The 71609-nt window shown below is 37.5% G+C and overlaps 4 protein-coding genes across 9 annotated transcripts; 2 read left to right on the plus strand and 2 right to left on the minus strand.

Moving 5' to 3' along the window:
• The first annotated feature begins 3760 nt into the window (after positions 1-3760).
• On the plus strand, positions 3761-6776 carry LOC126692070 (growth-regulating factor 3). Of its 2 annotated transcripts, none has more exons than XM_050387489.1 (4): positions 3761-4552; positions 4788-4895; positions 5329-5656; positions 6199-6776. In XM_050387489.1, exons 1-4 carry the CDS (start codon positions 4315-4317, stop codon positions 6647-6649), a joined length of 1125 nt encoding a protein of 374 aa, XP_050243446.1. In that variant the 5' UTR covers positions 3761-4314; the 3' UTR covers positions 6650-6776. The 2 variants fall into 2 exon arrangements, with proteins under 2 accessions (XP_050243446.1, XP_050243445.1); XM_050387488.1 differs by having other exon boundaries at positions 3766-4552; positions 4710-4895.
• A 198-nt stretch (positions 6777-6974) lies between these two features.
• On the minus strand, positions 6975-33076 carry LOC126692068 (1,4-alpha-glucan-branching enzyme 1, chloroplastic/amyloplastic-like). 3 transcript variants are annotated; one of them, XM_050387486.1, is made up of 22 exons: positions 32776-33076; positions 31928-32085; positions 29725-30026; positions 27545-27643; positions 26373-26415; positions 21788-21847; positions 21065-21145; positions 19994-20110; positions 19257-19340; positions 18206-18327; positions 17891-18010; positions 16229-16358; positions 15992-16102; positions 15027-15155; positions 14008-14111; positions 11858-12002; positions 10468-10615; positions 10247-10347; positions 9943-10020; positions 8587-8742; positions 7567-7641; positions 6975-7463 (listed from the first exon to the last, which is right to left on the minus strand). In XM_050387486.1, the coding sequence occupies exons 1-22, from the start codon at positions 32900-32902 to the stop codon at positions 7356-7358; spliced, it is 2598 nt and encodes an 865-aa protein (XP_050243443.1). In that variant the 5' UTR covers positions 32903-33076; the 3' UTR covers positions 6975-7355. The 3 variants fall into 3 exon arrangements, with proteins under 3 accessions (XP_050243443.1, XP_050243442.1, XP_050243444.1); XM_050387485.1 differs by having other exon boundaries at positions 6975-7475; XM_050387487.1 differs by having other exon boundaries at positions 6975-7475; positions 31928-32080; positions 32776-33075.
• Positions 33077-53556: 20480 nt separating this feature from the next.
• Positions 53557-61692, plus strand: LOC126692071 (dnaJ protein ERDJ2A-like). Of its 2 annotated transcripts, none has more exons than XM_050387491.1 (11): positions 53557-53690; positions 56183-56415; positions 56517-56612; positions 56745-56865; positions 56976-57082; positions 57214-57431; positions 57924-58101; positions 58207-58326; positions 59106-59192; positions 59885-59995; positions 60590-61692. In XM_050387491.1, the coding sequence occupies exons 2-11, from the start codon at positions 56230-56232 to the stop codon at positions 61412-61414; spliced, it is 2049 nt and encodes a 682-aa protein (XP_050243448.1). In that variant the 5' UTR covers positions 53557-53690; positions 56183-56229; the 3' UTR covers positions 61415-61692. The 2 variants fall into 2 exon arrangements, with proteins under 2 accessions (XP_050243448.1, XP_050243447.1); XM_050387490.1 differs by lacking the exon at positions 53557-53690 and adding an exon at positions 53718-53794.
• A 3643-nt stretch (positions 61693-65335) lies between these two features.
• LOC126692072 (tyrosine-protein phosphatase RLPH2-like) lies at positions 65336-67798 on the minus strand. 2 transcript variants are annotated; one of them, XM_050387494.1, is made up of 4 exons: positions 67189-67798; positions 66398-66465; positions 66060-66239; positions 65336-65872 (listed from the first exon to the last, which is right to left on the minus strand). In XM_050387494.1, the coding sequence occupies exons 1-4, from the start codon at positions 67739-67741 to the stop codon at positions 65837-65839; spliced, it is 837 nt and encodes a 278-aa protein (XP_050243451.1). In that variant the 5' UTR covers positions 67742-67798; the 3' UTR covers positions 65336-65836. The 2 variants fall into 2 exon arrangements, with proteins under 2 accessions (XP_050243451.1, XP_050243450.1); XM_050387493.1 differs by having other exon boundaries at positions 65336-65858; positions 67189-67795.
• Positions 67799-71609: the final 3811 nt, after the last annotated feature.

A 71609-nucleotide genomic window follows, 5' to 3' on the forward strand; every position in this document is an offset into this window, starting at 1 on the left:
CAATGCACGGATGCACTGTTCACCATGGAAAAGTCAACATTTGCGGCTGAACAGTGAGGAACAGTAGCTGATCACTCCTGAAACGCGTGAAAACCAAAAAAAAAAAAAAAAAAGGGACGCATTTACTGTAGCATTGGTCCCATGCCCAAAACACAAGTGCTGAAACGCAGTAAAACGTCCAAACCAAACGCTCACAATATATTTACTCTCATTTACCACTATTGTAGAGATTTTTTTTTTTTTTCTCTGTTGAGAAATTACCTTTGTAGAGTACTGATAGAAGAATGAAGAACACTAGTGGATCCTCTAATTGTATGTAGGAAAGAATTTACAACATTCGTACATTTCAGTTTTATATAATCTTTTGCAATTGTTTTGTTTAGGGTAAGAAACACTAATGTCGTTCAATTTTGTAACGAAAATTATAATGTAGTTAAGGTTGTTGTTCCACTGAGAAAAGGAAAACAATAACACATCAAAAGCACCAATAATATGTAGAAAAAATATGATTGAAACTTAGGAAAAATAAAGTTTGGTAAATTCAATAATTAAAATCATTAGGGTATTAGGGTTTGTCCACTAATATTGTTAAGTATCCATTGCTAATCCAATTTAGTACACAATCGGGTAAGTAAACACACAAACTATCCGGTTGGAAGATTTAGAAATAAGTTTTTTATTAATAAAATTCTATTTGTTTGATTATTGTAAGGACCTGATTTGAATTCCTAACCCAAAAGGTATATGAACTTAGGCCCAAAAAGCCTAAAACAATAAATTTGTAGAGGGTGGGTTGGAAAAACTGGGCTTTAATAATTCAAACTAATACTAAGGTAGATTGAAATGACAAAAGAATGAAAATAGACGGGTTTATATTGAAGAAAAACGTCCTCGGCAATATCCGAGGAGCACAGCTCTTATATATTGCTCTTAGGTTTGATTACAAGATTGGTTCCTGATTGCTACAGTATTTTCCTTTTGATTTCTCGATCTCTTCCTTATGAAAGTTCTCTTACATTATATAGCTCCTTTTGGACCATCTTGACCCTACACTTGTTGATCATTTAAGACCTTACTTGAGTGCCTGTCCCATCAGACACACTCTTTGGTTTTCTGTGAGTTGTGATAACCAAGGCAGCACTGTTCAAAGGTCTTCTTTACATAAATGCGGCTAGAAAAGTAGCTGCAGTGCATTCAATGTGGCGGTAGCAGCTTTTTCTTAGATATTTCTGAGTTCCTATCATCCTTATACGTGTATGATGCACGTCCTTATCACTGGACCCTCCTGGAAGGTCACCTTGATTGTTGGAATACATATTTGAGCTGTATTATCATGTCTAAGGAGATATTTCTCCTTGGACCACCCTCCCATTCGTATTTTGCTGATTAAGTCTTGGGTCTGAACCATTCATTACCATTCGTTCGTCCTCGAACTGCTCATGCTCTCGGCCAAGGTCTAAGGCTCAATATATGATCAGGGCCCTTAACCCTACAATTATATTTATCAATTGTTCCAACAATTTAGTCTAGAAAATAATAACTTTGCTAGAAAAACTCAAGAACATCGCATACCTACCATGGCAAAAGTAATATCTAACAAGATTACTACATTTTACTAGAGAGATTATAAAACCCTATTCTAACAATAAGAAGATTCAAGAATAGATTTTTGAAAGATTTAGAAATCAAATATCAATATAATAAAACAATTATAAAAAGTGAACAATTGATTTCAATAATCAAAACATGAAAAACATGCTTGGATTGAATAGTGGACAGCTTACAACATTGGAGATTCACCCCTAATCCTAGCTTAGGTTTTTAAGCTTCCATAGAAAATAAAAAACTCTCAAAATTAATGAAACATAAGGTTTCCCAACAGCCAAAAAAAATGGCTGCTCTTGTATCACTTTAATATTTTAATATTTATAACATTCAAAATCCTAAAACACATGCTTCCCAAAAAGGAAAATATAAAATGTCATTCCTGTTTTTCAATAGTGGGTCAACTTCCAAGTCAGTTTTAGCCTTTAATACGGTAGATTATGAAGTTTTGGTAAACTACAAAGTTTTATATCTTTAAGTCCTCTTTCCGTGGCTGTAAGAATCAAGTCAATCTGATATCGGAGTGAAAAGATATGGCCAAAATACCAAAACTGGTCAGAATATTTCCATTCCAGAATTTTTCCATCTTTGGCTCAAATGAATTTCTCTCTCTCCTTTTATGTTTCCACACATCTTTGACTCACTAAATTCTTCAAAAGCCACTTCTCAATTGATTTTCACCCTTGCATCTCTTGGCTTCATGTCTGCATGCTTTGCTCATCAGTTTAAATCTCCTACAAGAGAAAAATACACATAATGAGTATATTTTAGAGAGAACTTGCAAACTCTTATATTTACATGTAAGTTTTGGAATAAACACGAAATAAATGTGATAATGCCTATTAAATCTAAGATAATATTGTATTTTTAAGCTATTATTAGACACCTATCATGTCCTTATTTTCATCTCTAATATAGGAGTACTAAAAGCAAGTCAAATTTTTTTTGTTTTGTTTTGTTTTTTTTTTTTTTTTTTTGAGATAGTTTCAACTTATGACGTCTGCTCTTGATAATAACTCTTTATAATCAAACTAAGATATCAATTAGTTTTTAGTGTAGACGAGGATTGAACTCTAGATTTCTTATTCAATCATTAAAGACTTTACCAATTAAGTTAACTGAAACTCACAAATTTTTTTTGTCTGATGAATCTTGTTAAGGAGTGTTCTATCTTAAAGATACAAATGATAGAATAATAAATATTTCAATTTATGAATTGTTAACTTACAAATTTATTTTTATAAAAAAAAAAACTCACAAATTTAATGGAATGCGTTTGTTAAGAGCACACACAAGTATGCTTCAAAAATATAAGTGCTTATGGCGTGGGAAGAGTAAGGGCTGATGTTCAAGTTTCTAGGAGAGGGCTTCACGCATACATATACACTTAAATTGAGTTAGAGTAGAATTTCTATATTGTATAAAAAAGAGAGCATTTGCATTCCTATATGTATAATAAAAAATGTACGAAGAGTAAGGACTGGAGTTCAAGTCTTTAGAAGAGAGTTTTACATACATATACACTTAGATTAAGTTAAAGAATATTTTCTATCTTGTATCAATAAATAAAAAAAAGCTTTAAATATACATATTTAAGACCCAAAATCATTCACATCAATCGAGCTTTAAATCCTTTACTAAGATGTATTTTTTACATAGTATGGTTATGGAAGTGATCATTTAGCCAATAATAATTTTAATACCACATAAAATATCACAATTTTTACATAATTATCTTACGTATTAAATTATGAAGGACGGCTTGTCACTTTCACATATAACTATTATTTTTTTCTTTATCACTCGGTCAATTATAACACAAATTTCCTTTTATATCTTCGTACGTTTTGTTTAGGAAAAGTTAAAAAAAAGACCGTATATAAATGCAAAGATGCTATTCCAATATTCATACACACGTCATTCTCCCCAAAAAAAAAAAAAAATTCATACACACGTAGAATACATACACATCTCGATAAGAGAGCCATAATTTTAGTTTCCCTAGAAACTGAAAAGACAATGATAAAGCCTGGGCTCGGCTGCAGTATGGAACTGCATTTTCGGCTCAGTTTCTCTCTCTCTCTCTCTCTCTCTCTCTCTCCATCTATATATGTGTATCATTCTCAAAACTGTTCCATGTCTCTGCCCCTGGTATGGTTAACATTCACATTACCTGTATAAACAGAAAAATGTAAGACAAATAAAAATAGTATTTAGGCTCTTTTCCTCTCATAACCCCAAGCTGCTGCTTTTCTTTTCTCTCTGGTCTAGTCCTATTTCCAAAGCAAAGCACAGGGACATAAAGACTGCAGCTTCTTTCTTTGCACTCTCTCTCTAGGCTATCTACTACTTGTTCCAGTTTTTTTTTTTTAAATTATTTTTTGTAGGTCTCTTTTTTCTCTCAACTGTCCTGTCTGACTGTCTTTTTCTCAAGTGCCCTAGGCTTCTCCACTGGTCTTAAACAAACTTTGCAGGCTTTACAAGCCTCACCACACATTATACACAATCGCTCTCTCTCTCTGAGGTATCTGCCAAAGATTATAAAAGAACCCACAGAAGTCACTGCAAAAGCTTTCACAAACTTTCTCTCTTAAGTCTTAACATACCCAACACACCAAACAAAGCTATTAAACCCAACCAACCATCCCAAAAGCAACCTAAACTAAACACCCCACTCTCTCTCTCTCTCTCTCTCTCTCTCTCTCTCTCATGGACTTCCATCTGAAGCAATGGAGAAACCATCAGCATGAGTCAGAACAACAACAACAACATTCCGTAAAGATACCAAAACTTCTCCTTGAGCCCCATCAACAACAACAACAACAACAGCAGCCACAAATACAAGCATCTGCCTCTGCTCTCCCTTTGTTTGTACCTGAACCCAACAGCAAAATCAGCTCTTTGTCAGCTTATCCTGATTCAACATTAGCTACTACCAGATTTCCCAGTAAGTTAGTCCTCTTTTCCTCTTTATTGTGTGATAGAAACAAACTCAGTAAGCTTAAGTTGTTGGAAGTGAAAGTCTTTAACAACCTTTCCTCTTTTAGTTTTGATGAGCTTTGATCCTTATCTTTTCTGTCTTTTTTATTTTTTGTGTCTGCTAGGAATGAGTAGCTATTTCAGTTTGGCCCAGTGGCAGGAGCTTGAACTACAGGCTTTGATATATAGGTACATGTTGGCAGGTACTGCTGTTCCTCCTGAGCTTCTTCAGCCCATCAAGAAAAGTCTTCATATTTCACCTTACTTCCTCCATCACCCTCTTCAACATTATCCACATTTTCAGCCTGCTTGTAAGTTCTCATTCCTCATAAAAAAAAAAGATTTACCTTTTAATTATCTGTAACTTTTTTTTTTTTTTTTGGGTAAATAAATTTGATCCCACTTGAGTGCATTTAAACTTAAATCTTTTTCTTGAGTACTAGATCTTGCTCATTTCATTCATTACATGTTTCAAACTTTTTTTAGAAGTTACATGTTTCAAACTTTTAATGTGACATAAAGTACTTTTTTAATCTCAAGTACTTTCTGATTTTGTTAAATCATTCTATTCTATGACTTACATATGTCTGATTTATTAATGAACTTTACACATGCCTAAGATTCTTTATAATTTGTTTTACTTGGTTAGTGTTCAAAGGCCATTGTTTTTTGCTATTGCATTAAAATACTTGAACTGAGCTGAGCCTGAGCTTGAACTAATTAATGAACATGTTGTTGTGTCAGTGTTTCAATCTGGGTATTGGGGAAGAGGTGCCATGGATCCAGAGCCAGGGCGTTGCCGGAGGACGGACGGAAAGAAATGGAGGTGCTCGAGGGACGTGGTGGCCGGCCAGAAGTACTGTGAGCGCCATGTGCACCGTGGACGAAACCGTTCAAGAAAGCCTGTGGAAATCCCCACACCCATGACCTCTGTTACTTCTTCTACTGCTACTACTACTACTATTGCTGGTTGTGGTGGGACTTTCAAAGCTACCACAACAGTGGCTAGTGGGACTCCTTTTCCTCTTTCAGGCCCATCTCCTTCCATTGATCTGCTTCACCTTAATCAAAGGTAATCCATCATCAAATCTTGTGTGTTTCAACTTTTGGATTTGATTAGTACTGTACACTGTTCCACTTAGTTTATGGATTGGATCATTATTGTTAAACGGAGAAATGAAATTGGTATTAAGCATGTGCCATATAATTAATGACTATTACAATTTTAAGTATATATAATATGCTTGCCCCTCCAAAAAAGAAGTGAAAAAAGAAACTAACAGCATCAAATCAAAATAGTTCGATTTTGTTGGGACTTTTTTCTTTTTAAGATTTTCTTTCGATGTTATTGAAAGAAATGCGACCTTGGATTTGGTCGGATCTAAATGGAATATGTGTAGGCATGTGACACCTCCTCGGGAGGGACCCCCTCAATGAAGGCCTGGCTGATGTGTTTCAGATGTGGGAAAGGACTAGATTCCGTGCAAACCAACCCCAACCTTTGCTTTTGAACCCGAATACGTGGTGTTTCTGTTTATGCTGTTCAAAGCTTTTTCTTTATGTTGTTCTTTGCTTGATTTTTGTTGTTGTATCATGTTCTTTTGTCCCTTGTAGTTCCATAGGGTCCAAAACTGAGAACAAGAGTGGTCTCTTCGAATCCCAACATGAGGTATCCGCAGATGGTAAATCTGATGGCCATGTTCTGCGCCATTTTTTCGATGACTGGCCACGATCACTTCAAGAATCTGATAATGCCGGAAGCAATTCTAGCCCCATGAATTCTGCCACTTGCCTCTCAATTTCAATGCCTGGAAATTCATCGTCGGATGTGTCATTAAAATTGTCCACGGGCATCGGAGAAGAGCCTGGCTCCAGGGATAGCAATGCAGAGTCGGAGCAACTGCAATTGAATTGGGCTTCTGGGTGGGCAACAAATCATGTTTCTTCAATGGGGGGCCCGCTAGCGGAGGCATTGAGATCTTCAACCTCAAATTCATCACCAACGAGTGTTCTTCATCAGTTGCCCCGTGGTTCTGCATCTGAGACTAGCTTTGTCAGCACTTGAATTTTGCTGGGATTTTGAAAAATTAAATAATGTGGTTCTGTTTCCGCAATTTCATTTCCTTTCTCGTGGTTTTTTCTGGACAGTTTAACATCCTTCTCATAATCAACTCTAGTATAAATTGCATGGACTTTCTTGTTTGAATGTTTAAACCAGAACAAAAACGCTGAAGGCGTATCATCTCTACCATCAACGCCGAATTTTAAGAAATTGAATGAGTTGGATCATGAGCATGCAATTAATACTTTGGCGCACACTTCTAAGATTATAGTAACTGGCAGGCAATAAATACCCTAGCAGACTAGGACATTAAGCATGCAAGCACACCTGCATAACCCCATATCTTGATTTTTATTAGATGGATGCATTAGAGCATTACAATGCATTGCGTGCTATACATCAAAATTGTCTTTGCTGAAATCCACAGCGCTGAACATAGTTTAGCTTGCAAGTTACAACTGAAACATATACAGAATGCCACAGATCTACTCACAAAGGACTGGTCCTGTGCGCCGCATGGAAATGTTATTTTGTGCACATGTTCTGCCTTTACTTATGTACTTTTCTCCTCGATCATCCCATCTTGGGGTTGTTGGCAATGTAAAATTTACAAGGATGGAACTGCATATAGTGGCCATTTAATATTACCTCCAGGGGGGCAGCAAGACTAAATCATGGTCACATCAGGAGAACCATTATAAGCATTAGATCAGTGTTTAACAGGTTCCAGTTCATCCTCTACTAAAGCATAGACCACTGCTGTTCTACAAGGTGCATATACTAAGAAAGAACGAGGCCGCTTATCATACCATCCATCCTGCTCACGTGACTATAAAAGATTAAACCTTCTTTCAACACAGGGAGGAAAAAAAATAGAGGAAAACAGTAAAAAACTAAAGTTATCTTGAGAAAGTTCTTACAAAGCTGAAGTACTCAGCACTGTGATCAATCCTATTGAAGCCTCCAAATATCGCATCGTCTGAATCCAAAACAATCTGCGAGAAGGGGCAACGTTTTTTTTTTGTTGTTGAAAGAAATGAATGAAAGTAATCATACATAACTTGAAAAGGAAACAGCAAACTAGAATTGGTCTACAAAAAAAAAAAAAAAAAGCCAGGATCAACACAGGTATTGGACAAAAACGAGATCTGTTTCTACACGCGTGTGATTTTACAAAGTTAAATTGTCCACCAAAAATGGTTCACAATATTTCCAATCATGCACAAACCAGCACATCAAAAGGCTATACATCCTTTAGATTAGCAAAACTCTAGCCAAATTGAACAAACCGATTCATCTCTTAAATTTATGTAAAAATACAGGTGAAAGCATTAGTTAGCAACAGCATCTAATATGATCAAAAGCCATGCATTGCACTTTATGCGCATGATCCTTTTCTTGAAGTATTTGCACAGTATTTCATAATTTAGAACGTAACCAAGATCTTTTGCCGAAAAATGCAGCTTCCAAAAAAAAATCAAAGCTGGTGACCACAGGAAAGGTATCTGGTTCCTTAAATCTGGCAGATATTACCTAAAATTACCCTTCATATGGAAGCCAAAAGTTTGTACACAGAATTGACAAGATTTAAACTCCAGATGCAGCTCAAAAATAGTCAGTGACCACTGGACAGGGTATATAATTGATGAAAATCTTGAACAGATCACAGCTTGGTACCCTTCTTGCTTTTATGCTATTAGGTTATAGGGCAGTCAATCTCTCACTCAAACGTTTTGATATTACTTTTTAAATCAAATTTTGTGCCTGAGAAAGAATTACCAGTGACTAAATGCAATATAGATGATAATTAAAAGGTCAATCCTAGAAAAGTACATATGAAAAGGCAGAATGACCAAAGTATATTTAGCGACCCAGTCTGCTATGTTACCAACCAAAAAAGAGGAAGTCTCTTCACTTGCAAAAAAATACAGTCTCTGTACCTTATATTTTCCTGGCTTGAAGCAGCCCACTCGGTAGTCTGAGTAGCTGTTGGTCCAATGAAAATTAAAGACAAAGACAAGGTTCCCCCTTTCAAAGACAATAACCTTGTCCCCTTCATCCTTGCGCGATACATATTGGTGCTCAGAAGTCATGAACTGTGTCAACATTTAAAACCACCGAATCATTTTCCATTCTAAAAGTAGCATAGGTCTGCAGTTACATCAATTTCAAATAATGATGAAATTTAATTCAAAACCAAGCATCCACAAATAGCCAATTACTTAGCAAAATCAACTGTCATCAAAATCTATGTATCAAGGATGATAAAATGAAGCTATTACTAATATCTCCTAGGAAGAACTTTTGCCCCAGTAGAAGTCTTTAATCGCCAGATTTGGGTGAAAGATAACTCCTTTAGATATGTAAAATGTGATTTGCAGAGGGCAAAGCAAAAATATAGATTTATGAATAAATCACCTTGATGAAGATTTAAGAGGGGATGGAATTAATACTAAAAGCCTTAAACTATTTACTGTATCACAAATTTCAGGAACCAAAAGGATCTATACACCCTCTTTCTCTCCTTTGGTCCTGTCCTCTCTGTTTTCATCATTCAGTGGACCATGCGAAATCTTAAAGCCCATCTGAACAGAGAATCAACAAAGACCATAGCTTTTTAGTATGGATCTTGAATCCACGGCCTTACCTTCAATCCTGTTCTTGCAGGGATGAGTAAAGTTCAATTGGCCTTTGTTTTGGTATTTGTTAGAGTTTGAGACTTTTTTTTTTTTTTTTCAAACCAAGATTTAAAACAGAATATAGAGGAACTGTAAAGTATGAAATAATTCAATAAAAAAGAAATTTCTATTCTCTCTCTGCCCTCCCTTCCCCCTCTTTTGGTTGAAACAATCAATAAAAAAGGTTTTTTGTTTTTTTGGAACCTGATTAGATTTAATTGAATCCAAAATTACTAGAATAAGAATGAAAGAACTATTTCGATTCCAAGTGATATCCTTCCAAATGGGATTAGAACACTTTTATTATTTGATTGTATATTTTTCTCTTCGTCTTCTTATCCTTCTTCTTTTCCTGTAAGCCCTGTCTTGTCTTCTCTTAGTTGAAGAAATATTTGGAAAATAAAAGAGCAAGTACAAACATTAGTAACAACCCCCTATAGAGATCTGTATGAGACATCATCTTGGGCTTTGAATTTCTCACAAAATATTTGTAGTGTTACACAAGCTTACCTAAAGTAGAAATCAACACAGGCAAAATACCTAGACTCAAATAGACAATCAGGGCCTTGGCAACTGAAACAAAACAGATCTTTATATTTCAGCAAAGAAAAAACTTACACCATAAGTTTCTTCTATATGCTGCATTGCCCGGTCAAATTCTTGCATTCCATGATATCTTAGATATTTTGCGTCTCCCTGGGCGTATATAAATAATGAGCATAATAGATTTCAGATTATAAAATGTCCATAGAACAAATAATCTCAGAAATTTAAAAAAGGATGTACATTTTTTGTAATGAACACATGCAATTAGTTTGCAGTGGAATGTTAGTGTGACCTGGATCCATTGCAATTAACCTAAAAATTGGTGCTTAGCGGATAACGAAAACCAGTGATAACTACACTTTAGAAAGAAACTTACAAGATCAAATCTACGCCTGCATTTATCATAACTGTTATTGTTCCCAGGAATTATTCTGCCATCAGGAAGATTTCGATCACCCCTTGGAAAATCAATCCACTCTTGACACCAAAAAAAAAAAAAAAACCATCAGATCTACATGTTTTGAGAACCATGAAATCAAACAATCTCAATTAAAATAATAAACTGAGGAAAATACAAACAAATTGACCTATACTCACCAGGATGTCCAAATTCATTTCCCATGAAATTCAAATAACCCTCTCCACCCAATCCCATAGTAATTAGCCTAATCATTTTGTGTAATGCTATTCCACGATCAACAAGGGGAGTTGATGGTCTGTCTAAAGCCATGAAGTCATACATATCCTGAAAGAGGGATCAGAATATAAGATGAAAAACTCTGACAATACAGATCTCACGAGTCTAATCTCATAAACTTGTGTTTGTGACACAAACTTCTTCAAAAATGCTGTAAAACAGAATTGCATTATATATATGGAGCTCTTTGATTGATCCAGGAGCTGGGTTTCACCGATTGTTCATCCTTTTTTGTTTTCCTAGCTTCTCTTAGACTTTCTGTATGATTTCTTTGCATCTTATGTCCCGTGTTCATTATCATGTACTTTTTGTCTAATAAAATTGCTTCATTACTTATTAGAAAAGATAAATATGGAGCCTGTTATTCAGAGAAGCGAGCAAGAGAGAGTGGTGGTGTGGCAATTGTAGAGGAAGAAAAAAACTTCTCTTTGTTAATTTTGTATTTCTGAGAGAGAGTAGCCTTGGGTGTATTGGGGTTTGGGTGTAGTGAAAGTTCCATTACACCATTTGTATTCTCCACATTTGCTAGTAAAATTTCTCTTGGTTCCCGCCCGTGGACGCACACTAAAAGCCAAACCACTTAAAATTTTGATGTTCTCTCTTGTGAGTGTTTGTGTATATTTTCTTTCCATTTTATCTTTGTTCCTATTATTATTTTTTGAGATCTTTCTAAAGCTCATAATATTTTCACAATCAATCTTGTGTGGGAGTGCTATCTGAAGGCATTTTCCTACAACAATTTGGTAATAGAGCTTCCACTATTACAACATAAGTTTGGGTCATGAGATCACAAATCATTAACATTTGCATTCATAGTAGGTTCCACTACAGATGTTCTATTAAGTTTCTAACCTCTCCCTTCCCTTTTCCAATTTTCTCTTCTCCTAGTTAGTGATTAGATTTGTAACGATCCAGATCTCAACATGTTACTAAAATTAAAATGTACCATGACAGAATCTTTGACCACGAATCCTCATCAAAACTTATTCCTCCTATCCCATCCTGTTCTCACTTTTAACGTCATTTTTTAAGTACTTACATAATTTGTGGTAGCATCCATGCCCACAATAGTGCAGTTTTTTTTTAATGAATAATAAAAAATCATGAAATTGTATCTTAGAAAAGTCATAATATTCTTGGATTACATAAGTGGTAGCAGGTCATGCTCTCATTTAGCAACAAGATACTGTCCAAACATGCCAAAAGCATAGAAAATATTTTTCTTTAAAATTATTGTACCAAATCACCAGTACATTTTTAGATTTATTTACAATATAAGTAATAACTAACCTTGTCCATCAACCAGAATGCAATTGTCTTGTCACCAACAAGAGCTTGGTCATGACTTTCAGCATAAGAAATGCACTTCTCTAACCACCTTCTGTTGGTGAGAGTGTGAATAATATCACCCATTCTCCAATCCTCATCCTTCTTCCTACAAAATTACCAAGAATGGGGGAAAAAGTATTTTAAGTTAGATATGTAACAGTTACACAATGGCCTTAGGCCTTTCCTCGGGTGGTAAAAGACGGGTAGGCTTGGGTATCTCTAGGGATTGCATTGCACGCTACTCTTGGAGTTGAGCAATTATTGTTATAAAAAGGCCGTTGTAGTGCACAAGGCTCCTACTTCCATAAGGCCTGAGATAATTGTTAATAAACCTGACCACCAATTTTTGAGAGTAAAAATAACTTAATAATTGATAAAGGAAATGAATGACAAAGCTATAATTAGTGTGAGAACAAGTGTAAGTATCACAACTGAGTTTTCTATTACTATAGATTTGTATCAAGGATCAACATTAAGTTCCTTAGCATATGCCTTTTGAAGATGATATAATTTTTAGCGGATGAAACTAGAGGTGGAGTTAATGCCAAGTTTGAAATTTGGTGAACTAAAGGCTTTCGATTAAGTAGGACTAAAACAGAAGACCTGAACTGTAAGTTTAGTAAAAGTAGAAATAAGGGTGAAGGGGTGTTAAGACTTGATGGCCAAGAGATAGCAACGAGAGAGAACTTTTGAAATCTTGAATCAATAATTCATAAAGATGGAGAGAATAAAGAGGATGTGAATCATAAGATAAGAGCATGATGGATGAAGTAGAGAAATGCGTCAAGATTTTTTTTGTGACTATAGAATACCAATCAAGTTAAAGGGAAATTATAAAAGACTGCTATAAGACTTGCTATACTTTATTGTAGTGAATGTTGGTTTGTTAAGAAGCAACATATCATAAATTGAGTGTAGCTAAAATGAGAATGTTAAGATCAATAAGCGGAAATACACAAAAAGATGGCATTTCAAAATGAGGAAATTCATTTAAAGATAGGGGTGATCACTATTGAAGAAAATAAGATGGAGTCACTTGAGATGGTTTGGTCTCGTTCGGATGAGAGTGATTAATGCACCAGTGAGAGAGTGAGTTACTTCAAGTTGAGGGAACAAAAAAGGTAGAGGAAAACCAAAAATAACATTTGTAGAGATAGTAAAAAAGAACATATTAATTAAGGAAGTAGTAAAGAGTATGACTTGGATAGAATAGAATGCGGAAAAGAATACATATAGCCAACCTTGACTAATCTATCTTGACTCCAAAAAATTGGGAATAAGGCTAATTGTTTATCAAGAGGAAACTAGCAACATGGATAAGGAAAACCTACAGCAGAATTACATGATCGTGAACACAAAATTGCTTCAACATGGTCACAATACTGGCACAACATTGATTAGGTTACAAGCTAACTTGACCCTTATTTTAATGTACTATCCTAGATTTTACAGTCACTTAGCTTTCTTTCCTTTTACCATCTAAGTATAGCATTCTTTAGATGTAGCAGGGACGCTCTTATGCGCATTTCTATTTATGAAGAACACTCACCCATCCATCCACACTCATAAAACCCACATCGCATTCATATTGCTTCTACAAGCTTCCATTAATAAATTACACTCACTCCTATGCTGATGTGTTTGTCAAGAGGTGTGCGATTAAATCTAAAGTCACAATTACATAGAAGTGAGTTTTTCAAACCATCAATATTGTAATGAGATTTGGTAAGTGCATCTCACTTGATAACATTATAAACTACTGCATTCTCCGAATCTCCAACACTAAGAAACTTTTTCTTCTGATAATTGTCACCTTTGGCTGACACTATATTAGGTGTCTTATGTATAAATAAACAATGGTGTGTATTTTCCATGTGCCTCTATTTCTTACCTTTTTTTTCAATTTCTTTTGGCATGATTTGTTATCTACATATAAATAATTACTTTCATGCCAATTGCAATCTTCAAAAATTAATTTGCAAAAAAATTCTTGTGTCAAGGTAGTCAAATGGTATCATCTTAGCTTGAATATGAAGAATGGGTTTTTTAATTTGTTAAAAGAATTTCATAGGAAGATAACATGTGTTTTAGGAGTTATTATGGACACTTACTTGAGAAGCTCTATCCATTTATCAGCAATAGCCATGTGAAGGCGGTATTCAAAGCCAATACCACCATCTTGAACAGGAATGCAGAATGCTGGCATTCCACTGACCTGTAATGAACAAAATTTTTCAGTGCATGCAGAACAAAATGATTATCAAGAGACTTCAGGGTTATAGCTTCTGTTTATGTCCTTCCTTTGTTTTCAGATCTCTCCCCCACCCCCCCCCCCCCCCCCCCCTTCCCCTTTTTTTGCAGCATTCAGTTTGTTTAATCATCATCACAATCCAAATAGTTTAGTCTACTAAAGTTGTCCTAAAAGATCTCTACAATCACCCAAGTATTGTAGCATTCACAATTCATACTACAGTGTGCGCTGCTAAGGGAACTTAATTGATATCCCACATTTTACAATATTAATTTGGCGAGATTTCCTTCTTAAAAGAGAACGAAGTTTAATTTAATTAAAATAAGAAAGAGAAATGGCTTTATTTGAATGTCAATTTTCCGTCCACCCTTAATATTTGGGCTAAGGTGCAATTGGTCATCAATCACTGATATAAAATGTACTCCTGTTCCCATTTTTGCAAGAGTTGAAATGATGGGGCTTTTTTACATAAGTAAAGGTGAGTTCTCCTCGGTTTCTACTATGAGTGCCTCTGAGGGCACCCTGAACCTCTACCCTTTGGGCTCCTATTGCAAGCAATAAAATGTCAGAGGGTCACACAATCCAAATAGTGGTGAAATTAACATTCAAAGCAATCAATTATATCTAGAAAAGAGAGAAAAAAAATAAGCATTCCAAGGTCAACACTAAGATGACTAGATGAGTATTCACAGTTAACTGTTGTAAAGAACTTTCAGCTAAATCAAAATGAAGGCTAAAGAAGTGAAAGATAGCTCGCAGTAACTTAACCCTGTAGGAGATGGTTTTAGTCAGATATAAACTACTAGATTTGCTTTAAACATTCTGCATTAAGAGAAAATGACTTGGAAGATATAGAGGGTGCTTAGCATGATGACATACATCTTCACCAATACTAACAGCCTCAGGGAAAAGTCCATGAATGACATCATTGACCAGCATCAGGTAAACCACAGCATCTACATCAGTTGCCAATCCAAAGTACTCAGTATAATTTCCAGTAAATGCTACCTACATAGAGAACAGGAACATAAGGTATTGTCACAGCCAATACAATAGTAGAACATCAAGTGAAGTAGAGACAAAATGTAAACAAATTTTAGAATCTATATTATATGATAGCAGACCATGCAACATGATGTAGGACAGAATATGGGAGATTATTTTTATCATCTGTTTATTTTTTTGAATTTTAATGAATTTTTTTTTATTTTAGTTATAGGGTTATTATTTCCATGTGTTTTTAAGGCTTTCCTAGTCAAATTAGAGTCCTATTATGGCTGGGAATCAATTAGGATCAATTTAGGAATATTTTGACTAGCAAAATATGTTTTATGGAGCCTTTAAAAAGGCTTACAAGATGCAAAACGAAATTAACCATTTACATTCAATAAATTGAGGTTTTTATTATTTCTGGTGGACTCCAGTGTTCTTCCTTGTGGATTCAAGGAGCCCCCTTATGGATTTAAGGGTTTCGTTAAGCTAGAACAAGATCTAACCCTTATTGCATTTCCGTTCTGCATCAATTAGTATCGGAGCTTCTTAGTATCCTGATATCTAGCCTACTTTGTTTTCTGTTCTGCCTCGCAACTAGTATTATAGAATTTATCAACACCTGAAAATATACCCAAATTTTAGGAGTGCCTGTAAGTAGGTCGTTTCACATTTTAAAATATACAAATAGCGCTACCATTACAAATTATTTTTATTCCCATATGTAGTATATTGCCCTTCTAGTAAGACACAATTTCCAAAACCTGATAATTATCCTTAAAGCATGTAACCAACTCATCATACCACATTGAAAAACAGAAAGTTTATGTTCCCAATTATAAATAATAAAATACCTGCAGTCCATGGTGAGTGTACATCATTGATGTCACACCATCAAATCTGAACCCATCAAATTTGTATTCTTCAAGCCACCATCTTGCATTTGAGAGAAGAAACCTTAGTACCTAATCAAAACAAATAAGAATTAATTCTTGTTAACAATTGGTTAAAAAAAAAAAAAAATAAAGACAAAATTCATCACCATATATATGCACACACTTTTTTTCTGAGTTAAAAAAAATAGCACATACTTCCCAGCTTCCATAATTGAAGAGGCGAGAATCCCACATCCAATGATATCCACGTGACCCAGAGTGGAAGTAATGACTATCAGTTCCATCAAACAAGTTCAGTCCATCTAACACATTATTTGATGCATGGCTGGATTTGTTAAATATACAGAGTCAGACATAGAAGACGAGTATAATCAAATGCACAAATTTAATACAAGTGGCAAAAATAATGTTGACTGTCATTAATAGCACAGAACAGTGCGAAACCTACACTATCAGAGTATGGTTGCACATCAAACTAACCAACTACTCCAAATGAAAAACACTAAACTGTGTACTTGAAAGCTATTTTCACTAAAGAGTAGTGATTGTTGCTCGCAGTGTGTACGTACACTGTGTGCAACAGGAATTGATGTTTGCTAATTCCCACTGCTTGCATCAACAGGGAGAAGGTGGGGAGGGAGAGCAAGAAAACATTTGTCAGTATCTATAAGACTACACACCTGTATATGACCTATTATGGAAGACATTCTGAGTATGAATTAGATGAACTCACATATGACCAAGACTAGCTCAGCCACCGGAAACTTGGCTGCCTTTCACAAATCGTTTGATATAGATCACTAAAAGTTACTTACTCTGTTGGTAATGAGTTTCTTGATTCCCTTTTTTCTTGTCTAATTATATATATCCACAATCTTCTTTTTTTTTTTTTTGGAAGGAGCATTTGTTATCTAACTTTCCCATACTACCCTTTCCTACACTTTTTTCTTCCCCTTAATAGATGTTTAAAATGATGAGCGCATAGACAAAAAGAAACTGAAGAGAACATTCTTAACACTGCATGCCATCAAGAACTAAGCATCTTTTAACAACTTAGAAGGAAAAGAAATAGAGTCCAACCCAGAATGAAAAGCATCCGAGAGGACAAATTGTATAAAATTGCCTGGTTTTGATGGCATTCAGCATCAATGTCTGTCAGGAATTGAATATGTACAAAATAGGGAAACTTGACGTCTGCATACTCTCAGTGATCAACAATAAAAATACTCTTATTAAAAATGGCTAAAACAATTTAAGATGATTGGAATTATTAAAACAATAACAAATGCATAAATGACACAGTAGCACCTAAGCAGTGTGTGTTTTCACCCTCAAATCATTCTTGACAGTTTCAAGTTCACTCAAAGAACTGAATTGACAACCCAACTCAACAAGATCTTCAATCCAAACTACCAGGGTTCAGCGAAACAAGTCCTCCAATCCCAACTTATGGTGGTCAAAATTATTCACCATTTGGCTCTATCTAAGAGAATATCCTCCGTTAAAAGACTTTAGTGACTAGTTCATCCCCCAAAAAGAAAAGGAAAAAACAAAAACAAAAGGAATTTCATTGTCTAGATGGTTGCAATTTGATAGTACTCTGAGGGAACTGCAAAATTATAATTAGTATTGATTAGCATCTAGAAGATTCAAGCTTTTTAGATAATAATTTGAGACTATTACACACACAGAAAGACATTAATATATATGGAAAAGCGCACATGTACAAATTCTTTTTCAAATTGGTCTACATGAAGCAATATGATTTTTCATCCACCATAAAAACACATAACTCATCAAAACACAATACCATAACAAGCTTCCTGAAAAAATTATATCCCATTAATCCAACATTACCTATGAACAATATCCATGAGAACAAGCAGACCTAGCTCATGGGCTTTATCTATCAGAGACTTAAGATCGTCTGGAGTTCCACAACGGCTGCTAGGTGCAAAAAAATTTGTGACGTGGTACCTGCAGCACATGAAAGAAAATTCAAGTATATCTATCAAAAATTTTTCCAGTAATTAAGAGCAATCAATTCACTAAAAACACCACATTCTAGATGAGTACTGCCTTGTCTACCCATCTGAAGTATTTTATTGAAAGTATAAGCCGTACAACAAACAAACAACAAACCGAGTACATGTGACACTTCAAAACTATTACCCAAAGCTAGCATAATATGAATGCTCTTGAATAGCCATGATCTGAACCGCATTATAACCAAGTTTTTTAATGCGCGGCAGCACATCGTCTCTGAAGTTGGCATATGTGTTGATTTTTGGCTCCTACATTTCACAGTTAATAACATTGTGAGGTTCAGTAAAAATAATTTTTATAAATAATAAAAAAACCTTTGAACTAAATGGAAGAAAGAGGAAGATGTGTGAGAGGGGTCATGTCACAATTTTCCTTAAAAGTGGTTCCTTGAACGTTACTATTTACAATAAATATGACTGCTTAACAAAAAGGATGCTAAACACGGTTAACATCATTATAGATCCCATATATTGGTTACATTCCAATGGAAGACTTACCAGAGAATATTTGAATTTTTCTTCTGATAATTTTGCTCATATGAAGAAAACTGAAAAGGTTGGTGCATTGATGTTAGCCTATCAATGCACATAACAATTAATGTTTCCGCTTTAGGAATGGTGCCTAATGCTAATATATTTGGCACATAATGTCTCGAATGAGGAGAAAAAAAAAGTATCACACAATTGCTTGGAGACCTGTTTAACATAAAGTAATAAGAGTATTTGTGGAAATAAAGCTCTAAACTTTCAAGACGCATAATACCCAGAAACATGGATGATAATTTTTTATGTAGCAAAAGTGCCATGGAGCAGCATTTATAGCTTTGATCATAGGTCCTAATTCGTTCGCTCTGTACATTGGACTAAGAACTTCCTTCAATGATCAAAATTAATAATTAACAGTAAACAAATTTTCCTCTAGAGGATAGGGAAGATTCATTATTAGTTATCAAAATGGTCAATCATGTAATTCAGGTCAGCTGCATATGAGCTTTGGACATAAGAGAAATAGATAGCTCTCAGATACTATGTTGTTAGCTTCTATTAATTCCTTTATATTTTTCCAAAATACTTTGGAATATATAAAGTTTAAATGCAAGAGCATCATAAAAAAGGTTGGCAGATTGAACTGTTAATAACAAGTTATTGCATTCAAGAGAGAAGGGAGAGATGCACACCGTACTACTCATTCCAACGTGCGCTTCATATATCCTAAGTGATTTAGGTCTTTTCGGCTGAGGATGTTTAAATACATACCTTTCCTGTAACAAGTGAACAAAGAGCATCATTAAAACAAAAAAAATGTCATAGAAATAGAAACATGATCAAGTCCGAAAAGCAAATCAACTAAGTATACCATATATAAATTTTGGTGATATTAATACAACCATTCATCCATGAACAATTATAGCACAGCATAAGAGGCAGGTAAGTTGATGTCAATGAACTCTAGATCAACTAGCACCTGCTCCCCTTATAAAGTTCTAGGTGGAGGCTGAGAACGTAGGTTCAAGACCCATTAGGTGCATGTGTAAATTACCAATCAAAAAATTAGTCAAGTATATTGATGAATTTTGAATTAGGCAAGTACTGAAAATCATATTGGATTTCAATTTTCTGATGGGACCTATTTTGTTTCAACATTCTGGAATCTTATTCAATAATTCCTAAATTATTGCAGACCATTTCAAATTCAGATGTTACTACTGTCTTTGTTCTACCTTGGATTCCTTGATATTGTCATTTTTGTTTCAAAGGTAAAATGTTTTATTCAATCAAGAGGCTGAAAATATGATGAGCACTTTGTAATTAGAAATTTTTTTTTTTTTTTTGATAAGTAAAGGATGTAATTAGAAATATTGAATTTTCATTATTACTCAAGCCAAAGAAGGACAAAAACAATGCAGAACCATACCTCTTCGGGCGGATCATAGTATATGCCATTATAAGGAATTTCAGCTGGAGCCTGTACAGAGAACTTGATCCAAGCAGGAATGGAGTCCTTAATGCCAGATGGAGTATCCATGTGGATCTACAGTTCATGATTGAGAGAGTTATTTGACAGCAGTTGCATATAAAAAGAAAATTATTCAGTCAATCCCTAACAAACCAACTATGTATCTCCTATTTTGCCTTCACCTTCTGAGGCATCTCCAATATGGTATTGTGTTACTAAGATGATTAGTATTTTCCAGCTAGGTTTTGTGAAAAGTTGGACACTGCCAAAAGATATGCTTATGTCATTTTGGAGTTGTAGTGAAAAGAATGGCAAGGCTATCTTAAAGGTGGTGGACCAGCAAAATGGGATGCCCAATAGTCATTTATCTTAGGAGTTAAAAAGTAATGAAGACGTATTAATGGAGGCTCTCAGTAAAGAATCAAGCTATTTCTTCTTCCCTGGTTCTGAAACTTCAAATTATTTCCATATGATTTGGAGCTTATCATCATGCATATCACAATTTATAAACTATTTACTATAAATATTAAAAAAAAAAAAAGCCAGTGCTCTACGTTTATTTTTGTGGAAATTTTAGATTCTATTTTCATCATAATTAATGCCATATAATAAAAAGGTAACATTTGCAAAATATGTTTTTTTAATAGGTGATAATATGGCAAGTTCACAGGCCATTGTAATGAAGAGTACCTTTAACAGACAGTAGCCTCATCTCATCCAGTAAAATTTTAAATAATAAACAAGTTAGTAGAACCTTGGAAACCTACTTGTATGCTAAGAAACTATCCTTATACATGGTTCATAACCAGTTTTGGTGAATGTTTATTCTCACTTTCAGAACCCACTTGTATGCTAAGAAACTATCCTTATACACGGTTCATAACCAGTTTTGGTGAATGTTTATTCTCACTTTCAGAAAACTGCAACTTTTTTATTCAATTGGGAAAGAGTTCAAGCAGCAATAAGTACAGAAACTAAAATCAAATCACCAAATTCCTTCAGAGAAGACTCATTAGGGGAGAATGTTACCTTCACTCGAGAACCATGTGGGATTGGCGGAGAACCGTCTGCATTGTTTGGCAAAAAGATCTCCCAGACACCAAACTCATTCTGTTTGCATACAATTAATGAATTTTTCTGACAACAAACAGGAACAGAAATCTATATACTACAAAACTGTAGGATAAGTAGACAGCCAGTCATACCCAGTAAACATTACAGTCAAATTGATTTTAAACATGGTTACTGGCCTTTTCTTCTATTCTAGAGCTTGCATGATAAGCTAATAGGGGATCCAATCTGCTAGACATGTATGTGATCAAAATGAAGGCGCGGTTTTCTCTTTTGGTAATACAGCATATACAATATAAATAATAGAAAGTGAGCTTTTTTTTTTTTTTCAATAAGTAATTGGGAGTCAGCTGTTTATGTTAATATATTAATTAATCTCCTTTCTTATCTTTTTTTTTTTTTTCCACATTACCCTAATTTACAAAAATGATACTGAATAAGTATGCAAATGATGTGTACTTGCTTGCGTATTCTTAATAAATTTATTTGTAATTTTATTATAAGACTAGAGTAAATTTAGTACCAAAAAAGTTGTGTATGCATTGAAGGGGAGGAGGGGGGGAGATGAGAGCTATAGATCCTTAATTAGCCAAAAACATGTTTGCCACAACTATTTAAAATTTCAAATTTGCTAAGATTTCATCCTTAGGAAAAAAAAAAAAAAAAAAAAAGGCAACATACCCGGGTCATAACATCAGCGTTAGGATTCCAGTTGTTAAAATCCCCAATCAAGGCTGCTGACTGCAAAAGGCATTTAATGGTCATGCTTTGTAAGTAAGAGGGAAAAACAATAAGCAAATACTTCAAATATGATGGTCAAGGACCACAACTTAAAGTCGAAACAATTTATGCTTCAAGCTGATTGTCATTATTATCAGAAATAAGTGACTCTCATTGAATCAGATCAGAGCTTCCAACCAATTGGGGAAAACAGAAATATTCCGGATTATCCAAATTATTTATGATCATCTCAACTCATAAAACCCTACACAAGCCTCACCAGATAATTGTGTTAACGGTGCTGAAAACCCATAACCTTATTGACTACTTTTAAGGTCCTCATCCCAATCACTAAAATAAATGCTCAAAATGGGAGAGATCAAAGTCTATTCCCATCCCCCAAGGCCTATTCCATTCGGTTTCCATTCATCTTTCATTTGCCTCTTTAGGTTCCCTCTTAGACTTCTCAATGCTTTTAATTTTACGACATAATTTCAATTTTTTTCCTTCTCGGGTGCCCTTTTCCGTAATCCCTACACACTAGGGTTGTGCCCTTCAATAAGCTTTTTTAGTTATCAAAATTAGATAAATGTTAGTTTAAGTGTTTAAAATAAATCATACTATGTTCTTGGAGCTTATATATTCCAACATACCTAGAAGGGCAGGGGATGAAAGGATGTTATGGAAATTGAAAGGTGGCAGTGTCTTTACTGTCGACTCTTATTACGAAGCTATCCAAGGTGCATCACCAAACTCTTTCCCTTGGAGGAGTATTTGGTGTACTAAGGCCCCTAAGAGGGTTTCCTTCTTTGACTGGACTGCTGTCAGAGGATCTTAGCTTGTGATAATCTTATCAAGCACGGATTTACCCTAGTTGGGTGGTGCTGTATGTGTCAACGTAGAGGGGAGACAGTAGACTATTTATTGATCCATCGTGATGTTGCTTATGATTCATGGAGCTTATCAGGGAGGTGGAATTTGTTTGGGAAGCACTCTTCAGAAATTTAGAATTTTGCTTCATTATATGTGTGATGTCTGTTGTGGAGGGAGAGGAATAATTGCACTTTTGAGGCTAGGGAAAGATCCAAAAATCAGCTAGAGGCTTTGCTAATGTGTACCTCGTTTGTAACAAATAGTAACATTCATAGACTTCATGGACTCATTTCATTTTTGTTTATAAGTTTTGTAATTCATTTAGGTTACAGAGTCCTCATCATCATGAGCTTGTGACCTTTTTCAATAACAAATTTGATTTCTTATAAAATTAAAAAAAAAAAAAAAAAAATCTCTGTAATAAAAGTTGGGTCTTACAAGCTTCGTTGCTTCGGTTCCACTAAATGGACACTTTCTCCTCTTTCTTTCTTTATGCCACATGGTGCATTATAAGACACTACAATTATTAACACGGTTTTCTCCAACTAAAACTCTATTTTCAAAATTTCTTAGAAATTCAAAAGAAAGTTCAATATACAATTTATATTGTATCAATAATCAACCATAATATTATATTTTAATAATTAAATTGGATCTTACACATTGTGCTTGTACTATGTTGTTCAATGTAAATATTACACATTGTCATGTAATACACTATTAAGTACAAAATTTTGCATAAAAATTGTTAACATAGTATTTTTTTTAAGAAATTAAAAATACCATTGTAATTAAAATTTAATTACCAAAAGTTTCAAAAAATTTAGAAGGATTTTCGATATTTATTTTTAAATTATTTTAATTATCAAAAAAATTTTGATTTTGATAAAAACTCAGTCTTATATTATGTGCTTTGGCACTAAGTTTAAGTTATTTTGTTCAATTTCAATGATATAATTGAAATATTTTCTTTAATTTATTCATAATTTTTTTATTAATTCGTGCATCGAACGAGCATAATACTTCTTGCTATAATAATTAAACCTTTAGCCTACACCAAGCTAAATCACAAATTTTGCATCCATGAATATTTTATAAGTTCATTCAATGAGCTCAATAATATATATATATATATATATATATGTGTGTGTACAAATAATGAGCTCAATACTATAGTTTTCTTTTTATTTTTCTAATAAAAGGATGGATACACTGCTCAGAATTATATTTGTTAACTCCAATCCATGAATGTATAAATTTACAGGTTTCCTTATTGGTTTTGGAGAGTAGTAATCTCCAAAGCCAATAATTCTTATGAAGAGTAGGGATCTCACATTGACAAGAAAATGAGTAAGTAGGTGCGATAACCCCTATAAATAGAGTGATGGCATAGCTGCTTTGTTATGGGTGTGTGTGAAAGTTAGTAGACAAGACTTTATCATGTGTCAGTTGTGTGTTTGTGTGAGAGCAGCTTTGAGGGTGTGAACTTTTTTTTTTTTTGATAAGTAATAAGGATTTATTGATAACGAAAAGAGAGAGACACCCAAGTACACAGGAAGTATACAAGGGTGTACATATCAAATATAGAAATTACATAAATCAAGAAAATCCAAAAAAGAAGAAAAATGATGGTGTCTCCACATTGAGAACCAGTCCATTAAGGTTTTGAAAAAAAAAAGCTTGAGATCAGGCATAGAATGCTCATTGTCTTCAAAACACCTACTATTTCTTTCCTTCCAAATACACCACATCAAACAACGAGGAACAACCATCCATATATCTCCATTGCGATGGCAACCAAATCGACCTTGTCAGCAAGCAAAAAGCTCAACATCAGACATTGGCATAACCCAACAAACTCCAAATAAACCAAAAACCATATCCCACAACTCCAGAGCAACTGGACAATGAAGGAATAGATGGTCAACAGATTCATTGCTACATTTGCACATATAACACCAATCCAAAATGCAAACCTTTCTTTTCCTTAAATTGTCAATTGTTAGACATTTCCCCAAGGCAACAGTCCAAACAAAGAAAGCCACTCTAGAGGGAATCTTTTGCTTCCAAATGCTTTTCCAAGGGAAAAACTAATCATTGTGGCCAACTAGAAGATGGTAGTATGCACTAACCGTAAACCCCTTACTCTTACAAGGAAACCAACATCTCTTGTCCTCCCCAGTCCCCCTTACAAGAGTGCTATAAATGGTACTACCGAAGCTCCAGAAGGCTTCCAATTCCCGATTATGAACATCCCTACAAAAATGCATCTCCCAATGAAGGACTCCATTGGAGCACCTCATTAGATCAGCCACACTCGTTTCTTCGTTTCGACAAATCCTATATAAATGAGGATAGCAGTCAACAAGAGGAGAAGATCCACACCATCTACCTAGCCAAAACCACACTTTTGATCCATCTCCAATTTCATACAGAAAAAACCGAAATAAAGGAGCCACCCCCTTCTAATATTTTTCCACAAACTAACTCCATGAGGGACCAAAGAAAGGGCTAGAACACCAACCACCCCAATCACAACCATACTTCGCCTCTATCACTTGATGCCAAAGAGCATCACTTTCTTGCCCAAATCTCCATAACCACTTCCCTAATAGAGCAACATTGAAGGTTCTCAGGTTCCTAATCCCCAAACCACCTGAGAAGAGTGGAGTACAAACCCTAGACCAATTAACGAGATGAAATTTGGGCTCATCTCCTAGGCCTCCCCATAGAAAGTCCCTTTGAAGTCTTGCAATTCGATTGGCCAATGAAGCAGGAATAGGGAATAAAGAAAGAAAAGGAGTAGTTGTAATCCTTATTGTTGATAGTGGATTCTTTTGTTGGCATTGCCTGCATATGTTAGAATTTGCTGCATATGATTCCAACTTAAGCCAGAACTAATACTACTAACTTTTTCTTGATAGGTAAGAAAAATTGAATTAAGAGAAGACTACTTCATTAGAAAAATAAAGTAGCCAAAAAAAATATGTACAAACAACAGAAAAAAAACCAAAAAAAAAATTATGTATAGGAAGAAAGGAAATCTAAGAACGACGGAATGGATTCCCTAGAAGTAAAACCCCATGCATGACACCAATCAAACAAGGTCCTACAAATAAAGCTAAGAGTTGATCCCCCAGTAAGCTCCATATCTTCAAAAATATGACTATTGCACTCCCTCCAAATAACCCACATCACACAATGTGGTACCAAATTCCAAATATTCGAAGAGTACTTTCCCAACCAATTTCTCCATCCTGCCAACAAATCAATAACCTTCTTGGGTAAAACCCAAGCAACACCAAACGAGCAAAACTCCATAACCAAGAAACTTCCTCACAATGCAACAGTAGGCAATCAACACTCTCCCCACTACATCAGCAAAGACAGCACCAATAACCTGTTAGAATCTTTCCCCATGCAGCTGTCCAAATGAAGAAAGACACTCGATGTGGGTCCTTCACACCCCAAATATTTTTCCATGGAAAAGTAGTAGAGCTAGATCCCCTCAAAGCACCATAAAAGGACTGTGTATCAAAATCCCCCTTCAACTTCAACCCCCAAAATGAATACTACTAACTAAAAATAAATAAAATGATAGTACAAATAATTGTATTAGTAATAGTAATAGTAAAGTGGATTTTCCACAAAATAGAAATGAGGTAAGACAAACCTTAGCTCCAGGTGCCCACTCTCGGTAAGTTATACCCGTGTCACTGTAAAACCAATCAAGATGATAATCAGCAACTTAAATAAACTTGATTCTAAAAGAAACTGTAGCAGGTTCTGACAAGGAGCACACAACAAATAATTTATCCAGAATGAAGATGTATGGAATTGGAGTACTTAGGAGCATATAAACTATATATCAACATACTACACCAGAATTGAATAAATGGGTATATTCTCTGGCAAAGGCCCACTTGCGTGCAGAATAAATCATTAACTTAACAATATTTTCTTGAAGGTAGACGATGAATGCTAATCTATCTAAACCGAAAGGGATTATGCATACTAATCTCTAAATTAACATGCTACACAAATCCTTTCAAAAAAAAAAATGCTCCACAATTAAGAGGAAAAGAAGGTATCAGTGGATGGGTATATTTCTGACAAAGGCCCACTTCTGTGCAGAAGAAATCATTAACTTAAACAATATCTTCTTGAACATAGAAGATGCACTCTAATCTATCTAAACCCAAAGGATTATGGCTTAGGATTATCACTTTCCATACACTTGGAACTAAATATTCCAATTGTCTTTTAAATCAAAGGAGCGGCAAGGAAAAGGAAGATGCATTTAAATAACTAACCATGCATGGGCATCAATTAGTTCATTTGGTAGAATTTCTTGTCATCAAATTCCACCTATGCTAAAGGGTGAGAGAGGTTTAAGGGGAAGGATAGGGCTACCCCCAGTTGTAACCACTGGGCCTCCATTGGAACCCCCAAAAAATAAAAAACAAAAAACAAATCATGCTTAAATGACTCCAAATTCCCAATGAAATTAGTATTCACACTCAACGAAAGAAATCTAATTCCTTAAAGAGATTTGTAAGACATATACTAAGCCAAATCATGTGATTTTCGTTTGTTCTTCTCTACCCCATTAATATAGTTGCTTCGTCTTCTAATTAATTGTAGATTTGGATCAAAAGAGTAATACTTTCTTCTTTTTTGATAAGTTAATATCTTCTTCTTTTATTTTCCCCCACATAGCTAAAAGCTATAAGATAATTAATAACATGTGCATTCAAATAATAATGTGCACAGTGCAGAAACTAACATTTTCAGACACAGAACATAGAAACAATCAACCTTTCAAAATGGGATATCTAGTAATACCTGCGGATGAAACCAAATTTTTCGTAACCACGAGAAAACACCTCCAAACCACCTTCATTCTTGTCAATTGCCTCACGCAATCTTTTGTACTGTCCATAACTGTAATTTACAATATACATAGGTTAAAGTTTTAGGGTTTTACACCTACTGCTTTGGACATAATCAATAATGTCAAGAATTTAAGGGAAAACAAAATAAATATAATCAAACAACTATAAGTCAACTAAAAACAATAAAAAGCAATTGGCAACAATAACCCTCTTGTATTGACATGAATAAACCCAAAACCTATCAATCACACTTTTAGGTCGGGGATTGATTTAAGGTGAAGTTTTGGCATGATCATAGGTGTGGGGAGAATTCTCTTGCAATATATTTTTTTTTTTTTTGATAAGAGAATTCTCTTGCAATATGTTTTCCCAAATTATTTATGATTAGCTGTGAGAAGGAGGCTGAGTGTAGCTGATTTTTTAAAGTTTACCAATGGAGTTCTCCTCTTGGATGTCAATTTTATAAGGGCTATGCAAGATTGGGAATTGGAGCCTTTGTCAAACTTCATGGATACTATTTATGTTGCCTCAGTGAGGGGGAGTGGGGACAATAAGATGCATTGGGAACCAGATAAGAGAAGGTTTTTAGGTTAGTGGTTTCTATCAGGCCCTGCTTCATACTAGTGTCCCGACGTTTCCTTGGAAAAGCATATGTAAATCAAAGATCCCTTCTATAGTTGCTTTCATTGTTTGGACTGCAGCCCTAGGAAAAATCTTGACTAGCAACAATTTAAGAAGACATGTGTGGACTATGGATTGGTATCATATGTGCAAATGTAACGGGGAATCTGTAGATCATCTATTACTTCATTGCCCTATTGCTTTAGAGTTATAGTCTATGGTATTAGAATTGTTTGAAGTTTGTGGTTGAGTTACTAGCTGGTTGGCAAGGTCGTTTCGAGCATCATAAGAATGGGTCTATATGGATGGCTACCCCCCATTGCTTGATGTGGTGTCTTTGGAGGGAGAGGAATAACAGGTGCTTTGAAGATACAGAGAGAACCATGTTTGAGCTAAAACTATTTTTCTTTAGAACTTTGTTGGATTGGATGTCTTTTTTACGTAGTCAATCTCTATTTTCAATTGTTGATTTGATAGACTTATGTAACTTGTGTGATTGATTGTATGGCCCCAGTCATATACTCTATGTATACTTGGGTGACTATTTTTTATATTAATAAAATTTTTATTACTCATCAAAAAAGTTAAAAACATAATCATCATTCACAGCTTTGATCATTTCTCAAGGAAAGTGCTTAGTAAATATAACAACGCTTTTTCTTAAGCTTCCGGCTGCAATTCAGATGGTCATTGGTTACAAATCTATATTTGGCCCTTCAAAAATTCTCCTAATACGGTTTAACCCACCTTACCAATTGAACTGTTTTAAGTTAGTACAAAAGAAACACCAACACCACATAACCTACATTCTCAATAAGTGATTTCATTGATAAAAGCACAAAGTCAAGATAATTCTCAAAGAAAACCTAAATAAAATCAGATTATCTGGTTAAGAACAATTTCTCTGGGTATTGCTTTACAGAATCACAGTTTCCATGGTTAATTTTAAATGAAACCAGAAATATAAAGACTGCACATAAACTTCGAGGACTAATTTATAATACAAGTACTATATATATTCCTATTTGGTTTTGTAACTTAAATCAGGTCTCTGTCAGAATTAGCTACTACTCAATGAGAATGAGACACTCTGGTAACTCCATCAGAAGAATAACACCTTTTAGATAACACATTAAGCGCCCATTTGGTAACATGTTCCCAAATAGCACTTTTTTAAAGTACATATTATTTGTCAACTTCACTTATTTTTAGGTACAACTTTTTCAAACAACCTCATTTACAAAAAGGTTAAAAATAAGCTGACCAAACGGACACTCAACACAACAGCAAGAATGCCCACTGAAATATTACAGGAAAAAACACACATAATCATCAACAAATATGATCATTGCAGCCCCAACATGCACAAACTGAAGCAACTAATTGTGCTCCCTCAATTTTTTTTTAAGTCCTTGGCCACTTAGTAGTTCACACATTCTGTTGTATTAGGAAAAGATAAAAATGTTCAGTCAAAAAAAAAAAAAGGAAAAGATAAAAAATGCATCTCACCGGTAGTCAAGATGTTCACGATGATTATTCAGAAGTGGATCTATTTCATATATTCCATGGCCAGGGCCAGGTGGGGGAATGATCCTTGGTCTAACTTCATCCTTTTCAATGGTTATTGTCTTGGCAATAGGAACAGATGCCTTTTTTCCCTGAGCTCTACTATCATCACCTACAAGTGATGAAGCGGCAGACTCTTGCTCATGCTGAACCTCATTGTAACCCCTGATTGATTCCACAAAGTTTTCTTCATCCTTGAGCTTCTTGTCATTTTCCATGGTTTGATTATCCACATCATGCAATCCCTAAAAACAATCATCAGGACACAAGAAGACAATTAACTCAAGTAGGCTGAGACATCAACAAACAAATTGACTTCATTATGAGCATTGAAAGTGTAGTAGGCATTTAGGAATATAATGACAATATATGGTATCAGACTAAAAGGTAAAATTTTAATTAATACAGAGCTGGAATAAATTGAATTAATCCAGGTAACTGAAAATATATTGTAAATATGTGCACATAGAAAACATATACCTATGTAATTACACCAAGACTGAATCCCCGAAAACATATGTACCAATCACACAGTCCAAATTAAAATAGGATTACTAGACCCCAATATCTTAAAATCCCAACCTTATCTTAGTTATCTTTCTCACTCTAATAACGTCATTTGTGCTGACTCAACCATGATGCATTCTGTTTGATAAGAGTGCATAAGTTTCACAACTCCAACAAGGGTAGAATAAAGGGGCTCTCTATCCTTCATACAATTGAAGGTGCTTAGCATCGAATTACTTCCAAGAGTCTAATGTACAGACCCTTGAACCTAGCATCTCTTTCTGTTTACTTCTTTCTTATAAGTAAGAATCTTTTCTTTTCTTTTTTTGATAAGTAACAAAACTTTTTAATGATCAAAAGTATCCCAAGTAAGTAAGAATCTTATTACATCCAATGCTAGATGGGTTTCACTTTTCTTTTCCTCTGATACTCAGTTGGCTATGGTTTTCAATGAGGGCATTCTTTCTCCAACCAGCTTAAAGATAACTGCTTCAACAGCAATATTAACATTGGGACATCATTGTTATGTGCTAAATATTGGGATTGAAATTATTTTCATCTTTTCTGTAATTAATTCTTCCTCTGTTTTTTTGGAGGGGGAGGGAGGCAGGAAATGGTATATGCATGGACCAATTTTCTGCAAAACTATCCTTCATTGTATTTTCCTGCACAAGCATAACAGATCATTACCATGTCCCTTGTCCTAACTGCCTTATTACTTTCATTCTCTACCGATGTAGCAATCATTTTCAAATTGAAAAAAAGATGACTCGTTTCCAAGAAGGATGGCTGTTCAGGAAGAAAATTTCCAAAGATGTTATTGTTCATCTAACTGGGCCAAAACCCTTGCTCAAGGGTTTTCTATATTTTTCATCTCAAAACTGTTATCAAACCCCTGGTTATAGAATCTGTCCCCGTCTCAAGAGTCTAACCCTGTTGATTCTTGTGATGGAGAGTTTGATCTTGGCTAAGGATGAGCTGGCAGCATGCTTTAACGCATGGGATCCTTGAGAAATCTCATTCAATGAGATCAGGAAAGTCTACCAGTCTTTTAGGATATCTCAGCTGCATACATCACTTGATTCACTACACTTCCACTTGACACCGAATGTTTTATATCCCTTTGGTGTCACTGAGATAAGAGATGTTATATCACGTTAAAGTACTTGAGAAGAAAAAATTGCAAAAGCCAATCCAATTTATCATAATTGATCAATTACCATGGTGGTTACCCATATTCTGAAACAAAGAAATAAATGAAAATCCCGAAATCCAAAACTGCCCATTATCCAATAAAGACCTAAATTTCTAAATAGCACAAACCAATCACTCAATTGTTGGAATTTAAACTAGAGAAGGTCATGACAAAACGAGCTGTTTATCAAAAGATAAGTGTCATTTCTGCAATGTCCTTCTCTGTTATAATCATCTAATAGTTCTGGATTTATTTGTATTGAAACCCAACATAGCATTGATTACTTTTCAACAAAACATCGGAAGCTAGTTAGTCGCTTACTTCTATTGTATGCATTAGACATTACAACCACAAGCAAATGAAACTGAGAAGTCTGCTAAAATAGAGGTAAACGAAAGTAAATTTACACGTTTACATGTACCGTCAGGCAGCACACACTCATACCTGGGGATCTTCCAAAACTGTTTCAGGATTGTCCAACTGATCTGTCAAGGATAAAGAGCCATCTCCCTGACTTCCAGGAACAAGGATTTTATTAGATGCAGCAACCGTTAAAGACGGGGAGTCAGAATCGGGAGAAGACTTTCCAGCAAAGATCTTCCCTATAAACAGTCATCAAATTAGCTTTACATATATGATAAAGGAAATGAACACAAATATAAACTACTGTTAAAAACAAAAGGAGCCATTCTAATCATATATGTGCATTCAGAATTTAAATTTATCAAAACCTATTAGTCACTAGTCAGTCGAAAAGGAAATACAAATGGAAACTTCACATGAAGAAGAAGCTCCATTTATAATCATATCCAGCCAAATTTTAGACCAAATGGAAATGCGACCCGTTGTACTGAATAGTTTTACCCCAATAATCCTGTAGATTCATCTCTGTTTTAGACAAATCAGAAATTCTCTCTCTCTTTTAAGAATCCAACTCCGCACAGGAAATTAAAACCACACCAGCACTGATTATTGCAACTGCGAGCCTAAAAGCCAAACATAGCCCTCATAGACCGTAAAATCCTCAATCTACACTGAACAATTTATCAAACTTGTATCACAAAATCCGATGCATGTATAGATATAATAGTAAGTCAAATTTAGTTATTACTATATGTATATCTATCAAATCAAATTTCAAATTAGTAAACAAAATAATGATCGCCATTTCTAACTAAAACAGTGCAAAACATTTCTTAGAGATAGCGGAAAAAAAAACAGAGGAACACAATCAAAGCCAGTGATGAAAAACAAAGAAAGATTGAAGAATAGAGAGAGTGAGAAAAATTTACGAGAAAACGAATCCTTGGTAGGCAAGAGAGAGATATTTGAATTGCGATTGCCAGTGAAGTTCGATCGCGAGCGGTTGCAGAGCGGTGAAACAGCAGGGAATCGTATCCCTGAGATGGTGTAGACCATTTCTGTAGGGTTTTCTGCTTTGGAAAGCGAGAGCTATAGATCTAGACTCAGCTGAGAGAGAGAGAGAGAGAGAGTGAGAGAGTGTGAGCTTTTGAGTTTAAGGCGCCGAGAGAAGCGTGAACACCGAAGAGCAAAATATCAGAGAAACAGAGAGAGTGTGAGTGGGCACATGAGGCCAAACAGAAGCGAGTGCTACGTGTACAGTGTGGTGATATGCATGGGGAGAAGGTGTGAGTGGGACCTACCTAGAAGGAAGGAATTTTGTGAATTCTCCACCGTCCATTTGTTTGGGTTTGTGGTGAGGGACGTAATCGTGGAGTGCCACGTGGGCAGTGACGTCGTTGAAAATCAGAAACGAAAGGCTGTGAACGTGCGGTCTGATTTTTTTTTGGTTTGTGTGTACTATCCTAAAAACTAAGGCTTAGGGTGTGTTTGGATTGAACTTATTGTTGCTGAAACTGAAAACTGAAAACTGAAAACACTGTAGCAAAATAATTTTTAAATGTATAAATAGTACCGTGGGACCCATTTTTAATATTTTTTAATGAATAAAGTGACTGTGGGTCCCATAAACAGTACTGCTACAGTACCGCTACAGTACCGCTACAGTACCACTACAGTGCCGTTTGTCCCCCGATTCTGCAAAACGCGTGAAATGTAAAAGAACAAAAAAAAAAAAAAAAAAAGGAATGAAACGCAGCAACAAAAACGCAGCAAAGAAAACGCCCTATCCAAACGAGCCCTAAGTATGATAGTAAAAATATATATTTTCAATTTTTAAATAATATTATATAAGTTTTTTTTTTTTTTTCACTGACATGTATTTTTTAAAAATACAAGTAATTACCAAACAGCTTTTAAGTTTTGCCAATTATAACTAAAACTCACCCATAAAATAAATAAATAAAAGTTGTAACTAAACTCTTATAAAGTTATAAACTCCCTTTGACCCCTTTTCCTTGTCTGCCCTTTTTTTTTATATCAGGTGATAGTTCAATTAAAAAGGTACTTTTGCCCGTAGATGCTGTATTAGGGTGAAAAGAAAAGCTTTTGGAAAAGCTTCCGGAATCTTATCAAAGATTAAACCTAGTATCACAATATTGTACATAATTTTTATCACAACTTACTATATAGTAAAAATATTGTGATACTAGCACAATATAAATTCATATCTCTACTACTTACAACTCGTTACGTGAAAAGTTATGACAAAAGTTACGAAAAATATTAGAGTACTAGCGTTTGTCTTGAAAAACCTTTTCACTGGTGAATTTAACCAACTTGGAGTTAGCTGTGCCACCGTGTCAGCATTAGTCCAAGTTAGATTTACCTTTCTTTCTTTTAGGGGAAAAAACTACACAAAATTCACATGATTTTCTTTCTTTCTATCTAAAAAGCATGTAAATCCCACTTGATTCTATTATAGTATTACTTTATGTGTAAATCATTACCCGTGTGTACATTTGTCTTTTACATGCTTATTGTATATACTCAATCAAATGTAAGTAATATGGTAAAAGAGTTTATAGCTTAATTGGTACTTTTTAATATTTTCAATTAAGACATTTATGATTCAAATTTTTATTTATTGTCAATTTTATCAATAAAACATGTTACTAATATAGTAGCTTATACAATCTCTACCTTTGATTGTTTTTTAGTATGGCTCCAAGAAGACACCAAAGGTGAAAGCAAACCCTTGAGACCTTGACTCGATACTGTCATGGTTAGGAAATTTTATAATACAGTGTGTGAATAGCTTGGCAAATTGATTGTGTTTTCTTTTTTCTCTAAAAAAAAAAAAAAAGGGGCGTTGTAATTGAACTGTGAGGGAAGGCTTAGGGCGAGTATGAGATAGAAGTTTTCTTCAAATTATTCTTGAGGTGGATTTCTAGCTTGTGGTTTTATATTTGCATACTAAAGACCCTTTCCCTTTGAATTTCTACCCGTACATATGATTGCAGGAACCTCTTGACTAGGGAATGACATGTTGAGATGCACCATTTATATTGGAAAACAATTAATTATGCGAATAAGAAGTATTGCGTTCACGATATTTTCACAATATTTTCATAACAAATTCTAGGTGGTAGGCTGTTATTGGTTCTAATTTGAAATCACCACTGAAATTAATTTTTTGCCTACCAATAACAACTTATTACTTAGAATTTGTTACGTAAGTATTGTGAAAATGTTGAGGACATAATATTTCTATTAAGGAAAGAGAAGTTTTGTGATATATTTTCCGATCCACACATCTTGTAGCCCAACACCTTTTGAATGCAACTCATTTGCTCTTTATGCTCACCTGGTTGAGGAACTTCAAAGCTTATTGCATTCTCTGGAAGCTCCCCAATTTAGTTTAGTTGCTTGTTTTGGTAATAGGGGTTGCCCAAAAGTTGACTTCTGCTAAGATTTTTTCCGAGTTTACAGAGGGGTTAGAGGATTTACCATTGCAGTTTTCTTCTATTTTGATTGACGATGCATTAACAATGATGTAATTCCTTCTCCCTTTAATGAAATTTCTAAGTTTTCCATCAACAAAAGAAAACACCTTTTCGTGGGATTATACATCAAGCTAACCTTATTTAATCTAAATTCTTTTTTCTTTTTTTTTTTTTCTTTTTTTGAGAAAGTAGTATAAATTCTTTTTGTAATACTAATATGTAAATGAAGAAAAAGGTACATTTTTTTTTTTTTTTTTGTAAAACAATGCTGAAAATATATTAGCTACAAATAAGTCTGTTACAATAATGCTCGATTTGTTAAAAGTCAGTAGATTCTCCACCATAGACAATGGGCTATCAAAATTAAAATAGTCAAAAGATTGGGTGGCTCCATGCTTGGCCAATGCATCAGCACACTAATTTACCTCTCTGAAGATGTATTGGATTGTTGATACGCGGAATTCCTTCAACAGGATGCAGCAGTCATTGAACAAAAGCTCTATCATAAGATTATTTATCAAATTATTGGTAAGCTCCACACATAAAGAGAAAATCCTAAGTTGTGTTGCTAGGATGAGCCCATCCTTTCATTGATCACTTGGAATTCAATTAGATGTAAGCTTTTCCTTTAGGTGACACCCCCTTATTTTGTTCAATTCCATACCTCCATATCCTGATCGACCTGGCAAGAGAAAATATCTGCATAATATATATATATATATATATATATGTGTATGTATGTATATCCTAGTGAGATAGACTCATTACCATCTCATCAAAAAAAGAAAAAAAAAAAGATAGACTCATTACCAGCATCCAATTGCTCAAACCACGCGCGCACGCATGAACGGTCGTGAACAACCATGACTAATTGGGGGAAAAAAGGATACCAAGTCATTACTAAATCAAAGCTTGCATTGTCTTATATTTTATGATATGAGTTATAAGACGAAAGCAAGTGGGAGGAAGTGACAGCAACGGTTCTCTTCTTCTTAAACAGCATATCATGAAGGAATATACTACTCATGTCCAAAGACTCAAAATCAAAGATGCATCTTAAATAATAGATTCGCGTCTAATCTAATAATTAAAGCAATCCGCGTTTTGTTTTGTCTTTATTTTCTTATTTGTTCTGTGGGTGTTTGGTGAATTATATCATTATTATTCTTCCTAGATTCTTATGAACTCCCTCTACCCACTTGCCCCAAGTTTGATTAATATTTGACTTATATATGATTTTAAGTATGATCTGATTATAATTAAACACAGGAAATGCACAAGTGTCTTTTATTAATTAATTTTTTAATACTTGATCCGGACGAGAAAACTAAAACTGTTTCGTTTGCCTCATAAGTCATAATCAGTGAAAAAAAAAAAAAAGGGAAGAAGAAGAAGAAGAAGAAGAAGACATACTCGGATCAATGAAAGAAACACTACAAACCCATTAGGCCCAACGGGCCGCTTCATGAACAGATGAAAATTTAATACCATTCGGGGTTTGCACTTTGCATGAATACTTGGTCAAAGAGACCAAAGATCCATGAGAGAATACCATGGTTTTAAAAACTGTGACAGTCAAAAAACCACAAATAGATCCCATTTTCAGTTTTGGATAGATTTTCCCTCGGTTTTGGAGGTTTTATCAGACCAAATTAGGGTCCAGTTTCGGTTGAATCTGACCGTGAGGTCTTTTTTAAAAACCATGGAGATAACCAGTATGTATGGTCAATAGTATAAATGATTTGGGAAAAATATAGTTAATAAAAACATGTATGTTTCATTCCACGCGTATAGTAAAATTACATCTTCTTTTATTATTCGCCAGAATTACGCTTCCCCACTCCTCCCCACCCCCACCCCCCCAAAAAATACATAGTCTTAAGAATTTTAAATTTCGAAAGAATATATGTACGTCAAGGCTTCTTTAAAGGGTTTTAACCTTAATGGTGGTTGATTGGGACTAAGTTTAGTATTATAGGAGTAATTAATTTAAGGATATTGACCTCCAAAGCTAAAAACATGTCACGATGGTTAGAAAATCTTCTAATTATTTTCACCAAAATAGTGTTATGAATGACTATATATTGGTCGATTGTTAGACATGCCGTGATGGTCAAGCGATTTGCCATAATTGGGTATTGAATAATGAGTAGTACCAAATAGCCTTAGTCATGTGCTGCTTTTATTATGCAATGTAAGTAAATTATGATTCATTGCCCTCATTGTCCAATGTAATGCTTGTGTGGAAGCATTGGTGAGAGTGAGACCTTACTAATATTTTAATAATCCCACTTAAAAAAAAGCATCTTTTTCCTCTGCCTTTTGTTTCTAGGTTTATATATATACTAGTTAAAGGCCCGTGCACGGTTTTATCATAAACTTATATAATATATATTTTATGTGATAAACAATAAACAAATAAGTAATTATTATGATAACAAACGGAATATCTGTTATCTAACCATGAAGGAGAAATTATGATACTCTTAGCAAGTATTTTGAAGAATTGATAATAGTAACGAAACAATCTCATCACACACGCAAAACGCGTGTGATGAGGCTAGTAGGTAAATAGTAGTATAGATAGTGTCCATGCTAGGTACATCCTCCTAACCAATAAAATGCTATCATTCATGCAAATGTGACATCACCTAATGATTTTTTTTAATAATGGTCTACATTATAATTCCAGTAAACCTAATAATTTATCATAGGCTATAGCTCCTTAAATTTTCAAAATTTCCACTGATTTTTTTTTAAAACAAAATATAAATTCAACTCTAGGTTAATTTAAGTGTATATATGTGTAAAACTCTCTTGTGGAGACTTGAACCTCGGCCTATGCCCCACACCTCACAAACACTTATACTTGGAGTGACCATTACACCAAGGGTGTGTAGTGTTTTTAGATTATCCTGAATAAAATTAACAAATGACTTTCTAATACTTGCATGAATAAGATTATCCTGAAAAAATGAGAATAAACTTATCAAGAAAATATAATTCAATTGTATTTGAAGAGCTAAAAGTAATTTTATTATCTTATTTCAAAACTTACCTTCTCATCAAGAAGCACCAAATCAACACTCATAAGTTCATTATTTGTTTTAATGTTAAGAACTTCCCACATTCTTGTGACTCTAACTCTAATATTCTTTTTCAGTGTCGATTTCATCCAAAAGATTATATCTTTGACTTTGTCTATCCATTCTGATTAAAAAAAAAATTATTAGCATTTATCTAAAAACAAATAGAGAAAAATGAAAAGTAAAATTTTTGAAAAATTAAAAATGTTTACACCTTCAACAATTACAAACATAATGACATATTAATAAGATGCACAACAATCGCAAAGAGTATAATATATTTTAAAAACAATATTTTTGCTGTGAAGCCTCATTGGTGTGTGCAAGTTATGGTTCTATGGAGGCACTAACCTGATTCAAGCCCTTTAGCGGCAATTAAAAATTAAAAACATATTATAATATATAATTAAAAAAACATAGTATAAACATTAATCATAGATTGACAGATCAATTTCTTATATAATTTCTTAACAATCAAACTAATATTATTAAAAAAAAAATCAATTGAAAATCCATAACAATTAAACTTAAGGAAATCAACTTAAACAAATACACAAAATATATTCAATTTGATGGGAAAAAAAAATATTCAATTTGATGAGAAAAAAAGTAGAGTAAACAAATACGTACTTGTAAAGTTGTAGGTAGAAGAAGAGAATAGTAGAGATTGTAGGTAGAAGAAAAGAATAATAATACAAAGGAACCGTATATATATATATACACAAACTCCACGTTGAAGAATTTTATATGAACAAAAAGTCTAAAGTTAATTAAACAACCATGTGATTCACCATATTATATCAACTGTAGTTTTTCTTTGCCGGTCAACTTCTTATCTTCAACAATAACGTTTTTTTTTTTTTTTTTTTGTGGGATATATACGGTTTTACAGTTGCAAATTGCCGGTCAACTTCTTATCTTCATTAATAACGTTGTTGTTGTTGTTGTTGTTTTTTTTTTTTTTTTGGCCTTAGCCACACATTGTAGGTCGGTCTGGCCCTTTTTTTTTTGGTTAAATCAGCCTTTTCTCTCGGGAAAGTGTTCTATCATCTCTACATATGTGTCTATCTAATGCGTAAATTGTGTCTATCTTATGCTATATCATCTTTACGTATGTGTCTATCTAATGCGTGAATTGTGTCTATCTTATGCTATATCATCTTTACGTATGTGTCTATCTAATGCGTGAATTGTGTCTATCTTATATATATTTTTTCTTAAAATCTAAAAATTTTAGAAAATTTCTAAAAATTTCTACAATTTGGTGAAGTCATTTGGCGCAACCACGGCGTCTAAACCCAACTTTTATTATATATATATATATATATATATATATATTATCTCAATTGAGTTAAAAAGAAAATAGATGCTACCGACATAAATTTCCTAGATATTCTGTAATAGTAACAGTTTAGAACTCTTTTACTTATTAAAAAAAAAAACAATTTAAAACAATTTTAATATGAAGTAACTCTTTAATTACGAAAGTTTTATCACCGTGTTTCGTTAGTGTGATGGCCATTCTCAAGTATAAGTGCTTATGAGGTGTGAGGGGAAGGGATAAAGAACAGGATTCAAGTCTCCGAGAGGGAAAGTTTCTCACACATATATACTTAGACTATTTTAAAGTAAAATTTTTATTTTATATATAGAAAAAATCATGAAAGTTTTTACCATAAGACTCTAGTGCTTTTGCCTTTTGATGTACTTTAAAGTTTTTCCACCTTTTTAAAACTGTCAATCTAATCAAATTATTGACTGAGAAGGTAGCTTGCTTAGATTGGCAAGCCCCTATTTTCTACTCGCTATCATCATTGTATTACATATAGAATTTAAGTTTATCTCACGTTATTCCCATTTAGTTGTGTCACGTCTAGATGCTACACCTTGATAAACATTGTCATTCGTTTTTTAAACACAGGAAATGCATAATTGTTCGTTTGTGAGCCTCATAAGTCATAACTAGTGAAAAGAAGAAAAAGACATAATTGGATCCATGAAAGAAGTACTACAAAGTACAAACCCATTAGGCCTAGCAGCGAGCCGCTTCACAAACAGAATAAAATTTCATACCATTCAAGGTTTGCACTTTGCACGGACACATGGTCAAAGACTCCAAAGATTTGCGAGAGATAACCATGGTTTTAAAAATCATAATGATTAAAGAGTTGGAAATAGGTCTGGTTCTCAGTTTTTGACAGGTTTTTCCTCGATTTCGGAGGTTTTTAACGGATTGGATTAGAGTCTAGTTCCTAGTTGAACCGGGCGATTTGATCTATTTTAAAACCATAGAGATAACCTATATATATGGTCAATGATATAAATGACTTGGAGTAAAAAAAATATATATATATTCCTTTGTAAAATGATTGTAAATTTATAATAGTTATTTTTTAATAGATGTAACTCCGTTTTAGATTTATATACTTAAAAAAAAAAAAAAACACCTTCCTTTTTACTCATCTTTTTCAAAATTTTCATAGGTAACAATTAATTTACAACCAAAACTAAGACTAGAAGTGCCCTTAGTTTTTTTTTTTCCCATTTATCATTGACGGAAAGATTTTCCTTTCACAAAGTTTTTTCTTTTCTTATCTTTTTCCTTTTTAGAATATTCTCTCTCGGAGATCTAGTAAAGTGAATCAAATTCTACACTAGTATATCTAGGATATGATATCCACCATGATGAGAATTGTTATTTCAATCGTTTTAATCTTATCATTTTATTTATACTCATGAAGGAATGATAAACATTAAAATATTTTAAAACGTGAATATTATCATAATAGTTACTGTGCGAGCCAAAGATGAGACTGATGGGCTGGGCCTCACTTGGGTTCACAATCTATTTGTGACATGGGCTTTGAATTTCCTAACTTGGGTAGTTCCCAACACAGAGACCCAACGTAGCAACTTCTCCTGAGGTATTCCCCTACCCCCACTGTTGTTATTCTCCTGTTGCTCCCTTGCTCCTATCCTCAATTTTCTCTCCAACCTTTCAACCACCCCCTCTTCTCCCTTATCTTCTCATATTTATAGCCCAATGCTTAGTGGGGAGTTATGATTACTCTTGTAGTTAGTGGTAGGGGAGGTCCAATGTCGTTATTGCTAAGTGGGTGTTTAGTTGGGAGTGGGGTGTGATGAGAGTGGCATTGGAACTAGCTCCCCACTTTAGAATGGATGTTCGGCAGATGTTTTTCCCAGGGCGATATCGGTGTAACCGAGGTATAGTGTCCCTGGTCAATCATGCTCCGGTCCGAGGTGTACATTGCTGGGTAGATCCTAGGTTATCGACTACAATGAACATTCATTGTAGTGGTTCGCTCAACAGGTTCTAAGTCAGGCGCAATGTCGTGAGGCCCGGGCCCATGGCCTTGGCAGGCCCAGGGTCTAGTTTTAGACAAGTGGGTTGGGCCCGTGGGCCATAATGTAAAGTTGGAGTTTAAGGCTCAATGCCCAAATGGGTCTGGGGGTCCCGTGCCGTACAGTTACCTATAATGGTCATACCCTAAAAAACATAGTAATATTACAAAATTTCCCTGAATGGTTTATTGGAACAATCTTATACCATACCCTAAAAAACATAGTAATATTACAAAATTTCCCTGAATGGTTTATTGGAACAATCTTATACCTCCATTCCCTTTCCAATAGATAAAATGTCATGCTAAGGTTATCCTATACAAAATTGATGACATCAGTGAGTAATATAGAAGACATATCATTTTTCATAATTGTTGACATAACCGTGATATATTGTGATTTACGCAATATCACATGCACATAAATTCATCATTTACACCATTTTTGTTATGCTCTAATTACATCATATTAATGGTTATGAAAAACTTGTAAAAAAAAATGTTGTTCTGTATTATTGTTAATCATATTTCACTAGTTCAAACGCTTACTAGAAACTAGATTTCACAATTTGATTGAATGTGATAAATATTATTATTAATGGAATCAAAAGTACAATTGAGCACTACAAAAATGGATTTCAATTATTATAAGGATAAGGTTTGGTAACAAACTTGGTTTTAGCCTTAAGACTACAACTCCACTTAATATATTTTTATTGGATCAGAATTTTGACAAATCGATCATTAAATTGCATTTTCTTCTTATACTTTTCATACTTATAAATTTTATAGAAAATAAAAAATGATGATGTGTGAAATTAGTAGGCTGAATGCTTCGGGTTTCAACGGCGGTTGGATAACCTAAAAAGAAGAAAGAGACTATCAAAAATGACTGGGGTGAACCAACCAAGGACCTTTCGACGATTAAGTCAAGATTTCTCTATAGGACTTAAGTATAGTGAGTAGATGAATAGTAAAAGTGTACCTTGGCTGGATGAGGCTTGGCCCTTTTATAGAGAGTTTTGGAGTGGGTCTACTTGTTAGGCTCTACTAACATCATGGGAGATGTGTGGACTTAGGAGCGAATTTCGGAGAATTCACCCCACGTCTCGAAATAGTGGATCGTGATTCGATTGTTTTGTGTCTATAGAAAATACTCTAAAATTCACTAAGTGTTAGTTGATCGTCTACACCTTCTTGTGGTGTGGACGATTAATATCTCTTTGGATGACCAAAACCTCCTTGGACAACCTCTTTTCATGTTTGTAGTACATCTTTTTATTATCTCCCTTCTGAAGATAGTCTTGGACGTTGTTGGGCTTTGCACGACCTGTATGGACAAATATGACTTGTTATAATTCACCATCAAAAGATAAATAACAATGTCATCAATCAAATGATTAAATTTCAAATTTTTATTGTTTAAAATTATGCATAAATTTTTTTTTTATAGATTGAATGATAAATAACATTTGTAGGGATAAAGGCCCAGAATGGCATGTTGGGCCTTGGGCCTTTGTCCGGGATAGCTGAATTGTCCGAGGAGAAGCAAGTAGTTATCAGGATTTCCCATTGAGAGACTTATAAATGAGGGATGAACGGAATGTGATCCGAGGAGAGGCTCTTCCTCAGATATGATAAAGACAGCTCAAGCACATATTCCAGCAACTTAGGTAACCCTCTAAGAAGCTTCAGCAATAGGAACGTGTCTCATGAACGTGCAAGAAGGAAGGAAACTAAAAAATATCTAAGGGAAAACTGCTACCACCACATTAAATGCACTACAGCTACTTTTCTAGCCACATTTATGTGGAGAAGACCTTTAAACAGTGCTACCTCGGCGAATGTAACTCATAGAAAGCTAAAGAGGGTGTCTGATGGGACAGGTACTCAAATAAGAACTTAGATGATCAACAAGTGTAGGATCAAGATGGTCCAAAGAGGGCTCTATAACGTGAAAGACCCTCCATGGGAGAGGGAGGAGAAAAACTGTAAACAAATCTGTAATAGAGCTTTAAACATAAAATATTTAAGAATCATCGTCGTCGGACCAATCTGAGAACATTATTCCTTAACAAACTTCTGTTATCTTTCTCTTTTTAGCATCAAAACCTGTTTTTCTGTTATCTGATTCATGCAATCCCAGTTTCCCAACCCATTCTCTACAAATTTATTGTTTCAGGCTGTTTTGGGCTTAAGTCCAGATATCCGTTGGGCTAGAAGTCTAAAGCTGGTCCTTACAACATTCAATTGGCTTAAAATTTGATATGTGTGTTAAGAACATAAAAAACATGCAATTCAAACGGTTAGATTTTCAAAATATGTAACAATACTAATTTTTTGAATACAAATCGTAACTGCTCCATTTGTAGTATTAGAAAAAAAGAGTAAAAAAAACTATCTTTGGTCACAAAAAAAGTATGGCTTAATTTTAGAGATTGTTTTCCACTAATTTTTTTTTTAAAAAAATAACTCTATCTCACGGCAAATTAACTCAAGGAAATTGGGAGATTTTTTTCAAAACTCATTTAAGGTTGTTACCAAATATAGAAAAATGAGATAGATTTATAAAAAAAAATTGTACGGCACTGAGATACCAAGACCCATATAGGCCCTTGGGCCCAGGCCCAACGGGAACAGCTCCAGTGCCCTAAGCCCTTCTTGGATTTGCCTTAGCGCAAAAACCAACTTTGGGCCTTGAATTCTGATGTGTGCTCGGCATATGCTTTCCCGAACAAGCGAATTAACCGTGTCCGGGCAAATCATGATATGCTCGGTAAACTGCATTACCGACCACTATCAACTAAGCTGGAACCAAGTTCCAAGGCCATAATTGTTGCACCCCACTCTCACCTAAAAATCCACTTAAATCAGATAATACTGGACCTTCAATAGCACTAACAGAGGCTGAAATCGTAATCTCACCACTAATCTTGGCTATAAATAGCAGAAGTTTGGAAGGAATAGGGGGTTCAGAAAAATAGAGAGAAAATAGTGAAGTAAGAAGGAGAGACTGAGTGTTGCTTTGAGTTTCTCTGCCGAGAACGACCCAAAGTAGGAAATCCTCAAGCCCACTACAAATAAATTGTGAGCCCAAGTGAGTGAAGGCCCAACAGCCTCATACCTGGTTCCCACAATTGGCGCCCACCGTGGGGCTCTCCTACGAAGCTGTGGTTCGACTGAGACTCAAACAAGGGAAATGTCTGAGGAGCGTTCTGGAGGGCGTGCGCCGAGTAGTTCCATAGGATCTTCTCGGGGATCCACGTGGAGGGAGAGAAGGCAAAAACGGCGGGAGGATAGGGAGCACCCGAGAGGAGAGGAAAGGTCCGGATTGGGAGAAGGGTCAGCCCAGACACACCGAACGGTTTCGAGCGTCTCGGCACATTAGCAGTATGACGACAGAGACCGAGAACTGGAGCGGTTGTGCAGATTGGTAATGGATTTGGAGCTAGAAGCAAGGGGTTGGCGCCAAGAAAGGAATTGCAACCCCCAGCAAAGGAGAAATCGAGGCGAGGAGGGTTCCAGCCGATCTGGCACGCAACAATTTCGATACCGATCACGCTCTCAAGAGTCACACCGGCACTCCTGGGAGACACGTCATCAGCGGGACCGTTCACGGTCGCATGAATACGGTGACAGAGGGTCAGAATCGCCGGAGGAACGGCAGCATAATAATGCTACCATGGACGCCATGAGCCGAGCCTTACGTATGGCTGCCCGGTCGCCGTTCTCCGATGAGATTGAACGGGCCCCAATGCCGAGCAGATTCACGCGACTGCCATTCAATTCCTACGAGGGGAAGACGAACCCCGTGGAGCAAGTCAGTCATTACATCCACATGATGTCTTTGCATGCACATAATGACGCATTGATGTGTAAAGTATTCCCCTCTAGTCTCGGCTCAACGGCACTAAGATGGTTCAATGGGTTACGGAAAGGCTCCATACGTAGCTTCGCCGAGCTGATTCAAGAGTTCGACAGTAGATTCGTGACATGCAGCCGAGTGCAACAACCGGTAGACGCGCTACTTTCCATGAAGATGAGGGTCGAAGAAACCCTTCGGAGTTATGCCAGCCGATACTGGGAACTCTATAACGAGATTGGTGGAGGGAATGAAAAAATTGCGGCAAGCACCTTCAGGATGAGGCTCCCCGAAGACTCTGAATTACGGGAATCGTTGACGAAAAGACCCCCTGAGGATATGAGGCAACTGATGAGACGCGTAGAGGAGTACAAACGTTTGGAGGACGACCGGCTGCAGAGCAGGGGGAAAGCTCCGCTAATTGGGAGATCTCGGCAAGGCGTTGTGCCGGCAAGACCCAAAAAAGACTTCAGAATGCAGGAACCAGAGGTGCAAATCGAAGGGGTTAATGTGGCGTTTAAAGAACCCGTGCACAAAATCTTGTAGCGGATCAAGAACGAGTCATTCTTCAGGTGGCCAAAAAAAATGGGGGGCGACCCATCTCGAAGGAACCAAAACCTATACTGCACCTATCACAGAGACAAAGGACACACCACCGAGTAGTGTCGGGTATTAAAAGATCATCTCGGGCAGCTAGTAAAGGCAGGGTACCTGAAAGAGTTTGTGGTAGACTCCACTGACCGAGAAGCCGGCCAGGGCGTCCAACAGAAAAGGAACCCCCTCCCGCCTCCACTGGGGGTAATCGAAGTCATCCATGCTGCACCAAGAGGAACAGCAGCAGCAAAAAGGGTATTGACAGTGGCTTGCACGGGAGGAGAATCAGCCGAGAAGAAGAAGAAAGTTGGACGGCAGACCATCTCGTTCGGAGAAGACGATTTGGAAGGAACGGTCCAACCTCACGACGATGCTTTGGTGGTGACGGCCCGGATAGGTGGGTTCCTGGTGAAGAGGGTAATGATTGATTAAGGGAGCGGGGTTGACGTCATGTACCTGGACCTCTTCGAAGGGCTTGGATTAAAGACCCAGGATTTGGCGAAGTATGACACGCCGTTGGTCTCATTTGACGGGAGAGTCGTAATTCCCGAGGGACAAATCTCTCTCCCGGTGGACATGGAAGGCAAGGGAGTTATAGTTACCTTCATAGTAGTCCGATCATTCTCATCGTACACCGCAATCCTGGGGAGGCCGTGGATTCACGCCATGAAGGCTGTTCCGTCCACCCTCCACGTGAAAGTAAAATTTCCCACTGAGTATGGAGTTGCCGAGGTGAGGGGGAACCAACAAGTGACGAGGCAGTGCCTTGTTGCCGCGGTCAGATGGAAAAATGAACAGCTCGGACAAGCTAAACAGGCTGAGAAAGAAATTTCATAGCAATTACAGAGACCCCAAGGGGAAACAGGGGCAGACGTGGCCGAGGAGGTATTGAAGGTTAGAATTCTTCCAGATACTGACAGGTATTTCCTAATAGGTACAAGCATGAATGACCGGGAAAGGGTAGAGATGTTGTTGTTCCTTTTGCAGAACGTGGATGTTTTCGTGTGGAACCCATATGAAGTGCCCGGCGTAGATCCCGAGTTCATTGTCCACAAACTCAACGTGGACCCATCATTTCCCCCGAAGAAGCAGAAACCAAGAAGAGCATCAAAAGAACACGTCGATGCAGTAAACCTGGAGGTCCAGCGGTTGAAGGAGGCCGGAGTCATAAAAGAAATATTCTTCCCGAGATGGCTAGCCAACACTGTCGTAGTGAAGAAGAAGAACGGCAAATGGAGAGTTTGTGTGGACTTCACAGACTTGAACAGGGCGTGTCCCAAGGACCCATTCCCAATGCCTAAGATTGATCAACTAGTAGACGCCATGTATGGGCACTCGAGGATGAGCTTCCTGGATGCCTTCCAAGGTTACCACCAGATTGCCCTGGCGCCCGAGGACCGAGAAAAGACAGCATTTATATCCCCGAATGCAAACTATCACTACGAGGTCATGCCGTTTGGATTGAAGAACGCCGGAGCTACATACCAGCAAATGATGACGAGAATATTCCGAGAAAAAATTGGATGCACGGTTGAAGTTTATATTGACGACATGGTGGTAAAAAGCAGAAAAGAGTCACAGCATACGGAAGACCTTCGGGGAGTATTCGAGATACTGCGGCGGCACAAATTGCGCCTGAATGCTGAGAAGTGCACTTTCGGAGTGGGGGTTGGCAAGTTCCTGGGTTATCTGATCTCTACTCAGGGAATAGAGGCTAACCTCGACCAAATAGAGGCCGTGAACCGCCTCAAACCACCAAGCAATCCTAAGGAGGTGCAAGTGCTCATTGGAATGTTAACCGCCCTGAACCGATTCATCTCCAAGTTTGCCGATCGCTGCCGGCCATTTTATCAACTTCTGAAGAAGTGGAAGGGCTTTCGTTGGGACGAGGGATGTGATGAGGCTTTTCGAGAGCTGAAGGAATACTTGGCAAAGGCGCCGAGGTTGACAGCCCCGGAGCCCGGGGAGGATTTGTTTATGTACCTCTCAGTCACCGAGCATGCCATAAGTGCTGTGTTGCTAAGGGACCAAGGAGTACAAATGCCAGTGTATTACGTAAGCAAAACCTTGGTAGATGCCGAGACAAGGTACCTGCCCCTGGAGAAGTTAGTTTTAGCCCTGGTGCACGCCACGAGGAAGTTGCCACATTACTTCCAGGCTCATACGGTATTCGTCCTCATCGAGTATCCATTACAGTCACTGTTAAAGAGATCAGACTTCACAGGCCGAATCGCCAAATAGGGGACTCGGTTGGGATCGTTTGACATAAGATACCGACCTAGAAGCTCGGTGAAGGGACAGGTTCTCGCAGATTTCATCGCAGAATTCACACCTAAGAACGACGGCAAGGTAATCTGTAGTGCAGAAATTCGCCCGTGGAGGGTATTTGTGGACGGCGCTTCAAATGCTATGGGGGCCGGGGCTGGTATTGTCATAATCACCCCTGAGGGCATACGATTGGAACACTCCTTCAAATTGGGATTCAAAGCCTCAAACAATGAAGCCGAGTATGAGACCCTACTGTCCGGTTTGAGGGCCATATTGCATCTGGGCGCAAAAGATGTAGAGATTTACTTGGACTCTCGGTTGGTTGTTTATCAGATCACAGGAGATTTCGAGGCTCGGGACTCTCGAACGAAAGCTTATCTGAGTGTGGCCAAGCAGATTATCGATCAATTCGGAATGGTAAAGGTGTCCTAGGTAGCTTGGTCACAAAACAAGCACGCCGACTCCCTTGCCACGTTAGCCTCATCGGCTATCGAGGACACGCCACGGCTAGTCACAGTAGAACTTATAAGGGAGCCAAGTATCAGTGTGAAGAATATTCCCGACCAAGCCAGAGTAGAGGTTGCGCAGGTAGCAGTGGCCAATCCGTGTTGGATGAACCCGATGATAGATTTCCTTGCCGAGGATAAAGTTCCGGAGGATGAAGACGAGGCCAACAAGATTCGTCGGGTGGCTCCTGGTACTGGCTGTCTTCGGACCGCAAATTGTACCGAAGGTCCTTCGTAGGCCCTTACCTTTTGTGCTTACATCCCGAGAAAGTCAGAGAGTTTCTGACCGAGCTACATGAGGGAGTGTGTGGCGGACATGTTGGGGGTCGGTCTTTAGCACACAGGGCGATGACCCAGGGGTTTTGGTGGCCACAGATGCAGAAGGATGCCGCTGAATATGTTCGGAGCTGCAAGCAATGTCAAAAGCATGCCCCTTTGATCCATCAGCCTGCAGGACGTCTAAATCCCGTCAGCAGCCCGTGGCCGTTCGCGCAATGGGGGTTTGACATACTCGGACCTTTCCCCCGAGCAACGGGGAACTGCCGTTTTGTATTGGTGGCTGTAGATTACTTCACAAAGTGGGTAGAAGCTGAGGCCTTGGCCAATATCCGGGATACTGACGTGAAAAAGTTTGTATGAAAAAACATAGTCACAAGGTTTGGGGTGCCAAATTCGCTAGTAACAGACAATGGGCTACAGTTCGACAGCAAAGCTTTTCGGACCTTCTGCAGCGAACTCGACATCAGGAACAAGTATTCAATCCCGGCTTACCCACAAAGCAACGGCCAAGCTGAAGCAGTGAATAAGACTATTTTGAACGGGCTCAAGAGGAGGTTGGACGGGGCAAAAGAAAGATGGGCAGAAGAGCTACCTAATGTATTATGGGCTTACCGTACGACCCCCAGAAGATCCACGGGTGAGACCCCGTTCTCTTTGACATACGGAGCGGAGGCAGTGATACCAACCGAGGTAAGCCTATGCAGTGCACGGGTCGCGGGTTTTGACCCTGTCCAGAACGCCGACCTGATGATAGAACATTTGGACTGGCTAGAAGAATGCAGGGAGGTCGCGACCATACGACTCGCCAAGTATCAGTAAAAACTAGCCCAAAGATACAACTGAAATGTAAAGGGGAAGGAATTCAGTGCCGGAGAACTGGTGCTAAGAAAAGTTGTGGGGAACATGCGAGACATAGCTGCAGGGAAGCTTGCTCAAACCTGGGAGGGACCGTACAGAGTTACAACCATCGCTGGTGCCGGGGCCTACTACTTGGAGGACCTTGACGAAAGGCCACTTCCCCGGCCGTGGAACGCAAACAACTTAAAGAAGTTCTACGCATGACCATCCATGTAAGCCAGAATTTGTATTTTGTTAAAATCAAGATTATGATGAAGTTATTTGTATATGCTGTTTTTGGTTCCGTAACTGCACACCAAGAGAATTGCAAATAATATCTCTAAGGACAGAAACCTGGTCCTCGGCTCGATCAAAATCGCCGATCAGGTGGAAACCTTATAACTAATATCTCTAAGGACAGAAACCTGGTCCTCGGCTCGATCAAAATCGCCGATCAGGTGGAAACCTTATAACTAATCTCTCTAAGGACAGAAACCTGGTCCTCGGCTTGATCAAAATCGCCGATCAGGTGGAAACCTTATAACTAAAATCTCTAAGGGGTTAATGTGGCGTTTAAAGAACCCGTTCACAAAATCTTGGAGCGGATCAAGAACGAGTTATTCTTCAGGTGGCCAAACAAAATGGGGGGCGACCCATCTCAAAGGAACCAAAACCTATACTGCACCTATCACAGAGACAAAGGACACACCACCGAGCAGTGTCGGGTATTAAAAGATCATCTCGGGCAGCTAGTAAAGGCAGGGTATTGAAGGCAGCGGCTTGCCGTCCAATAAAAACTTTGGCTTCCATGCTGGAGCCACTTGAGAGGAGGACGCAACCCCCGTGCCAGCTTGGGTTGGCGGCTCACGGATAACGATTCCCCCTGTTGGTTGGGGAGGAGTCTGGATGGCGGCATCCCCCAGGCCCGTGGAAGGTTGATCGGTTACCTTCTGTTTCTTACGGGCTCGACCAGCCTGAGAAGAGGGTGGAGGCTGAGGCCCCTGGTCCCGGCCCTGAGAAGGTGGGGGCTGGTTGGGTTGCCGTGCACCGGGCACAAAACGGTCAATGGTCATAACCTTCCTTGACACCATCCTTCCGCTGGGATGGGTAGCTTCAATCGACAGGGCAGCTGCTTCACCCACTGGTTGTTGAGTCTCGGCCGGGGGATTCTAGGGCTGCGGCTGCTCTTGAACAGGGCCCTCTTGTTGGACAGCTTCGTGGGCTAACTCCCTAAGGCGCCGAGACACCCGTTCCGCGGACTCGTCTCGCAATGGGGCTAGCTCGTCCGAGCAGGTGAAGCGCCGTCCAAAATCTCTTGCCTCCCCGGTTGTAAGCGTCGACGGCAGGAAATTCGCGTACCGGACGTCTATGTATGACAGCAGGGGATTGTCAACCAGAAGGGACTGCTTAAAATTTTGCCATGTGGAGTAAACTGGCTCTATCCCGAGGATCAAGTGCGAAACTCGGAGTTGTCCGTCCCAATGCACGTATATCTCGGAGCGAAGGATGAAGTTCAAATCCTTGGCGTGGACGGTTCTAATGTCCGAAACAAACACTTTGCCGTCTGCAAAAGAACAGGTGTCATATCAATATCTGATTATAAAGATTTATTCCATTAAAAGAAAAGGAAAAGCGGAGGAAAACAGTTAGATCAAGGGATTAGTACAAACCCACTTCACGCCGTGAAAGGGGGCAAGGGACGTCCCCGGCAAACCAATTGCCGCGCACCCGAACGAACTCCCCGGCGGAGTTCTTGTTCGAATCAGGCAGGCATGATATCAGCCGTACTCGATTATCTCTTGCCTTTAGGTAATAGTTGGTAGCTTTGTTCCCACAAAGTCTATACATATGGTTAATGTCATGGTAATTTAACTGTAAATTGAAGGTATGGTTCAACCTACTGACACAGCTAACTACCCGGTAAAAGTTGGGGGGTAGCTGGTAGGGACATAGCCCGTAATACCTAAGCGTATCGGTCAAAAGGGGATCCATGGGGAACCTAACCCCGCCTTCTAAGATTGCCATCAGAGGAAAAAAGGCTGTATCAAATCCTCGGTGGAGAGCAATATCACTCTCGTGGCAGTAAGCCACATCCACGTCATCGGGAATACTAAATGTGCTCCTAAAGGTGGCCAAGGCATCCGAGGACTTTAGAAGGTAAGAGTAACCCATCTATAACACCTAATGCTATGAAAGGGAACTTGAAGAAATAAGCTGAAGGAATAGAAAAAGGAAGAAAAACTTACTTTGGGTTTTAAGGAGGAAGAGAACACTGGGTAGGAGAGTAAGCACACAGAGAGTTGGTCGGCAGAGAGTAAGCGCGAAATATCAGAGGTGGAGGAAAAATGAGAGAATGTTCTATGGGGAACTATTTATATAGTCAGAAAGGGGGGGGGGGGAAAGAAGCGTTTAATCAAGCAGTAAATGGGTACAATTTACGAACGACCCTGCGGATGCCAAACGTAACCAATACGCATGCCGCTCTGGTTCACGAAGCGTCAGACAATAATGACAACTATACCTGGCGCCGCGAAACGGCGCGTCTTTTGAGATGAGCATTAATTAGGAACCATAACCATGATTCCCAGGCCATAAAGGTCTCCGAGGTCAAAAGGCTCGGCCAACTCCTTGATTCTTCCCGGCAACCGGATATGAATCAATGGGGGGGCTAATGTACGGCACCGAGATACCAAGACCCATATAAGCTCTTGGGCCCAGGCCCAACGGAAACAGCCCCAGTGCCCTAAGCCCTTTTTGGATCTGCCTTAGCGCAAAAACCAACTTTGGGCCTTGAATTCTGATATGTGCTCGGCATATGCTTTCCCGAACAAGCGAATTAACCGTGTCCGGGCAAATCATGATATGCTCGGTAAACTGCATTACCGAGCACTATCAACTAATCTGGAACCAAGTTCCAAGGCCATAATTGTTGCACCCCACTCTCACCTAAAAATCCACTTAAATCAGATAATACTGGACCTTCAATAGCACTAACAGAGGCTGAAATCGTAATCTCACCACTAACCTTGGCTATAAATAGCAGAAGTTTGGAAGGAAGAGGGGGTTCAGAAAAATAGAGAGAAAATAGTGAAGTGAGAAGGAGAGACTGAGTGTTGCTTTGAGTTTCTCTGCCGAGAACGACCCAGAGTAGGAAATCCTCAAGCCCACTACAAATAAATTGTGAGCCCAAGTGAGTGAAGGCCCAACAGCCTCATACCTATTACCTGGTTCCCACAAAAATAAATTTTGAAAAATCATTCATTTTTTAGAAAACAATATCTCCTAAGAAATCCGATAAAAAAAAATTACTCTAATTACGATAAAACCATAAACGTTATATATGAATCATTAAAATGACTTTTTTTTTTAATATATATATTTTTTGTTTTTAATGAGAATTAGAATGACTTAAACAAATCACATGGATCACGTGACTTTTTATTAATGCCGACTTGCCGAGGAACTTTTCAAAATTCTGTCCTTCAACGAGAACGAACGAACGCACGAACGAGAGGCGACGAGACGAAGAAGAAGATTTTTTCAAATTGTAAGATTTTTCTTTCGTTTATTTAATTTATTTATTTTTCTTTGCTTCGTTTTGTAATTCGCTCGTTCTCAAATTGGACTTTCACGCTTCTCTACAAGATTTAGGTAATCCTTTCGTTAAATACTTATTTGCAATCTCCACTGATTTATATAGATTCACTAACCGTTACATCCAACGTAAGATTACAAAACCGTTTCTAAATAAACATCGGTGCCTTTTACATGTCTGAGTAGAAAAAATTGTAGTATTGAGGTTTAGCAAATTATAAGACAGCTGAAATTTTGCATGATATAGGTTTTTGTTGTTGTTGTTGTCTTTGTGTGATTGTATCTGTGTTGTGACAACTTTTATAGTAAAGCTTTGGTGATTGTTTATTGGGAACTAGAATCTGTGACAGCTTCTAAGCAAGTTATGTGCTCAAAGATTTGACATGGGGGGGAGGTAGATAAAGTGATTTGAATAATTGGGTTTCCTTCTGATAGTTAAGGATTTCAAATGAAAACCTAATAAAAAGCTTTAGTGGGTGCCGTACCCATGTCGTACCTGTGTCGGTCCTATCTTCCGTATTATATTATAATTTTTTCAAAATTTGCTCATGTCACCATATCATACCTATATCTGTATCTGTTTCTGTGCATCCTAGTGTGCCCTTATGAATTTTGATTTCACCATGTCTGAGTAGAAAATAAAAATTATAGTATTGAGGTTTAGCAAATTAAAAGACAGCTGAATTTTGCATGATATAGGTTTTTTTTGTCTTTGTGTTATTGTATCAGTGTTATGTCAACTTTTATAGTAAAGCTTTGGTGATTGTTTATTGGGAACTAGAATCTGTGACACTGATTTCAAAAAAAAAAAGAATCTGTGACAGCTTCTAAACGAGTTATGTGCTTAAAGATTTGACAAGGGGGGGAGGTAGATAAAGTGATTTGGATAATTGGGTTTCCTTTTGATAGTTAAGGATTCCAAATGAAAAGCTAATACAAAGCTTTAGTGGGTGTCTTTCTTCTTGTGGTGTGTGGCCTAAGATACACAGACACTTCATTTTGGGTATTGTACCTGAGTTGTAACGGTGTCATATCTGCTATATCATGTTATAATTTTTCAAAAATTGCTCATGTCACCATATTGTACCCATATTTGTACTTGTGTTCATGTCTGTGTTTGTGCATCCTAGTGTGTATCATTAGGCCGGAGGAGGATTTGAATCCTGGTCATCTCCAACGGAAACATCAGAAAGTGCCAGTTGAACTGCAAGGCTCTTGGTGTTAGGAAAGACCTTGACTACAGAAATTTTTAGGAAAATGTGTATAATCATTATGGACTGGTGTTTTATGTGCATTAGACATGGCTGGATTGTGCCTCATATGCTTCTCTATCGTGTGGTGGCTCACAAATTGTGGTCCTGATCTTTTGCATGTTTTGGTATTATTTGGGTTATTGCTTATTTTGTGATGGAGCTTTTGGCTTGTTGGATGGGCCCTTTCGGCAAATGCATTAATGGGAGAATTTGCAAAACAGTTCCCTCACTCATAATGTGGTGTCATTGGAGGGAGAGAAATGCGCCCTTACTTTGAAGGATAAGAATAAGAATTGGTTAAGTTGAACTTCTTATTGCTGAAGACTTTATGAATGGACTTCGGCTTCCAGTAACTTCTCTAATGTGGATTGTTTCGGTATACATATCCTTTGTGCAAGTGTATTTTGGATATGCAAAGTTTGAGTTACTGCCACAACAGGAATTTGATATGTTTGCACCCCCATGGACTTGGTTCAAGCAATTAGTGTTTGGTTGATTCTTGTGTTATGTCATGTTCTCCAGTCCATATTGGATATGTATGTGATCTTAGGATTCGAGGTTAGAAGTGTATATGGTGCAAAACTCACTGTTTGTACCTCAAGCATATTTTTGACAAAAAGAGATATCTAGAAGCCATTTATAGTGCATTTGGTTTAGCTATTTTTAGGTGCTTATGCAGTTTGTTTTCTTATGCATAGCTTTTTAAGCCTCACTTTTTTTCTAGATATGAGTTTGCTCTTGCCCACTTTCAACAAATAAGCAAATAAGAGAAAAACGTAAAGAGCTAATCCAAATACACATTTAGTAATGTTTTTATAAGTACAGAAACAAAAGTAGTTCCTCTGTAAAATTTCATGTTTTGATGCAGCTTTGCTGCTCTCTTTTTTTCCTGATCATTTGATAGTTGGGGGAGGGGGCATTTGAACCCCTAAATGTCTTTGTTGATAATACCAGGAAGTGCCATTTGAGCTACAAGGCTATTGACTCTTTGCAACTATTACTTGCTTCTGTGAATGAAGGTGTTGTTTATGGTCTGTACAAATGTGAACTGGATGGTGGTTATGCAGGTCCACATAGGTGGTTTTAGGCTTTCAGCTATGTGTTTTATGCCTCTATGGTTTCACATATGGATGCATCTGGTGTACTTGTTTTGGAACATTGATTTCAATTCTAATTGGGATAAACTTCGCAGGTGTAATTCTATCTGGTTTTAAAAATTGCTGTAGTTAGAAGGTCAAGATGGTTGCAACAGAAGAGAATAGTGCGCTATTCCCGATCTTCGTCTTGACTGTAATGGCTCTACCTTTGGTGCCCTACACAGTATTCAATTTATTTCATGCATTCTCTAAAGAGAAAAAGAACATTCACTGCCAGTGCTCTGTATGCTTAAGTTCTGGAAAGTACCGCCAATCCATATTTAAAAGGGTAAGTCTATCTTCCAACTATATCTTATTTTCTTAATGTTTGTATTGGAGGATTTCTCTGATGGCCTGGCTGCATATTAATTGTTTTGGTTTACCTTACAGATCTCAAACTTTTCAACGGGTAGTAACCTGACCCTTGTGCTTCTTTGGATTGTCATGATGGTCTTGGTATACTACATTAAGCATATAAACCATGAGGTATTTGGTACTTCATTTTATGATGCTCCATATTCTTTCCTTTGATAGTGGATGGCTAATTATCATTTACAAAGTCAGGCTGGTACTCATAATGGAACATATTCCTTTGTTTTTCACCTTTTCCATATTCAGATACAAGTGTTTGAGCCATTCAGCATTCTTGGATTGGAACCTAGAGCTTCGGATTCAGATATAAAGAAGGCGTATAGGAGACTTTCTATTCAATACCATCCCGATAAAAATCCAGATCCAGGTTCAAGTTTTCCATATCTTCATCTTATTTGTTGTTTTCACCTCTGGGTGGCTAGAAATGTCTTGTTAAGGGCCTGAGCTTATGAAGTTTTTCTCCCTCTTTTGTTTCAGAGGCTCACAATTATTTTGTGGAATACATATCAAAAGCTTACCAGGCTCTGACAGATCCAGTATCTCGTGAGAATTTTGAAAAATATGGACATCCAGATGGCAGGAAGGTAGTATTTTTTTTTTCCCTTCAATAACACAGGAAGAAACCCTTTTGCTATGTTTTTTATGTGTTGAAGTGGGGAAGTTGATTTACTTGAACATGTACCACTGAATTAATGTTATATTTTGTTTGAGTCAGGGGATTGAAATGAGTGTAGCTCTCCCTCTGTTTCTGTTAAATATTGATGGGGCATCGGGTGGAATACTTTTACTTGGGATTGTTGGAGTCTGTATCCTTTTGCCCTTGGTGATGGCTGTCATATATCTATCAAGGTCATCCAAATATACTGGAAACTATGTCAGGCATCAAACTATGTCTGCCTACTACTACTTCATGAAGCCTTCTTTAGCCCCAAGGTATTGAATTTCTCCAGGCTGATATTTTGGTGCACTTATTTGTCAGTCTTCAACTCCCGCTAAATAGTCACTATTGCTTTGGATTTCTTGCATTGATGAAAAAAATGTGGATGTAATCAATAGGGTACACTTTTAAACCTTCCTCCAAACTTCTCTTTCTTTATGCTGTTGGCAGGCCCATCTCCTTCCACTAAATGGCCTTTCAGGAGTTTGGCATCATATAGGGGTTGGTGTCAGGCCAAAAGCTTTTCATAAAATGTTTTTAACCACCAAATAAACATTGGGGTAAGTTTTTGTTTTTGGAGAGGGCAAGTAATCTCTTGCTTCCAACTTGTTTTCCACTCTTAAACAGACAATATAAACATAAGATTTTATCTGGTTTTACATTGCTGCCAAATATTCTCATGGTTGCTCTAGAGTTTATTCCACTACTGAGTTGTGTGTGCCTGATTTTTTCTTTTTGATTTCTCTTTTATTACTTCACTTTTACAGCAAGGTCATTGAGGTCTTCACAACGGCTGCTGAATATATGGACATTCCAGTTCGTCGGAGTGATGATGAACCCCTCCAGAGACTATTCTTGTTAGTGAGGAGTGAGTTAAACCTGGACCATAAAAACATTCGTCAAGAACAAGCTAAGTTTTGGAAGCAGCATCCGGCTCTTGTAAAGGTGATTTGCTTGCCATTTTATGGCTCTGTCTGGCAGACTGGCACTCTGATTTCTACAGTTCTCACGTTTCACTTGGGTTCACACACTTAACTTATTACTATTCAGACAGTATTGTTGGTCCAAGCCCAATTGAATCGAGAGTCTGCTGCTCTATCTCCAGCATTGCTGGGTGATTTCAGGCGTGTGCTTGAATGCTCACCTCGTCTTCTTGAAGAATTAATGAAGGTATATTTATGTTTCCTGACCCATACCCTTGATGAGTAACTTGCCCCTTGAAGATGCTTTTCATCTCTGAAATATTTGATTCCTTAGATATTCAAAAATTTCTCTGCATATTCTTTTCAAGTTACCCTGCATCTTTATACAAGTGACCATTATTTCGTAAAAATTCTATTTATGAGATGACTTTATTTGAGGATTTTGAAGAAAGTTAACTGCAGTGCTGTCATGGTTGATGGAAAACCTGGTAGTGCTCTATTCATTATCTTTTTTACCTATCTTTCTATCTTTCTTAAGACAAAGGAGAAAACATATTGTTAAATCCTCTTTCCTGCTCTAAAGAAATTTATGAACCTGTAGGTAATGGAAATCCCTGTGTATCTAGGCCTATTCCAGAATTTTGTGGATGACAAAGGCAAATATATATATACATATATATATATATATATATATTTTTTTTTGGGGGGGGTGGGGGGTGGGGTGGGGAGTTTGTAATTGAAAATGTTAGCTTGGGTTCACTGCCAGCTTTTGTACTTTAAAGCCTCACTATTTCTAGGTACAGTTGTACTATTACAAAGCTTTATTTTTTAAACAAAATAAGCTCATCCAAAACACTGGGAAATAGTGTTGGGTGTGTATCAGTTGGTTGCATCTTGACAGTTATCTTGATTTTTAACTTCTCCTCTTAAAGGAAACAATTATGTGCTTACACATGCATCTTAGATGCATTTCAGTTTTAATTCTTCCAGAAGTTATGGTAATTGATATGTGCTTTATGGATACAGATGGCAATTCTACCCCGCACTTCTCAAGGGTATGGATGGTTGAGGCCTGCGATTGGAGTGGTTGAGCTTTCTCAAAATTTCACCCAGGTTATTTTTCCTGCCAGAGTTCACACCCCCCCCCCCCCCCCCCCCCCCACACACACACACACACACACACACTTTTTCTTTCTTCTCTTAGCTTGACATACTGGAGATCATATGACTGTTTTATGCCTTCTTTGATACCACAGATTTGAACATAAGACCTATGACAACCACACAACACCCTTTTATTCCCTGAGCTTGCATATTGCTACCAACACCCCATCATTCAATTTGTTTTTGATATGAGCTCATTGTTTCGCTTTCTAGAATAATTCACTTTGAAGACAATCTACTTTTCATGGTCAGATTTTTCTGTAATGCCATAGAAGTTGACATGGATTTTCATGTGATTCTAATACCCTTTTTGTTCCTTGTGCTACTTGTTTTCTGGCCAATGGTAACCAACTGCAACCTGGGAATTGCCAACCTGGTATTTAAATGCTTGCGTGACACCTCCTGAAAATTATTTTTGGTTTGCTTATATTAATTTTGGCCTGGAATTTAGGAGAATGTTTTGTGCATCTGATTTTGCTGAGAATCTTAGGACTTGATCCCTATTACATATCATTTGGTATTCATGAATTGGGAATCCAAATGTTCAACTTTTAGTTTTCTAACTCTTATTAAATTTAGTACTATTCTTTTCATCGGTAGTCTTACTAGGAGTGCATTCTCTTTGCAAAACAATGACGCAGGCAGTTCCACTCAGTGCAAGGAAAACAGCTGGAGGATTTAGCGAAGGAATTGCACCCTTTCTGCAGCTGCCACACTTTAGTGAGGCCATTGTCAAAAAGATCACACGTAAGGTAAGGAAATTTCTTCATCTTCAGTTTTTTGCCCTCTCTTTGGGAAATTCATGTATCTCCAATAATATTCTGGTTTACTACCTGCACTAAAGCAACAGTTTAAGCTTGATCTCCTGTGATAAATTGACACAGTGCACTTGTAGTTATCACTTTATCCATTCAGACCTATGATATGCTTATGGTGGTAAGATATTGGATAACAGACAGTATTCAGTTTTTCTTGGAAAAAGATGATCATCAATTCCAACAAATTTGATATGAGTTCTTTTGCGACTCACTATTTTTTCTCTACCACTCACAATCTATCATGTCAGTGTTGTGGCAAAAAACTTGTGCCCCTAGACTTTCTCATTTGATATAGAGCCTGATTTGACTATCCATATTCTAACTATTGTTGTATGTTACCCTTACTACAATTATTGGTGGGCTGTACAAACTGCAGTATATTGGGGCTCAGGCTTTCCTTTTAAATTTAAAATTTATTTCTGTATCCTTTTCTCCTCCCCTTTTTTTCCAACCTGCAAAGAGAAGGGTTGAAAAAGAGAGAGTGGAGGTGGGTTCTGTTAGTGTCTCAAAAACTTCATATAATTGCAGAAAGTGCGTTCTTTTCAAGAGTTTCAAGACTTGACTCTACAGGAGCGTGCTGAGCTGCTGACTCAGGTTGCTGGATTTTCTGCTGCTGATTCTCAAGATGTTGAGATGGTTCTTGAAATGATGCCTTCAATAACGATTGGTATCAAATGTGAGACAGAGGGTGAAGAGGGAATACAGGAGGGTGACATAGTCACGATGCATGCTTGGATCACACTGAGGCGGGGGAATGGCCTGGTCGGTGCCCTTCCACATGCTCCTTACTTCCCCTTCCACAAGGAAGAGAATTTCTGGTTGCTGCTTGCAGATTCTGTCTCCAATGATGTTTGGCTGTCCCAGAGGGTAAGCTTCATGGATGAGGGTGCTGCGATAACAGCTGCAACAAAAGCAATTCAAGTGTCAAAGGAGGGCTTAGGGTCTAGCTTGAAGGAGATAAATGCAGCTGTTAAAGAAGCTGTGGAGAAAGTGAGGAATGGATCAAGGTTAGTAATGGGCAAGTTTCAGGCCCCAGCTGAGGGAAATTATAACCTAACTTCTTATTGCTTGTGTGACTCGTGGATTGGTTGTGACAAGAAGACAACCTTGAAGGTGAAAGTTTTGAAACAGAGCCGAGCAGGTACAAGGGCAGGTGACTTGGCAGGAGAGGGTCTAACAGTGGAGGATAAGATTGAGGACGAAGAGGATGAAGAAGAAGAAGGCTTTGATGATTATGAGAGTGAGTACAGTGAAGATGATGAGGATGATAAGGGCACAAATACAAATGGGGTCGGGGGCAATGTCAGTGTCCATGAAGAACACAGTGGTTCAAGCTCTGATGGGGAAGAGTGAAAAGTTTCCTTTATTTTAATTAATTTATTTATTTTCCCATTTCATTCAAATACATGGAGCAGGCGAGGTCTATACAACTGTTCCTTTGTAATTTCCCATGCTTGGCTTCCCAAAATAACAAGAAAACCCTTTACAGTTTCACTTCAAGTAAATCAATTTTGCAGGGATAGTGTATTTTGAAGGGTTCAACTAGAAATAGGGTTCAAAGTTGAATGATTCTTGATCCATTAAACATGTTGGAATTCATTTTTAATGTACCTCGTTCTAGTTTGGATGTAGTTTGGCCAGGACTGAAGTAATAGGGTCTCTCTCTCTCTCTCTCTCTCACAGACACACACACACATCAAAACTGAAGCTCTTACATGTACAACAATCAAGTTTTAGTCCCGAAACTGCTTGTGTAATAGAGTAAAATCCTCCTCTTTCCCCTGCTGCTGGTGCAGAGATCAGTGTTGTTTTATCTATGGGCAAACAGGAGCTTTCATTCTGTCAAATAGAGCTTGGGTTCATTCTTCATCCTCATTGAACTTAGCACTTACCCTTTACTTATTCATTTGTTGCTTGTCTTTCGTTTTGTTCCCCCTGGTCAAAACTCAAAAGACAAACAAATAACCGTATGACAGGAATAACCATTAGCCATATTAACGCCCCACCACCCTCAAAATGTTAAAGCATGAAGGCAGAATATAATGCCAACTTAGCCTAGTCAATTATTCTGATTTTCCCATAAGCCCCGCCTGCAGCCATTCTTTAAGAACTTGAGAACATCCCAAAGCAACAATACTCATGCATTTAACGATAATGCAACGTGTCAATTTCCCTTTTATTCTTAATGGCTAGAAAGTTCATGTATTTTCCATACATCTGCATTGCAGAAGAATTGTACCAGACAAGTCCAGTATTTTTCAATATCCTCCAAATAATTTGTATTAATTGTGATAAGATTACAAATGATATAACTGAGTCAGTCTTGTTTTTTCTGAACTCTATTTCCATCAGCTGATAAGGAGTGACTCCCATCCTTGATCATATATATGCTTTGCCAAAATTTAGAAAGAATATAGAGACACTTTATTATGACAATGGTACGTACAAGACTTGACCTTTACCTATTTTGATAATTAATGGATATTGGATAAAGACTAAAAAGAAATTAGGATTGATCGAGGAATCCTAGACCTCTACAGATTACTCTGCATAAATAATTCTTATCTTATGATTTTATTCAAATAAACTACTGCTCCTTTTATACAAGATAAGCCCTGCATTTTAGGAACAAACTATCCTAATAAAACTCAAACACCAGCTTCACTAGCCGTTACCCCACAAACACTTGATAAACAAATTCCCTTATCCTACTAAAATGCAAATACAAATCCAATTAATCCTAATATTATGCAACAACTTATTCTGATCCTAAAATTAAGCAAACATCCAAATATTCTACAGCAAGCATAACGTTAAAATCTGTAACAGAAACTCCACTTCTTTTGCACGCAACAACTCTTTTGCACATAACAACTCTTCCCCCCTTAACAAGGGCCCTTGTCCTCAAGGGCAAGATCTGGAAATTGATGCTTCAAGCTTCTGTAAGTCCTCCTTAGTAGCATCTGCCGGTGATAGGCCTTGCCAATTCACTGAAATTTCAGTCTTGCCACGCTGCTGCCTTTGATCCAAAACTGCTTGACTATTAAGGACCACAGGTAGCTGTGATTGAGCTAAGACATTGGCCCCTAACTTACCTTTAAGCAAGGAAGCATGAAACACTGGATGAATGCAAGACTTGCCTGGAAAATTTAATTTGTAGGCAGCCTTACCAATGCCTTGGAGGATCTGAAATGGACCATAGGATTGTGGAGCAAGCTTGTACTGTATAGTGAAATCAAAACCAATCAATTTGTAGAGCCACCTCTCTGGAAACCAATTAGGATCCATCTTGATTAAACTTCTATGGTTCATTCTCACTATGAATCTTCTCCCTAGGAGGTAGTGACGCCACTTTTGTACTGCCATGATGAGTGCCAACATCTCCTTTTCATAAGTTGAGAGCAGCAACTTTTTCCCATGAAGAGTGTGGCTGTGAGAAGCAATTAGTTGCTTTTGTCGCAAGACTGCTACTATTCTTGATCTTGAGGTATCACATTCAATGACAAAAACTTGGTTGAAATTTGGAAAGGCCCACACTAGTGCCGTGGTCATGGCCTCCTTCAGCTGCTGAGAGATTGACTTAGCCACAAGGATACAACTAAATAAACTCTTCCTTAGCATCTGGGTTAGAGGTGCTGCAATCTTATTGTAACCTTTAATAATTTTGTGACAGTACCTTGTTAATCCATGGAAGCTTCTCATGGCTTTGGAAGTTCAAGGTTGTGACCAATTGAGCATGGCTGAAATTTTTTTGGAATCAACAGACACCCCTTGCAATGTGATTTCCCTTCCATCGCATACAAACCTCATGATTAATTTGGAAAAATCCCATATTATCTCCCCAAGGGTGCATAGCCATTGTGTCCCCATTACCACCTCATACCCTTCAACGGGTAGGATGTAAAAATCAGCCTTAGTAAAGAAATTGCCAAGTTTGATTGAGACTCCAGTACACTTTCCTCGGCTGACCAGCTTCTCTCCTGACGCTAATTTCACCTTAACATGCTGTCCCAAATCTGATTGTAGCATGAGCTTTATTGCCAGGCATTCACTAATGAAGTTATGGGTGCTTCCGGAATCAAGAAGCACAATGGGAAATGTGTTGCCAATCTGCCCTTGAACTCTCATGGTCTTGGAGCTATTAATTCCGCTTATAACATGCAGCAAAATTTCTGAGTTGTCAGCTTTCCCAAAGGACTCCACATCCATGACTACATCTCCATCAACCTCTTCATTGCAAGCTTCTATTAGGAAAAGCTTTTTACACCGATGACCTGGTACAAACTTCTCATTACAATTGTAACATAAACCCTTCTCCCTTCTCTCCTTAAGCTCTGCTTGTGACATTCGTCGTACCGTTGATGGAGTGCGTGAATCGGGTTGATCTGTCCCCACTGGAGTTGTTACCTGGCTGCTGGTAGTGTTTGGCTGAATTATTTTTCTTTGAGAAGCATTTCGTGCCTCATACAACCTAGCAAGTCCGATGGTTGTGGTTAAGTCAGTAGGTCGTCCAGCCAAGACATCTGCCTTGATGTTCTCCTTTAATCCACTGACAAAACAACTAACTTGACGAGTAGGTGTCAAGTGACCCACCTAGGCAAGAAGTTGTTCAAATCGGGATTGATATTCTCTTACTGATCCCGTTTGTTGCAATTTGGTCAGCTCTCCAAAAAGGTCATGGAACTGGGTTGGTCCATAACGAGCCAAAAGGCCAGCTTTGAATACTTCCCACGTCACAAACTCTGTTCCCTGTTGGAGAAGTTGGTACCAGAGTTGAGCTTCCCCTTCTAAATGGAAAGAGGCAAGTGCAACCTGGTCTTCTAGTGGCGTCTCTTGGAAACGGAAGAATTGTTCAGCACGGCAAATCCAACTGGTGGGGTCTTCACTCCCATTGAATCTTGGAAAGTCGAGTTTCACCAAGCGAGGGGCGTAAGATTGGTTGGTTCTGCCTTGTTGTGAACCACGATTTCCCCATTGGTTGTGTGATCCACGTGGCTGGCCATGGGAGCTCTCTCCTTCCTCACGATGTGAATTAAAGGAACTAAGCTTTGTAAAAAGCTCAGTTACCTTTTCAAGCATTTGTTGTTGATTGGTGAGGAGTGAAGTGACATTTTGTTCAAGCTGCTCCACACGTTGATCCATCCCCAGGCTCTGATACCACTTTGGTACGTACAAGACTTGACCTTTACCTATTTTGATAATTAATGGATATTGGATAAAGACTAAAAAGAAATTAGGATTGATCGAGGAATCCTTGACCTCTACAGATTACTCTGCATAAATAATTCTTATCTAATGATTTTATTCAAATAAACTACTGCTCCTTTTATACAAGATAAGCCCTGCATTTTAGGAACAAACTATCCTAATAAAACTCAAAACACCAGCTCCACTAGCCGTTACCCCCCAAACACTTGATAAACAAATTCCCTTATCCTACTAAAATGCAAATACAAATGCAATTAATCCTAATATTATGCAACAACTTATTCTGATCCTAAAATTAAGCAAACATCCAAATATTCTGCAGCAAGCATAACGTTAAAATCTGTAACAAAAACTCCACTTCTTTTGCACGTAACAACTCTTTTGCACGTAACAGACAATTCATCGCAAATTTGTAAAATTATTTTGCCAAAACATCGGTATCACGGATGATCTTCTTTGAGGGGAGCACAATAGCTGCCACTGGATTTTTCTCTAGTCCGCCACCTTCATCAATAATCAGCCTTAGCCCTTCAACATGAAGCTTCCCATGGTGACCACTTACCACAATTATTGGATCCTCAGACAGTTCCTGTAATATACTATCTAAAATTCAGTTATATTCCATATTTATAAGGATGATGATACAATTATATCTTAATGAAGTCACAATGCAATTCCCTAATCAAGTAGGGTAGTAAGTAAAGGAACAACTAAGGCACTATCCTAGAATAAATAAAGCAGCAGAAGCAAATTTTGTTAAGGCAGATCAGAGGTATAAGAGTGACATCACCTTTGGGATATCCCATACATTTTTCCTCCCGCTAAGAGCCTCTACCTTGGGAACCCGGGTGTCCCGGGCCCTCAAAGATTTCAGCTGCTCTTCGACATTTTTGTTTCTCTCTAAACCAGCATGCACAGCAATCAACTTACAGTGTTTAATTCCATTCTCAGTTTCCACACAGACATCATTCTGGAAAACATGCACATCACCAAATCCCACAAACTTTAACATTTCTTCCAAGAGTTTAGATCAATTTACAATCAACTGGCTTAATATTGCTCATAGTTCACAGCATGTTATGGGGGTTTTGAAAAACAAGAAAGAAAAGCAACTGAAACAATCCTGACCTCTTCGTGCACCCAGACCAAATCAGCAAGAAACTTCTTGTGCTCATCAGGAACTGCCTTAACCAAATCTGTGCACAATAAGCTCAAAATCAAAACAAAAACGCAACAGTAACAATTACATTTGAAAACCACTAATCATATACGATATTTCTAGAACTAAGATTTACAATTCCCAATACTTCGGATGTTCAGCACAATAATGCAAGCAGAGAAATGCTAAAGCTACTTCCAATTTATTGCAAAAAAACTTAAAGCCAATAAATGTGATTGGTGCCACTTCAAAAACATACCAATTAATAAATAAATTTCTTAATCTAACACATAAAACACAGGCATTTAAATCCTAACTATGAACCATATACCCAAAACAGAATTACCACTTGGCATTGAGAAATCAAGAATCAAACAAATCAAACACAAAATCCCATATTCCAATTTCCATTCAAACAACAAAAGACACACCATGAACTCAATCAAATCAAATAACTTAACCAAGAGTCCCCTTGGTTAGGTATTTTGGGAGCCTAAAGTACATTTTAAAACCCAAAACTCCGTTTCACAACGGCAACTCTTCGTAACTTTTTTATAAACACTCATTTTTGAATCCAAAACACTGTTTTGCAACAGCTTATCCAAAGCACCCCAAAACCAAATCAAAGAACCATAACACGCAAAACACAACAAACCCACATCGCATTAGATAACCAAGAGCCAAACAAATCAAATACACCCCATTTCCCAACACCCAATCAAATCCCAAAAAAAAGAGATCTTTTCCATACATTACGTACCAGAAGATCCATGAGGAACATCATAGGATTCAAAAGTGGTTCCAGCATCGTAGATAGAGCCTTTATACTCAATCCCTTTAGCAACGTTAAACTTTTCCTTAATAGTCCCACTCCATCTCCTACCTTGCAAGTGCATATCCTCGTACCCATCACCTTTATACCAACCTTCTCTCTCCTCGTTATCCTCGTACTCTCTCCAACCCTCCGAGAAGTGGGACCCATCAAGTGGCTTCGGCAACAGGCCGAGGAACGCTGCGAAGGCGAAGTCGTGGTTTCCGGACAAGAACACGTGAGTCTGGTTCGGGTACGAGGAGCGCAAGGAGATGAGGAAGTCGATGACTTGGCGGGTGTGGGGTCCACGGTCACAGTAGTCGCCGAGGAAGATGATGAGTGCGGCTTGGAAATCTTGTGGGTCGATTTGGGATTGGAGGTTGGACCAAAGGTTTTGGAGCTTGGTGATGTAGCCGTGTGTATCGCCTATGCAACAGACCACTCTGGGTCTGGGTTTGGAGATTTGGGTTTCGGTGGTGGCTTCTGATTTTTGGTCTGACATAATTTTCTTGCTTCCTTTTTTGTAATCTGTATGTGTTTAACCGGGATCCGGATCCTCTACATTTCTATTTGAAATGGAGAGTGTCTAGTTAAGGGACCAGGTTTGCTTAAAATAAATCAAAGGTTTAAACTGTGCCACGTCAATTAAAATTCAAATCATTAACTCTTCAAGTTCAACCGGGGTTAACAAACTTAACTCTTCAACTTCAACCGGGGTTACCAATATCTTCTCCAGGTTTATCTCCTTCTAGACGGGGGATTTTTGGAGCTTTGTGATATATTCGGTGAATAATTGCTACCACCAAAGCCTTAACAAGAACTGACATCATTTTCATAAAAATAATAAATTACTTGCTCATCTAAGAAAGAACTTGGATACTCTCGCAACCAGATTTCTCTCAGAGTACAAGGTAAGACACATGTCCCAGCCTTCCCAGTCATCTTTCTCCCCAGTATCTGTACCAAGATGCGGTCACAGGACTAAGTAACTTTAAGCCAAATGTTTTTGTCAAAAGAGGCATTATTTTTAGACATGACAACCATTAAGGAAACTTAAAAATTTCTTCCTAATGATTTTAATGGATCATAAATATTTGGAAGAAAGATCCACAAGTTCATCTTCCAAACCAGATCCCATCAAGTCACCGCCAATGACCATTGCCACCGCCACCAGCCCCAGCGAGCACAACACTAACAGACCCGACCTCATCGACTTGGAGTGAGCCACCGTTCGCCCATGTCTACCTTGCAACCCCATCAAATCTGGTTTGTGTTCTTAGTGTCCACCTCTGCATTTTCCTTTTTCAATAGAGTTTAACACAAAGTAAAACATGAGCTTTTCTATTAAGGCTACGTTTGAATCGACTTCAAAGTGATTCCGGAAATGATTTTCCGGAAAATGCATGCGTTTGGCTGTCACGGAAAACATTATTTTCCAGAAAATGATTTCCGGTTGACCACGAATTTTCCCTTTGACCACGGAAATCCATTTCTGCCTTCATTTTCACTTCAATTCACTTCCGGAGAGAGAGAGAGAGAGAGAGAGAGAGAGAGAGAGAGAGAGAGAGAGAGAGAGAGAGAGAGAGAGAGAGAGAGAGAGAGAGAGAAGAGAGAGCCCAGATCAGAGAGAGAGAGGGACGATCGCGCCGACGAGCGGCGCGGTGCACGATCGTGATCGTCGATTGAGCGGCGCGATCGACGATCGCGATCGATGACCGCGTTCGTCCGAGCGATCGACGAGCGCCGCTCGTCGAACGCTTGTCGGACGAGCCTTTCGCCGGATTTGATGCATTTTCTGGTAAAATGATTAAATGTACCAAACACCAAAATTAATTTTTCGTAAAATGAATTTTGTGACAGCCAAACACATGAAAACGTTTTCCTTTCCGGAAATGATTTTACGCGAACCAAACACAGCCTAAGTGAACTTGAAGAGTTTAACTCAACTTGAAGAGTTAAAATCTGTTAACCCTGTTGAACTTGAAGAGTTTAGTTTGTTAACCCCGGTTAAACTTGAAGCGTTTAATGATTTTAATTTTAATAGACGTGGCATAGTTTAAGCCTTTGATTTATTTTAAGTGAATCTGGTTCCTTAACTGGACACTCTCCATTTCTATTAGAAATGGAGAGGATCCAAATCCATTTAACTGTGTGTGTTTATATATATATATATATATAAAAGAAAAATTAATGTGTCCCAAGACATTTATCAGTTAATCATTTTAGTAAAGTTTTTATAAGAAAAAAAAAAAGAAAAATAATTAATATTTTGATAATTTTTTTTATTTTTTATAAAAATTGTATCAAAACTTTCTTAAAATAGTTTATTAACAAATGCTCTAGCTTTTAACCCATAGGTTTGTGTATGTGGAGGAGTTTGTTTGTGGTTATTGATGCAATGGGGATTGGAGGTTGAGGTTTTACGCTAATTTTGTAGGTTTGAGAATTCAAAAAAAAAAAAAAAATGATTATAGGAGAAATTATAAGGTACTCGTGATGACCACGAAAGGTAGCTAAAACCTAAAACATAAAAAAAGCTGCTAAATGCATACATTTGGAAGTGGAATGCTGTGTATGAGTGATTTGGATTTGGTGCAATAGTATCTTAAGAGTATTTGTATCTGTAAGGACACGATTTGTAACGACTCGTAACAGTGTTGGGTTCGCACATAAAAAGGCCAAACAATATCATTTGTAGAGCGTGGGTTTGAAAGGCTAGGCCTCAGTCACAGGACGGTGGTTTTCCATGGTGGTCATACATAATTAAATCGTGATCGCCCTAGGAGTCTTTCTCCTAGAGGCGGGCTGGGAGGCTCTGGTTTTTGGCCATTTTTCCCAGCCCCTGCTCTGGGTTGCTTACTTTTCCTTTTATACTAGCAGGTGTTCCTTATCCTTCGTCCACGTGTAGGATCGACTTTTCCAAGACTGATACTTGTCCCATCAGCCCATATCTAGAGTGGTTGGGGGTGGTTGTAAAAGTTGGAGAGTATGGCTCTGTCAGGTGCAGAGTATTGAATGGCAGTAAGGGCAGCTTTCCCTGGTCGTTATACTTTCCAGCGTATTCTTCTCTATTGACCTAGATATTTTAGATTTTTTCCAAGCTGCTCCTATACCGTTTTTGCCCTTCCTTCTAGTGAGACCTCGGACATGCCGATGACTGAATCATCCTCGGCGGTGTCCCAAGACCATTTTGTACTTGTATTACCGGGCCTGGGCTATAACCTTCCTCGGCTCGGGCCTTGGGCCCCAATGAATAAATGGGCCAGGGCCACAAATTATTGGGCCCCACAGTATCAATTCATGCAAAAATTCAAAACACTCAATATAAGATTATCTATTTTACATTTTCTTTCGTAGGGATGGCAATTTAGATCTGACCCGCGGATACCCGGTCTAGCCCAACCCTAATGGGCCGGATTTTACCCGGCCCGATAAAGAATAGGGTCGGGTTCGGGTTTTATCAAAAAAACCCGAAACCCGACCCGGTTATATATATATATATATATAATTACTAAATTAACCTCACATATATATAGTTAAAAACCCTAAACTTTTCTACTCTTCTCCTCGTTTCAGGCTTTCAACTAACACCTCTACCTCTCCCTCTTCATCTCTCAGCTCTCTCACACACACGGCCACAAGCAGACTGAGTCCTCTGCCCCTCTCATCTTCCTCACGTCGCCGCTGCACAGGCTTTACCCCACGCCGCAGCTGCACAGGCTCTCTACTCTCTCAGCTCTGTTTCGTCCTCGTCGTCGCCGATCTCACACTGTTGCACAGTCCTTTGCCCCTCTCATCTTCCTCGCCTATGGCCACAAGCATGACACGGCCTCACTCCACCTCATTCTCCATTTTTTTTTCTTTTTTCTTTTTTTTTTTTCTTTTTTCCTGGGTTTAGTTCACCTCAATCATGTGAGTTTGTGTTTGTGTTTATGATTTCTGAAAGGGAAAAATGAAAATCATAGATTTGAAATTTGTGTTTGATTTGTGATTTTGAAAGGGAAAATTGTAGATCTGAAATCTGTGTTTGTGATTTCTGTGTTTATGTTTGTGATTGTGTTTGAATTTGTGTTTGTGATTTTGGGCCGAAAAATCATAAATCAAAATTTTTGTTTTTGATTTTCTCTCAAAAAAAAAAAACTTGATTCTGATTTTGGGCTGGACTGGTCATGAGGGATGGGGCCCGTGGGGGTGGTTCTGGGTCCCCGAAAAAAAAGTCCGTTTAGTAAACGGGTTGGGTCCAGGTATGAAAAAACACGGCCCGAACTTGACCCGTTGCCATTCCTATTCTTTCGTTATATATAACAACCATCATCTATTCTCTTCCTTCCTTCTCACAATACAGAAGAAGAAGAAAAAAAAAAAAAAAA

This window comes from Quercus robur, chromosome 7, assembly GCF_932294415.1.
Source record: "Quercus robur chromosome 7, dhQueRobu3.1, whole genome shotgun sequence".
In the NCBI taxonomy this organism is placed as follows: domain Eukaryota; kingdom Viridiplantae; phylum Streptophyta; class Magnoliopsida; order Fagales; family Fagaceae; genus Quercus; species Quercus robur.

Bases quoted from the DNA above. Each gene is read 5' to 3' on its own strand.
- LOC126692071 (XM_050387491.1), top strand. From the start codon at position 56,230: ATGGTTGCAACAGAAGAGAATAGTGCGCTATTCCCGATCTTCGTCTTG. The intron at 56,416-56,516 runs GTAAGTCTATCT...TTTACCTTACAG, and splicing joins GCCAATCCATATTTAAAAGG to ATCTCAAACTTTTCAACGGG. The intron at 57,432-57,923 runs GTATTGAATTTC...TCACTTTTACAG, and splicing joins AAGCCTTCTTTAGCCCCAAG to CAAGGTCATTGAGGTCTTCA.
- LOC126692072 (XM_050387493.1), bottom strand. From the start codon at position 67,741: ATGTCAGACCAAAAATCAGAAGCCACCACCGAAACCCAAATCTCCAAA. The intron at 66,240-66,397 runs GTCAGGATTGTT...CATGTTTTCCAG, and splicing joins TGGTCTGGGTGCACGAAGAG to AATGATGTCTGTGTGGAAAC. The intron at 65,859-66,059 runs GTGATGTCACTC...AGTATATTACAG, and splicing joins ATGTATGGGATATCCCAAAG to GAACTGTCTGAGGATCCAAT.
- LOC126692068 (XM_050387485.1), bottom strand. From the start codon at position 32,902: ATGGTCTACACCATCTCAGGGATACGATTCCCTGCTGTTTCACCGCTC. The intron at 32,086-32,775 runs GTAAATTTTTCT...GACTGTTTATAG, and splicing joins TACCAAGGATTCGTTTTCTC to GGAAGATCTTTGCTGGAAAG. The intron at 16,103-16,228 runs GTATGTGCTATT...TGTTTTGATTAG, and splicing joins TCAATTATGGAAGCTGGGAA to GTACTAAGGTTTCTTCTCTC.
- LOC126692070 (XM_050387488.1), top strand. From the start codon at position 4,315: ATGGACTTCCATCTGAAGCAATGGAGAAACCATCAGCATGAGTCAGAA. The intron at 4,896-5,328 runs GTAAGTTCTCAT...TTGTTGTGTCAG, and splicing joins TCCACATTTTCAGCCTGCTT to TGTTTCAATCTGGGTATTGG. The intron at 5,657-6,198 runs GTAATCCATCAT...TGTCCCTTGTAG, and splicing joins CTGCTTCACCTTAATCAAAG to TTCCATAGGGTCCAAAACTG.